Source organism: Liolophura sinensis, chromosome 4 (genome assembly GCF_032854445.1).
Source record: "Liolophura sinensis isolate JHLJ2023 chromosome 4, CUHK_Ljap_v2, whole genome shotgun sequence".
NCBI lineage: Eukaryota > Metazoa > Mollusca > Polyplacophora > Chitonida > Chitonidae > Liolophura > Liolophura sinensis.
The window spans coordinates 10,693,195-10,749,084 of record NC_088298.1 but is presented as its reverse complement, the minus strand read 5'-3'; the positions used below and the strand labels follow the sequence as shown (position 1 = coordinate 10,749,084).

Below are 55,890 nucleotides of genomic sequence, written 5' to 3'. Positions count from 1 at the left end.
CACTGAGATTAAGTCCAGCTCATGCTGGCCTCCATTCTGGTCGTATGTGGTAGGCCTACTACTAGGGGCGTAGTAGGTAGGGCTTTTATGTGTGCTCTTACAGGAGGTATCAAGTCACAATTTCTTTCCAAAGGGCAATGATTGGCATCACTTTAGATACAGTGGTCATTCTTTGACCATTGAGATTGTTTTCTTGAAATTAGTTCTGTTGGTCTGACTGTGGATTTGTCAGCACCAAGCAAACGGAATAGTTTTTATTGAATTTGAATGCCCATTATGAACTGAAAGTGAAATGACCATGGCGCGGAAACCTTTCAAAGTATTTTGGAAAGATGTATGATCGGTTATCCAACTTTTCTCTCTTAGTTTTATTGCTGTACACAGTATTATATCCTTTTCCTAAATGAACATCATGGAAATGTGAAAATGCAGTCCCTGCATGCAGTATTTCTGAATAAAAAAAAAAAAACAGACTACATCTTCGTAGTGTCATCTGATATTTTATCCGGATAACAGCTTTTGAGACTCAACAAAGATGTACATGTATACATTTTGTGATAAAAATGTACTGACATATCAAAAGTTAAATTGCAATGGTATATATTAGCATACTTGACAACCTGGAATGATGTAGAAGTGACAACTAAACTTGGAATAAAAACATGCATGTAACTCGGAACAGTAAACAGGAATGGTGAGGTTTATATGTTTACAACCTGGTTTTAAATCTCACCAAAGAACATTTTAAATATTTCCACAAGAGGTGTAATGATATGTACAAACAAGAGAGTATCACAGCTAGCTTTGCTACTCAATCCAAACAATGACTTCTGGCACTATTTTGCAGTTAATTGTATTTATTTATGCATATGGAAATTTAAAAATATCTGGTCATTTTCAATTGGCTGAAGATCCTGTCAATCAACTGTATTTGGCTTTTTCATTGGCCAGGGCTAGCCTCCTGATGTTTCCAATGCAACCAGCTGCAGCTTCTTGCAAATCTTCATCTTCAGCACCAACCATTTCCATCAGCGGCTGAAAATGGGAAGAAAGAAGAAAGATTGTTCACTCATTTGTGTATTGACTGAAGGTTCTGATTGTGATATCCTCAGAGGTTGGGTTAACAACAACTGTTTAGGTTTTCAACTAAACTTCCATTACTGTTGATTAATTATAAAGGGATCGGTATCATGTTTGATATTCTTTTACTATTCTTAGAGGTCAAAGCAACTTGATCATTACTGTTGTATCTGACATTACAATTTGCCTGAAAAAAATGTGCATTTCTAGAGGTAAATAAAGGTAATAAAATCTAACTATTGGTGATGAAACCTACATTTTACCAGTAGTATATGATCACACCTTTAAATTAAACCCTAAAACATCTTATTTATTTGATTTATTTATTTGATTGGTGTTTTACGCCGTACTCAAGAATATTTCACTTATACGATGGCGGCCAGCATTATGGTGGGTGGAAACCGGGCACAGATCGGGGGGAAACCCATGACCATCTGCAGGTTGCTACCAGACCTTCCCACTTTTGGCCGGTGAGGAAGCCAGCATGAGCTGGACTTGAACTCACAGTGACCGCATTGGTGAGAGGCTCCTGGGTCATTACGCTGCGCTAGCGCACTAACTGACCATCTTTCTTAGATTTTATGTCTATTATTATAGAATTTAATTGGCCATTTCGGCTTTCTGAAAAGAGAATATTCTATGCTGCTCCTAGTTGTATTCAAACCTCCAAACTGCTACAATTCACCAAAGTTGCTTAATTCCTGAGAACATTTACAGGCTTATGGTTCTGAATTACTATACACGACCCAAGACTTGAAAACAGTCCCTTCTCAGAGACTCAAAAATATTAGTTCTGGCTCTGAAATTCTTATTTTTCAACTATGACATCATGCTAGCTTTAAAAAAAAGACCTTTCTAAGATCAGCAGAATTCTAAGAATCAGAAACTTAGTCAATGAAGAAATTTTAGATCATTTTCTGTACTTGGAAAAAAAAGAAATTAAATGATCAGGTAACAATCTCTATGTAATGGACATCAGATGTACAGTTTGCCTCTGTGAATGGTGATAGACTGAAACTAGCCTGTATGTCTGCTTTGACAAACATCCACAGATGTGGTTACAGGTTTAGAGCTTGTCTAGTGCAGATGACAAGGTATTATGTGCAGCGAGGGAGGGAAATGGATCACCAGGGGTGGGGAGAACTATTAAACAGACTTGGCAGCATACCAACAAACTGGCGACAAAAGCTAAATGTGTGCACAGTGGAGTCATCAATGTTATATGGTTTAAAAATCAATACATGGGACTTAGATCAGTGATCAAACAAAGTTCAAATTAGTGACACGTACTGACTGCAGTATTTTGTTTATTTAGTTATTTCATTGGTGTTTTACACTGTCCGCAAGAATATTTCATTTATACAATGGCAGCCAGCATTATGGTGGGAGGAAACTGGGCATTTGCCTGCAGAAAACCCACGACCATCCACAGGTTGTTGACAGATCTTCCCACGTACAGCCGGAAGAAGCATGAGCTGGATTTGAACTCACAGCGAACACATTGGTGAGAGGCTCTTGGGTCATTGCACCACACTGACGTGCTAAGCCCCTTGGCCACTAAGGACCCTACTGACTGTAGTAAAAAAGAGTCCACACATATTTTCCTCCTCCTCGTGCTATGTCATCTCAGTAAGACCTAGGGTAATTTGAGCCAAATATTTTCATTCCACAAGTGTCAAGTCACCCCGGGACAGGTTGTCTGATTTTAATATTCTTTGCTACTGTGCTAAAAACAATAGACCATGTACTGTCAATGATAAATTTCAGACCAAAAAAAATTGCTGTTTTAGAGGCAAATAAATGTCTTAATATATATCTGTTGGTACGAAAACTTATATTTATCACTAGGATATTATCCCACTTTCGAAACAAAGCTCAGACCACCTTGACTGGCGCCATACACAGACCACAGCAGTATGAACTGAGAGACAGGTGAAACTCTAATGGAAGCCCTAATAGTGAGCTAGAGGTGAGCCAGTGGCTAGCCTCTAACACCATAAATAAGCCTGTCTGCACAAGAACAAATGTAAGATTTTGACTTGATTTAATTTGATTGCTGAAAATTGCCATACCAAATTTTTCACTTGAACAATGGCAATCAGTACTATGGGTGGAGGACATCTTCAATAGAATGTCCAGGGAAAACCAACAACCTGGAGCAAGTTACTGACAAACTTTGCACACTATATTAGTCAAATTAGAATTAGTACTGAAATGAAATATTGGCATGCGCCACATGGCCACACAAGCATTGTCGACTCATTACTATCACCATCCAAGGCTCCATCTGCACAAATATATGAAATACACCCAATCTCCATTCCATCTCCACATCCTACACAGATCTGTTGATTAAGTCTACATCAGATAGATCTTCCCATCCCACTGACTCCCATCCTGTTTGGATTCTACAATCATGCTGACACATGTCCATTCGGGAAAGGAATATTCTTTCTTCACAAGTACATATTTGGACAACTCTTTGAAATCATGTATAACTTCAGCGCTGTCAAAATTTGTGTGTTTTTTTGTGGAGTTTGATTGGGGAATATTGTTCACTTTTTATCTGGTATGCTGTAGAAAATCTGTTTTGTTAACTGTTAACTCACACTCTGTGGAAGGTGTTTAGTTCATTTTTAACTGGTTCTATGTAGAAACTGTTTCGTTCATTTTTAACTGGCTCTATATGGAAAATGCTTAGTTTATTATTAACTGGCTCTACATGGAAAATGTTTAGTTTATTATTAACTGGCTCTACATGGAAAATGTTTAGTTTATTATTAACTGGCTCTACATGGAAAATGTTTAGTTTATTATTAACTGGCTCTACATGGAAAATGTTTAGTTTACTATTAACTGGCTCTACATGGAAAATGTTTAGTTTACTATTAACTGGCTCTACATGGAAAATGTTTAGTTTATTATTAACTGGCTCTACATGGAAAATGTTTAGTTTACTATTAACTGGCTCTACATGGAAAATGTTTAGTTTATTATTAACTGGCTCTACATGGAAAATGTTTAGTTTATTATTAACTGGCTCTACATGGAAAATGTTTAGTTTATTATTAACTGGCTCTACATGGAAAATGTTTAGTTTACTATTAACTGGCTCTACATGGAAAATGTTTAGTTTATTATTAACTGGCTCTACATGGAAAATGTTTAGTTTATTATTAACTGGCTCTACATGGAAAATGTTTAGTTTATTATTAACTGGCTCTACATGGAAAATGTTTAGTTCATTTTTTAACTGGATCTATGAGGAAGGTGTTTTAGTTTATTTTCCATTAACACTCTGTGGAATATGTTGAGTTCCTTCTAATTACTCACTGGTTACCCAGACAAAGAATGAGTATAAAGATCCTTTGAGGTGAAATCAAATGGTACATCCCAGCAATTGAGTCTAACTCGATCCCTGACAGTGTTGGTGCACTCAACTCATGACATGATCACCAAATACACCAGCAATATGATCACAACACAATTACCACCAGCTCAAATGTCAGGTGACATCCTCTAACATTTGCTAAAGGTCAGTTGTTGCTATCGGTGATGACCTTCATGGAGTAAGTGTCTTTCAGAGGATGTACTGGTTTTCACTATGTTTGTGCATTCAGTGTAAATACGGCAGCCTCTCGTGTAAACATTTGGCTGCATGTGGACAATGATGGGTTTAGACAGTGTATGGGTAAATGCTGTATGAGTCTTGTTTTGTTAAACATGCAGGCTTTCCTAAACTATGTTCACTGTCCAGACTGTTTCACAACTTGAAAGGATCACGACATGAAAAGTAACTCTGAAACAAAGATTATGGTCTTCAAGGAATTAAAGACTTATGCTATGATAAAAAAAATAATGTTTGAGCCTTTGTTCATAATTTTTAATAACCCTTATATATTATGCATATTTTCTATTAATGGTCATGAATTTTCCGAAAACGGCATCATCATTGAACTTACTGGAAACTTCCCTCCCTTGTGTCCACCACCCCCTCCCAAATTCTGCCTCTTCCCCACCTATAGAGTTGTTTTTACAGCTATCACCATTGATGTCATGACTACAGGCTACTTACCAATTTTGGGACTGCCCCTCAGGCCATTTTTATGCCCCCTAAGAAGGTGACTGAGAAACTGTTTTGTACTTTTATACGTTGGGACACATTCTAAAATCCACATTAAGAAATAACAATCAAGCATTTCAAGCATCCTTTGAGCTTGTTACCAGCTTAGCTCAAATAAGAAGAAAAAAATAATATAGACTTCCTTTTTTTTTTCCCCATTAACATTCCATTTTTCATTACATTTCAAAAGCAAGAAATTTGCATGTTTTAATCCATGTCACCTAAGTCATGCGTGACACACAAATAACCAGACAAACTCAACTGTTTGCATGCCTGGTCATTCTTTACTAATTAATTCTTTGCTAATTAATGAAAATGTTATCATGCAAATGCACAAACTCACACAGTTTTCTTTACTATTCGCTTTCATGTATCTACCTATATCCGACAGCTAAAACTGTACAGACCTACATATAACAGTATTGGGTCTGCCAACCTGCAGATGGTCGTGAGTTTCCCCCGGGCTCTGCCCGGTTTCCATCCACTATTATGCTGGCCACTGTTGTAAAAGTGAAATATTCTTGAATTTCCTTTGAATTCTATCATTTTTCAAGTCACACATTGATCCTATTTGATTCATCCTCCTTATAGGGCCGTTAAAGAAGTTTTTTTTCTTCAGTTTAATTATTTATCAGGAAATCAGAACTGTTGGTATCAAAGATATCATTTTAAGACCTTTATGTGCTTTGTTTTGTATGCAGTCATTTTCTTATGAGAAAAACTTAAGTTGTTCACACACCAAACTTTTAGGTGAAATACACCACTTCACAGTAATAGTGGAGATTTGAGTTTAAACTCTTTTGCCGTCAAAGGTAAAAACAGTTCCAGTGTGTCATATGGCACATGGAAAGTGTTAGGCAACCTCTGTTGACATTAATTTACTGACCACTTGTCTGACCCTGTTCCGGAGGCCACAAATTACACCTCTTTCCTTTATGAACCCCTTAACTTGACAAATGTTCAGCACCTCAATTTTCTTTTTATGAAACTTCTTTTGGACACCCATGTTATAGTAGATGTGGTCAAAAATAGTTGCCCAACATTTCTGACCGTCAAATGATTCGGTTGAACTTTTACAACCTTTAACCATAAAAGAGTTCGAACTCAAAATTTCTCTATTCATTGTTACGTGTCCTTACTTATCTAACTGACCAATTATACCCTGGAAAAATGCCCTTGTGTACCACACATTTCCACTTATATTTTGGGGTCTCCGTGGCTCAGTTGGTTAGCGTGCTAGTGCAGCGTAATGACCCAGGAGCCTCTCAATGCGGTCAATGCGAGTCCAGCTCATGCTGGCTTTCCTCTGCCTGTACATGGGAAGGTCTGGTAGCAACCTGCAGATGGTTGTGGGTATCCCCCTGGCTCTGCCTGGTTTCCTCCCACCATAATGCTGGCTGCCATCGTGTAAGTGAAATATTCTTGAGTACAGCATAAAACACCAATGAAATAAATATATAAATTGTGTACACACAGTATGAAGCCTGATGTACTACATGTAGCTGTTTACAATATGTGCTCTATTTCCTGATAAGAGCAACACACTTGAACTGGATTGGAATAAAAAGATATAGAAAATGTGAAAGGCTTGCTCTATTTTTTTTTTTTTTTTTTTTTTTTCATTATTTTAAAATTTTCATCATATCTCTACATCAGAAAATAGAATCTTTTCTTTTTTTTCTTTCATATAGGGAGTTAGCACAGAGCACTCTCCTGGCTGAATAGTGTAGATGGTTCAGTAAATCTGGATGTATTTACGCTGGTAATAAACAGATGTTTTTGTCAATGAGCCATAGGCACAAGTACATGTATATACTGGCTCTATAAAGTTGATAAGTTGTGTATACTGTGCATATGTTTGTAGTTCACTTGTTGTTTTTACTGCATACATCACAGTGATCATGGTGTACAATGTGTTTGTTTAGGCTACATCAGGGTAGGACACTTAATACTTGTACCTGTAGTGTATATGGGTACCACAACTTAAAGGATACATGAAAAGTAACTCTAAAACAAAGATTTTGTTTCTATGCCAAATGATGAAAATTGTGCCCTGGAATTTTTGTTAAAAAAATTTCACTTTGGGTGTATTTTTATAGCTGTTAATAACCCCTCTATAGTATGCATATTTTACATCGAAAGTCAGATTTTTTTTTGAAATTATGTCATTATTGATCTCACTGGTAAACGCTCCCCCCTCCTCCCCAATGAGCCCTGAGTCTGGTGATCCCTGTCGCTACAGTGTGGGCAAAGTGACATGAACACAGATACTGCATGACTTCTTCAGGCCAGCTTAGCATCCATCCATCAGCATTCGGTCTGTTCCCCAAATCCCCGCCCCCCATTTGACCAGACCCATTCAGTCAGTGCCCCACAGAGGTTTTTTTTTAAGAGGGATCATCGTTGACATTACCGCTGCAAGCTACTTCATGTCCAGACTGACAGCTGGGGGCCTTAAGAAAACTGTACTTTGAAGCCATTTTTACCTCCCAAAGCGAAATTTGAAAAATATGTTTGTGCCGTTATATGTTATTGAACATCACAATCTGCACATTAAGAAGTAAGACCAAAGTATTTCGTGTATCCTTTAACATGTGTACATGTTTTAGTAGAAATGGATGGATTATTTTCATATCAAATGTTTCCTGGATCTAACTTGTCACAGTGTGGCTAACATAAGCTACCAATTAATCCAGTGTTTCACCATATAATTATTTATTTAATCATTCTCAACATCATAATAAACAAGGCAGCTAAATGATAAATATATAGAAACTAGGTTCACTTTGCAAACCGGCAAATACATATATGATATTTCTCAATCAAGTAGCAACTTATTGACCTGCAATTTCTGCACTTTTTAAATTTATTTTGGAGACAAATCTACATTTATTGGGTTGGGTTGGCCAATTTCAGGGCTTCACAACAAGTATAATTTTATTAGTCTACTCAGAATAATGATCTCAGAATATGTGTATCCACGACGCCACTAATTACTCTCTGCCTGACTTAAGCAATACATGGAGATCTATACTGCATCAGAGTTGATTAGCTAGTCCTTATTTTGTTAAGTTCTATTTGAGTCCTCCCCTTACAGGCACCATGGCAAAACAAAATCTGTAACTCCAATATTAATACCCTAACCACCAGCTGGGAAATAATCCAAAGTCATAATCACAAAACACACTGCACTGGTTGTCCTGGTGAGTGCTCATAATAAAGTGCACAGTTCACATACTTGTACATTTATTCGTTTTCAGTTTGAGATAAGTGCATTGGACTTGTCATTTTTCATCATTGCTAATGCTGGCCTGTTCCTAAGGTGGAAATTAAATTTGTTCCACTCACTAATAAGTGCAACAGATGTTCATGACCACTAGAACCGTTTGACGGGGCATAATTTCTCTTCACAGTTTGCTAATTGTAACCTTTGCTCATTGTGATCTTGACAAGGTGTGTGATTGACCAGGCCCTGTGTATTGTCCAAGTGTCTGTGAGAGAATCCCCCCTGGGGTCACCGGGGTGAAAAGAATAGCACTTGAGTCCTGTCGTCAAACTTGGTGTAAAATGCAATTTATCTTAACTAAAACACCAGGGTGAACAGAATTCATAGCTTTGAGATTTTTGCTCATTTCTAAAATTTAAAGTATCGAGACCAGGATAATATGAAACTATCATAACTGAAGGTTAAGCACACTCTGTTTACTTTTCCAGCACAAAATTCTTACCTAAAAGCTATATTTTTCATTACTCATGCTAAAATGCTTATTCAAGGCCTATCTTGCCTGGGTTAAATTCAGTTTGTTTTCACCTCTAGCACTCTAAGTCACATGACTAAAGAGTGTGCTGATGATTGGCTCAGAGCAGCATTCTATGAATAGGTCCATATCATTTAAAACATTGTAACCTCTGTCCTCCATTATGCCCACAAATGTGTTCTGTGTGACACAAAGTTCAAGCTTTGTGAATATTTCTAAGATATTTTTCTTCTTGTACTGCATCATTCATTCATCCACTCAGTCACTGCATCATTCATTCCTCTACTCAGTCACTGCATCATTCATCCACTCAGTCACTGCATCATTCATTCATCCACTCAGTCACGGCATCATTCATTCATCCACTCAGTCACTGCATCATTCATTCATACACTTGGTCACTGCATCATTCATTCATCTACTGGGTCATCGCATCATTCATTCATCCACTCAGTCACTGCATCATTCATTCATCCATTCAGTCACTTCATCATTCATTCATCCACTCAGTCACTTCATCATTCATTCATCCACTCAGTCACCACGTCATTCATTCATCCACTCAGTCACCGCATCATCCATTCATCCACTCAGTCACTGCATCATTCATTCATCCACTCAGTCACTGCATCATTCATTCACCCACTCAGTCACTGCATCATTCATTCATCCACTCAGTCACTGCATCATTCATTCATCCACTCAGTCACTTCATCATTCATTCATCCACTCAGTCACTTCATCATTCATTCACCCACTCAGTCACTGCATCATTCATTCATCCACTCTGTCACTGCATCATTCATTCATCCACTCAGTCACTTCATCATTCATTCATCCACTCAGTCACCGCGTCACTCATTCATCCACTCAGTCACTGCATCATTCATTCATCCATTCAGTCACTGCATCATTCATTCATCCACTCAGTCACTGCATCATTCATTCATCCACTCAGTCACTGCATCATTCATACATCCACTCAGTCACTGCATCATTCATTCATCCACTCAGTCACCGCATCATTCATTCATCCACTCAGTCAACGCATCATTCATTCATCCACTCAGTCACTGCATCATTCATTCATCCACTTCGTCACCGCATCATTCATTCATCCACTCAGTCAGGGAGAACCACTAGGTATTGACCATCCAGGCTAACCACCCAAAAGTCAGTAGCAGTGCCAGTGATAATGGAAGCACATACCTAGCAGGTCAGTATTACAAGCTTAATTAGCTAAGTGTTGGAGCAATTAGCTTAATTACCCTACACGTACACTGTAGGGTCAAATACAGGTTCTTAGACATACATGTATGTGTACATATGCCTAAAACCTTGACTACTGTAACACTCCAACCTTTTCCCATGTTTGCAAGGTGTTTATTCAAGCATATTCTGATGGCATTATTCTGTGTTGATTTACAAAATTATACTCTTTGAGAAGCCCTGACACTGGCCAATCCACTAATGCAGTTTTATCTCCAAAATCAAATTAAAGATGCGCATAAATTAATCTGAAAGTTGCTCTTTCATATGCGAAAAAGTTAAGGAATTGGGGTACTTCAGCCACAGAAATAGTGCATGATTTAGCCTTTCTGGAGGAATGTTTTTTGATTTGGACACGTTGTTTCTTTTAAATTCACTGATATGTGCCCCCTACCTGAGCAATACACTTTCATATTCACAATGTTATGAATTATGATATAAAAAACCATCACAAGTTCATTACGGTACACTTTACTGGTTGAATTTGTGCAGGATTTGGAGTACGTATGTACAGTTGGCAAGGTGCCCTTATTTGTGTTATTTAGGTGAGTCCGTATCAGCTTTATCAAAACTGCCTAGAGATACAGTGTGACCCCAAAATCGAATGCTAAGGTCAAAATGTCAAAGGTTAATGGTCAACTACACTCCCAAATATGTCAAATCAATGAAGATGGTATGTGGACCTTAGTAACATATATATGTTCATGTATGACGCCTTCTTCATAAAAACAAAATTGATTATCAGGAGCCAAATAAATTTCAGCTATCACTGATAAGTGTTGGCTGAAAGTTGATCCATATTCATGAGTACTCAGGCTTTGGCAAGATTCAAATTTCACAAAAATTCAGTGCCTAAAAAATTGTTCCATGGTTCTGGAAATATACAAAATAATTAACATTTTATAGACCAGTGATTTTAGAAACTATACCACATTATTCAATATTTATGGCTCGGAAAATATGTTTAAAGGTGCTTTGATAGATCCAATGAGAGGAGAAGAGTGCTCTGTTGAGTGAGACAGAAAGATGCAAGTTTTGATATGTTTCATACATGGCAGGTTTTGAAGTGACAAGCTGTGCTCCCAAAAGTTATCAAGCCATATATGAGAAAGTACAGAGACTAAAATGTGAATTCAGTGTATGAAATTTGATGATGATGATGATGAGGCCGAGTTGACATGAATCAAAAATATAAAGCTGTACATTCCAGCAAAGTGGTGTGACTCATAATCAAAAATAAAATACTCTCTGATGACATTGGTTTTGACAGTTTTGTGCATCCTAACTTTATCACAACCCATATTGCAAAGCAAGTCGGCAAATGTGTGCGTTGTGTAAGCTAGTGGTGAGAAAATGTATCCTGTATGTGCAAACACAGTAAAAGTACTGTCACATCTGTCAGTCGAGTTCTGGAGACATTTCTAACACCGCTACCAATACACGGTTCCTACTTTTCCTTGAAGGTACTTGAATTATGCTGAAAAGTTTTCAGGTCCTTGGAAATTTTGTGCCGCGGTCTACGTCAGTGAAATTTTTTAATTTTTTAATATTAAATATCATACTGCAATAATGATATACAAAATGGACTGATAAAAAAGTCATCAAAATGGTATCCCTTTATCTCTACATAAAGGTCGGTACTCAAGCTGAATAGTCCTTGAAAATGCTGGAAAACAAAGGACATTATGTCCTTGGAAGACTTTGGAAACCATTTTCTTACCTTGACAACTCCAGCTTCATGCATGGTGATGCAATTCTCTGGGTTCTTGGACAGCTGGAACAGAGCACGGGCCGTTGACCTATGAACCTGCTTATCCTTTGACCTCAGATATTTGACCAAAGGAGCCACGGCGCCATGGTGACCGAAAGAGACACGATTGTTCCCCCAGTTACAGCATCGTGCAATCGCCTCTGCCAAATGCCGCCTCAATTTGTCATCAGTCTGTTAAAAAGTGAAACACATTGCGTATGTTTGAACCCTGAAAGCTCATACTAAATACGTTCTTCCTACAAATATTTTTTTTTTTTTTTAAATTGCTAATTAACTTTCACAGAACTTACTTCGCTGTGTACAGATATGCACACTTTCATACTTACGACAACACTAGACTGAGCAAAAAAGGATATACCAGCATTGTCAATCAATTCTTATCACAAATAGCGAGAATGATCCATGTTAAACCATTTTGTGACAGTTGTGGTAATATTTATCTATCTATTCCATTGGTGCTTTACTGGGTACTCAAGAATATTTCACAGAGAGGGAACATCATAGTAATATGAATGACAACAATTAATCATATTTGTTTCAAATTTTCCCTTCAAAGTCTTCACAGAAGTTTAAGTTACACAGATTGTTACTAAAAGGGATCGAAAAAAAAAAGAAAAAAAGAAAAACACCCCCAAAACAGGATAAAGATAAGCCTACAGCTGGATTTACTTCCACACTAAAATTCATGCAGACAAACTTGTGCACAAGAAAAAATTAATACGCCCTGCTCTAGAGACAGAAAACCCACTCAATGTGCATAAACAGATCAGGAATCTTGACAGAAAAGTGCGCTAAAATTCACGATTTAAACCTGAAAGGTGTGACTCCATTAAAAGGGCAAACCTGATATTTGATACAATATGATATTCCAATCCTTTAGCTCTGGGCTAGAGGCAATCACTATAAATTCAGTTTATTTTTTTTCAAGAAGAATTGAGCTTCACCATGCTTCATAATTAAGCATTCAACCTTTCTTATCATGCAGGCATCATTGCTATGCACAACATGCAAAGTGCTAGTGTTAAACAAATAATGTGGAACAATGTAGTTCAACTGGCTCAAACCAAATCTACCTTCAGTCTCCGCTGCGTGTATATACAGGCACATACAGACAAATGTGTTTTTGATGTAGGTTATTTCATATACATAAATACTACATCTATATATGAAATCCAGGATGAAAGCCCCACGGACAAAAGCCCCATGGACAAAGGCCCCGCGGACAATGGCCCCATGGACAAAAGCCCCGCGGACAATGGCCCCACAGACAAAAACCTTAGCAGACAAAAACCTAGGCGGACAAAAGCCCCGCTATCTTATTTAACTAATAAAACATGACTGACAGTCTAAAAACATGATGTCAAATACTTGTTCACAAGAATTACATATAATGTGGCTCTGTTTGCCATATAAAATGTTGCCATCAAAACGTATCCCCTGTCGGGCACTCAGGTTCAATAGCTTTTTTCTCATAAATTTTGTACACATACATTTTCAAAACATAAGTTTATCCTCCGAAGCATATACCATTAGACTCAATTTGATTGGTTCAATTTTTTCAGCTGGGTAGACTAGTTACAGCTTACTATGATTCACAGTATCACCTCGCACATGCCATAATATATGCTTTTTGAACTGATTTACAGACACCGTGTAGAGTTTTAGTTGTTCCCTGTAACAGATGTATTTGGAAATATAGATTATTTAGAAATTTGAACCACATCTTATTTCAGTTTACTAGAAAATATTATTTTCGAATATGACAAAGAATAAAAAATAAAAATCTATTTTTGTAAGTTTCTGTGTAATTTCTGCTTTATAAGTACAACATGGATGTATATGATCTAGTACAAATTATTTGGAACCATAAAATTGCAAATTGCAAAAGCTGACAAATTTACAAAGGTGAAATTTTTGAAACCCAACAGTAAAATATCCATTTCATAACAGCGCAATTGTTGCCACAAAGAGCAAAAAAATTGGTTTTGACTTCATTGTTTTTACTCTGACTTGTTTATTTTTCATGATTTTATGTATACCCACGGACATATAGGCCTATATTGCTAAAATTTAGTAGTAAAAGAAGCAATAAAAAGGCACATTAAACATATTCATAAGAGCTGTGTTCTAACAGGAATGAAAGTCTAACACAAGCTTCCACAGCAATTGTTCACAATATCTGTGGATTTGTTTTGTTTTCAGAACCTGGAATGGAGGTCAAGCATTCTGTATAGCCTTAAGAGAAAACGGCTCTTTACGATTTCGACCGAAGCAAAAAAAATTATTAACACAAACTATTAGATTACATGCTGTTTGAACGAGTAAGAAGGGTTCTACGGCAAACATGTATTCAAATCTGAAACATCAGTCCACGTAGAAAGTTTCAATTTTTTTCAAAGAAGCTATCAATGTTGTCATTCACGGTATATACTCTTAAAGTTGATGGAGGGGCTTTGTCTGCCCGGGCTTTTGTCCACATGGCTTTTCTCTGTTCCCCTATATATCACAGTTTTTTATCGTGTCATTACATAACACAATGAAATTAGTCTGTCTCCTAGAGAGCCTATTTTAATAATGACACACAACAGGAAATCGAATATCTAACTATGTTTATGTACTACACCAACACTATATGTCATGGCAATAGAGGGAGAAAGATATATGCTTTGGTTTGCTTATTCATACACAGAAAAATTCTCACAAAATTCACATCATAGATAACTGTAACAGCTTAACTATAAAGTTTACTGATACAAATCTTAAAGAAAGATATATATATACATATATATGATGATATGTAAATTAGAGAAGGTTCAACACCTCCTTGCATGGGTACTATATTTGCTTCAAGATGCAAGGTGTTGTTGAACCGTCTCTAATTTACATATCATGAGGGAAAAGAATAATTAAGACATAATAAAAATGGAATGCAAATGACACTTGATGCAGATAAGCAACGATTAGCAATCATCAACAGAATTATTCACTACAAAGGGATGGTACTGTATCAGATTCAAGAGAGGTAACTCACTGTATTTGTCAGTTTGGCGAGCATGGGTACTACCCCGTGATCAGTGATGACGGCGAGGTTCTCTTCATCTTTGGCGATGTTTGCGATTGCTGCACAGACACTGGCCAACACTTCCTTGTGCTCTGATCTTAGCAGGCTGACGATCAATTCAAGACCCCCCACAAATGATCGCACCATCTCACCAGCGTCCTGCAAGAAATATGGCAACAATGTTAGACCAATACGCTTGAACTGCCCAACTCAATATGTCCAATCATGACAAAATAAGGGAATACCTTATGACAGTCAACTTTTATACATGGCGCTGCAATATGATAAATGTCCATTAAGATAAACTGATCAGAATAAACCACAAATTCACCATGAGAGTCTCATACAAGAAATTGAAAGATGTGTCATGCCCATAAAGCACTGGAAATACTGGTAAACAGAAATATAAATTCCTCGAGACAAAATTTAAGTTGTGTTCCAGATATATACATTCCATATATTGACCAAGATAAACTTCATGTTACACTAACCGACATTCTTTAAACAAAAGAGTTGCCATGAAATACATTTTGTGACTTATTTCCACAAATGGTTACTTTTTCTGATACTGACAGGTAATAAATAAGATTTACAGAAATGTTGAATGCTTATAATGGCAAGGCTAGCAGAACAATCACAGTTTTTTTTGTTTTTTTTTTGTTGTTAAATAAATACACAGTGGCAATTTCATGGGTTTTAAGCGTGGAAATATAGTTTCTATATTCCTCTGGTTGTAGCAATTAAAATGTAATTACAAGTCGACAACAACAGTTTACATCAATGACATGCATACGTATACTTCTCTCAACGTTGATGTGTAATACATCTGTGACTGTATTAAAAAGCGAATAGCTTAATGTATACGTCTCTACGTAAGTTTCTGGTTTAAGTTAATATCGTAAGGAAGTCAAGCAGCAAATCTTCCCTTGAAAGCACCAATTATGTAGTGCAAGTGTGTACTGACGCATGCCACAGTGAATATACGTAGGCTATGTGTAAATAGTGCATACAAGCTATTGTACAAGGAATTGGTGAAATCTTCCCAATTACAACAACAACGTCTTGACTTGTACAGGTATGGTTGTTCTACCTAAACTTTTGTGTCTGGTGAGTGTTTCTCATAGGCTCGTGAATTAATTCATATGGAAAAAAATCAAAGTTTTCTTGCACTTTTACAGACGGCACATGCTAGAAGAGCTTTATGCATTTCATTAAGGAATCAATTTAAACCTTGTGTACAGGTAAATTGAATGTTTGAACGCCCAGAAGCTGATTCTATCCCAGGTCTGTGTGTGTTATTAAACTATGATCACATATCACCAATGTGAGTTCAAGTCCAGCTCATGCTGGCTTCCTCTACGGCCATAAGTGGGAAGGTCTTGCAGCAACCTGTGGATGGTTGTGCGTTTCCTCCCACCATAATGCTGGCCGACGTCGTATAAGTGAAATATTCTTGAGTGCAGCGTTAAACACCAATCAAATAAATAAATAAATAAATACTACTGTATGTGTACTTTCATAGGAATGGAACATGTCCAAAAATTTTTACTTTCCTCGGCACAGATTCTACATTAATCCCATTGTAATAAATGACTACAAAATGTCTTTGCAACAGTTGTTGTTGAATCAAATCATCTGTGTACTGTATTATTAACAACCGATAAAAAAAATCTTTAAAAACTGAACAAGGACTAAAATTAATATTTAAAAAAAAAAAAAGCGAGAAAAAAAAACAAAACAAAGCAATTAATTAAAATATTAAACTACTGATCTACTGGTGATCCCGATGAGACACAGAAATACAACAGTGCTGAAGGCAATTCCGTTAACGGTCCGCACAATTTCCATCAAAACTTACGACCCTAGGCTCTGCCTTTAACTGTTCAGACATGCTGCTACCTTCCATTTGTTTTTTAATTGCTTTTAAGCGATTTGCTTTAGCAGTTTCTTTGCTGTCTTGGCTGGCTGGTTTAGGTTTTGCTGTTACAGTTTTACGACGGGGAGCGACGAAGCGCGTCCTGATCGCCACCGGTGGGTTCTGGCTTTACGACAAAGCAGACAAGCATGGTATTTATTCTCTCTATTCTTTAAATGACTTAAAGATCAATATTTTGAATTTTCCTTCAAAGCTTAATGTTTCCACTGGCTGATTCATTGCTAAACCATCCTGAGAGTTGGCAAGTAGTTTTCAACATATTTTTTTGTTTCAAAAAACCGTAACCATGGTACCCAACATTTATCTGACTTATTAACAGTTATACTTGAAGCCCTCTCATACATAGTATCATACTCCCTGTATACTCCCAAATATGAAAATGAAACTATTAGTTTACAAAAACAGTCTACTCCATATCCACATTTATGTTTTATTTATTTTTATCATCTGACTTTTTGTCTTCTCTTTCTGTCATAAACAAGAAATGAGCTATTGTCTTAAAAGACAACTGCAATGTGCTGCCTGTTTTAGAATCACCTAAAATTGAACCTTCTGATTAAGCACAGAGTATCTAGTGTATTTCAGAATTTATTTATTGTTCTTTGTGAACTGAATTTACATGTATGGAACCAAAAAATCAAGTCTTTAAATGAAATTCATTGTGTGAAGAACCATATGTGCATGCTTTGCAGTCTTATTGGATTCCAATAGGAACATTCGCCGCTCATGTTTGTCACCAGAATTGTGAAAAACACACCTCAAAATTACCTTTCATCCAGTGAATCTATTAGAAACTCATTAAATCTTTTATTAAATAACAGAACATGACCATACATGCTTTAACGTATCCTCAGCATGTATGTGGACCACGTGTATGGAGCTTTCATTAAACTTCAATGTACAAGCTCTTTTACATTGAAAAAAAAAGCATCATATACCGTCATGGTTCCAACAATGTTTTATGCATTTAAATGCCTTTTTCTGCATGAAACTATCACAAAGTAAGTTGTCCAATGGGTAGAGATCGGAATTAACAAAGTCAACATTAGTGTGGGTTAATGCATCTATCATTGTGTCAAACCACTCCAAACTTGTTTGTACACTGCATACTGATATAAATATGTACGGACATGAGTTCAAATCTCACCTTGGCATTTTCAATACATGGGCAGATGGCCCAGGCGGCACTGGCTTGTACGGCTGGGTTCTGGTTCTTCAGGAGTGACCATAGTAACCGGACACCATCCAATCGATCGATAATGCTGAAATCACACACCATATCGAAAACCTTGAGCACCGTATTTCAACTAAACTAAAAATGCACTAATTCAGAAGCACACTATTAAATAAAGGCCTTATAATGATAATTCTGATGTCAACACTTAAGTTTTTGTGATAAGAAATTAATCAAAATTCTCCCCCCCCCCCCAAAAAAAAAGGCCCTAAATAGAGGTGGATGAATCAATTACAATCAAGCAAACTATGTCACCTGAAAATAGCTTAATCTTAGGACAAATACAGTAAATCAGTTAGAGGAATGTACATATAGCTTAAACAAGTTTGTTTTAACACACAGAAATAAATGTGCATGTTACAGGATATTGGGTCAACTGTAAACTGCACTTTGATCATCGATGTCTTGCAGTGTATGTGCACTACACAACCAGTTTTCCTCTAAAACCTTACAGTAAAGGCAGGAGTGATCAACAGGCTATGCAGCTTTATGCCCAAATTGCTTTGCCAGAAGTATCTCAGTGGCAAAGCCCTATTATGAACATTTCATACTATTCATCTATTTATCTGATTGGGGTTTTATACCATGCTCATGCATATTTCACTTATACAATGACAGCTAGCATTATGGTGGGTGGACACCCAGACCTTCCCACACATGACTGGAGAGGAAGCCAGCATTTGCTGCACTTGAACTCACTAGTGACAGGCTCTCAGGTCATAGCTCTGCACGAGGCATTTAGAAGTCCATTTTTAGAAAAGAGACATAGACATAAGCTACTTGAAAGCATGTGGGTGTCTAGTTTAGCTACATATACCCACAGGGTTATGTCATTTGGCAGCTTTACTATGATAAGGTTTCAGTATCAATATTCTGTGTAAATATGCACAGCTAATGTCGTGCTAAGCCATACTCATTCATTCATCTGATACTACATGTATATATCAGGAGTCAAATCTCTCATAAGCTGTAGCATATGCTACCACATCCAACATGTAATGCAATAAAAGTCCCGCAATGTTTTCATTGCCCATAAAGGCAATTTCGATCGGATACCAGCCTAGGTAATCTTCAGGGTAGATCTTTTTATACACATCATCTGCTGCAATGTTTTGAATTAAAAAGTGAATTTATTTTATTGGATTGAATGAATTGAATAATACAAAAATTGACTCAGCTTTGAAACCCTCCTGGTTAGTATCCTGGGAGAAATGGGCTTCACAAAAGCACTGTATAAATTGTGAGCTCTAAATGGTAAATTACCAAATATTTTGTACATGACCAGGTTGTTTGTTTTGTTTGATTCCGTGAGTTCTATTGATCTTGGAAAGGTGTTTTCAGGTTTGTTTGGAAGGTACAATGACATCCTGCTGGGAACATGTAAGTTTCCATCCCCAAAATTCTATTTTATGACCTTTAAGGGGCACAAAATTCTGGGTTATTACTGTAACTGTTCATTTATGAAGATATTACTTTTATCTATCCAAAGGGAACAATGTTCTTGTGAAATGCCAACAATTTGTGTCGGGCACAAATATGAAAACACTACAGATCTACTGCTTGTATACATGAGTATTGTGCAAAGCTGTCGAACTGTGAATCACAGGCTGGCAGGCTGGTGACTTCAGGCAAATCACAAGCTGTGGCATATGCAGGGTACCGGGCAGTTCATCAGCTATTGTCCGGAGGCGATTGTGTTTGTAGAGGTAAAGCAGCGTTGACATGCTCAAACTTTCACAGCTGTGCTTTAGTATTGATTTCTGAGGCTTCAATACCACCTGTTGGTGTCTCAAGGCAGGTAATTTATTAGCAGGTTACCGGGCTATCTCCCCTTAGTCTGTTTTCCCTGTTAGGCTCGCAGAGTTATCTCCCTTGATCCTGATTCATGTTGCAGGCTATTTCTGTACTACCGCACAACAGTGCTTTCTACTTTATATTCAAGTTGATGTAGCGCACTGAACTGATCTTTCTATGTTTACACAGATGTTTACAGTTTATGTCTGGTACATGTACTAAAACCCAGGCTACTAAAATATCAATAAGGTGCAGCTATAAGTGACATTCCAAAATTAACAGAAGTAACAGTTCATTTTTCAGAATTTGTTTGATTGAGTAAAATGCATTTGAAACATTGGATTGATGCATTTTCTGACCACACTGTAACCACACGGTCTGCTATACACATACACAATATAAAACATTCATGAATTCACTTGTACAATAATCCACCAAAACAATGTATGCGACATCATCGGTTCCAACAGACCTTTTTGGAAAAATTCTAAATGGATTATAAATGAAATAAGTGTCTATTTATGACTGGTCATTCACTTTGACACGTTCAGTGATTTCTTTGCTTTCAAAAGAATTCCTCCTCTTTTAACTTATTGAATAACACATTATTATACATCACACATAAATCAGTTCAAACTAGAGAGAAAAATTAAGTTGGCAGAAATAAAAACTGTACAACAAAGATCCTTACACCATATTTTCTCCTTCTTCAGCACACTCCCCGACAGCCTTAGTCACATTGACGAGCAGCGCCTGGTTTGTCCCTGTGAGGAGATTGACAAGGGGAGCAATTCCGCCAGCCTTACGTATAGCAGACCTGTTAGGTGGGTCCTTAGCCATCTCTCCTAGAGCTCCTACCATGTTGACCAGAACCTAGATAAAGTAAACAGTTGTGTGCTGTAAATGGGTGACATCATTTTACACTGGGACATCACCCTGTTGTGATGACGTAACGTGAAACTGTGTGTTGTGTCCAACGATCCATTGCCGTCATTACAACGATCCATTACCCTCATTACAACAATCCATTACTGTCATTACAACGATCCATTACCACCATTACAATGATCCATTACCATCATAACAATGATCCATTACTGTCATTACAACAGTCCATTACCGTCATAACTGATTTCCCTCCTCTGCTGGACATTGCTGAGCTGAGGGACAAGTGAAGATGTTCACATGCATGTGACCTTCAGCTCTCAGAAATGTGTCAGTCTCCATTCACAGAATACTCATTACTACAACTGACAGATCCTAAATTACCTAAAATTTCGTCCGTGATTGAGTTGCTCATTTTGAGAAAGGTGTTTTGAGGTTTGTTTGGAAGGTAGGGTGATATGCTACTGGGAACGTGTAAATTTTGGCACAAGAGGTAATATCTCATGACATTTATTTGTCTCCAAATATGCCCTTTTGTGGTCAAATTTTCAGGTCATTTAGGGTACTCCCTCTGCCTCAATGCTGAGCCGAGAGACAAACATGCGCATATTTACAAAGCTTTCAAACTGTATTATCACTACACTCATTACTGTTGTCACAGTAATCATAATACTCACTGTAATCATTGACTAACTAATGGCTGGGCTGAGAGATGCACAAACATGGCCTCTTGCTCTCTATATTGTATCCTCCTTCATTATACTCATCCTTACTGCTATACTCATAATACTCATTGACCTACTAATGGCTGGGCTGAGAGATGCACAAACGTGGCCTCTTGCTCTCTGAATTGTATCCTCCTTCATTATACTCACCCTTACTGCTATACTCATAATACTCATTGACCTACTAATGGCTGGGCTGAGAGATGCACAAACATGGCCTCTTGCTCTCTATATTGTATCCTTCTCCATTATACTCATCCTTACTGCTATACTCATAATACTCATTGACCTACTAATGGCTGGGCTGAGAGATGCACAAACATGGCCTCTTGCTCTCTATATTGTATCCTTCTTCATTATACTCATCCTTACTGCTATACTCATAATACTCATTGACCTACTAATGGCTGGGCTGAGAGATGCACAAACATGGCCTCTTGCTCTCTATATTGTATCCTTCTTCATTATACTCATCCTTACTGCTATACTCATAATACTCATTGACCTACTAATGGCTGGGCTGAGAGATGCACAAACATGGCCTCTTGCTCTCTATATTGTATCCTTCTCCATTATACTCATCCTTACTGCTATACTCATAATACTCATTGACCTACTAATGGCTGGGCTGAGAGATGCACAAACATGGCCTCTTGCTCTCTATATTGTATCCTTCTTCATTATACTCATCCTTACTGCTATACTCATAATACTCATTGACCTACTAATGGCTGGGCTGAGAGATGCACAAACATGGCCTCTTGCTCTCTGAATTGTATCCTTCTCCATTATACTCATCCTTACTGCTATACTCATAATGCTCATTGACCTACTAATGGCTGGGCTGAGAGATGCACAAACATGGCCTCTTGCTCTCTGAATTGTATCCTTCTCCATTATACTCATCCTTACTGCTATACTCATAATACTCATTGACCTACTAATGGCTGGGCTGAGAGATGCACAAACATGGCCTCTTGCTCTCTGAATTGTATCCTCCTTCATTATACTCATCCTTACTGCTATACTCATAATACTCATTGACCTACTAATGGCTGGGCTGAGAGATGCACAAACATGGCCTCTTGCTCTCTGAATTGTATCCTTCTCCATTATACTCACCCTTACTGCTATACTCATAATACTCATTGACCTACTAATGGCTGGGCTGAGAGATGCACAAACATGGCCTCTTGCTCTCTGAATTGCATCCTCCTTCATTATACTCATCCTTACTGCTATACTCATAATACTCATTGACCTACTAATGGCTGGGCTGAGAGATGCACAAACATGGCCTCTTGCTCTCTGAATTGTATCCTTCTCCATTATACTCACCCTTACTGCTATACTCATAATACTCATTGACCTACTAATGGCTGGGCTGAGAAATGCACAAACATGGCCTCTTGCTCTCTATATTGTATCCTCCTCCATTATACTCACCCTTACTGCTATATTCATAATGCTCATTGACCTACTAATGGCTGGGCTGAGAGATGCACAAACATGGCCTCTTGCTCTCTGAATTGTATCCTCCTCCATTATACTCACCCTTACTGCTATATTCATAATGCTCATTGACCTACTAATGGCTGGGCTGAGAGATGCACAAACATGGCCTCTTGCTCTCTGTATTATATCCTCCTTCATTATACTCATCCTTACTGCTATACTCATAATACTCATTGACCTACTAATGGCTGGGCTGAGAGATGCACAAACATGGCCTGATTATACACATTATCATTACATGCTTTACCTTTGACTGCTGGTTGGGCTAAGAGACAACCATATAGACGTATACATGGCCTTCAGCTCTCAGAGTTGTGTCCTTCTCCATTATCATTACCATTATTGACCTACCTCCTCTGGCTGATCATTAAGCAGAGATACGAGAGTATCGATGGCTTTCAGCTCCTGGAATCTTGTCACGTTTTCGGGGCTGATCGAACACTTCCAGATGGCACCTGTGGCTGCAGCCAACAGCTCTTTGTTCTCATTGTCACCTAGGAGGGTGACAAGGGGGTCAAGGCCACCGTACTGTCGTACCAGGTCACGGGTTTCCTGATCCTCAGCACACTGCAATGTACAGAACAGCATGATTAACGGAATAAGTCTCCAGCTCAAGCCAATATAACCCTTGACCAGGAAATGATTTATTTAATAACTCCCCCGAAAGAAGTTGTGTTTGTTCTGGTCTTCATTTGTCTGCGTGTCTATCTGTCTGTCAGCAAAAACTTACAGAAAAATTGTCAGGCAATGTTCTCACACAAACTAACCAAAATTTTATCATTCATAAATTATTTTGGGAGATGTTTTCTGTTTGAAATACAAATGGTGGAGAACCCTAAGAACATTTTCATAGTGAGCTCAGGAAGTGAGCATCACACACACGCACACGCACACGCACACGCAAGGGGATATAATAGAGCCAACCAGTTAAGCTTATTGCGGAGTTACCTCACCTTGAATATTGCTGAGGCACAGTGCATCTGTAGTTCAGGTGTGTTTGTCTTTAAGTTCTTCACCAGATCTTCCACCATTCCCTCTGTGCGAATAGCCAGTCTGTAGCTGGGCTGTCATCAACAACAGGCAGCATGTTACTAACAGGTGACAACACAATATAAGACATGAACCTGAATAAATACCTCTTTAAGAGACATTTACAAGTTGACAGAGAAACATAACAGGGTTTGCATATGGATACCAACTTTTCAATGTAACTTCTTATACTGCTTGTTTGACAATGATGTTTTACAGTACATCTACATGTTGTAAACTGAAAAATATGATCTTACCCATCATTCATATACCCGTGACAAATAAATACGACTTAATGGAAGGAAAATTGTATTACCTGATGTACTCAATATACATGTACATATAAAACCACCACATTAATGTATTAAACAGGAATGTTTTTATTTCTGAAAGAAAATGCTTCAAGATTTTCAAGAATGATGTTCAAGGACTCAATTAGTAAATTAACACCTACACCTATATATTTTCCCGGGATTTGTGCCAAATTAAACTCAATTTCAAGTCCTTTCATGGCCATGAAAACCAAAAATTCAATAACTTACAGGGGTTTAAAGGACAAGTGCATGTTGTCAGCTAGAACCATTATACATACATTATGTCAGAAACAATTTTATGCTACGGTCCATAGAACTGTATCGGATTAAATATAGGGATGAGACATAGACAAAGTTGAGCAACTGACTCACCCTTTCCACTGAATTTCAATTTTTTTCTGTTCATAAAGCTAAATCTGAAAGTTTTCTGCATGCAACTACAAAAGTTTTCGAAAAAGTAAAGATTTAAGGAATTCCTCAGGAGGAAGGATCTCTTAAATGTATAAAGCCCGTAAATGTTAACGAAGATGACTATGGGTATGGATTTCACTGATGGTATTCACATCCCCTGGGGTGCTCACCTCTGTAGCACACTCCTGCAGAGTCCCCACCACCGGGATCAGCATGTTCTCATGGGTGGACTTGAGCAGTTTAGCTAGGAGTGGGATAGCGCCTGCTTTCTGCATGGACTCCTTGTTCTTCTTACTCTTGCTGCAACTCCAGAGCGCAAGCGCACCACAGCGCGCAACCTCCACATCCTTCTCCAAGTCCTGCGTTGTCAGGTTTGTCAACGATGCACAGTCCAACAAACCAACCTTCACGGAAGCACATAACATGTGTATGAGTCAATAAGAGTTACTTCCCTTACTACAGAAAAATAAAATGCACCAAAACTAATTTTTATATGTTTACCTTTACATTTTTACTTTTTCAAATGTCATCACACAGTAATTCTGACATACATATCCTCTTCAATGTTTATATATGATGGTATTACTTCATACCATCACTGGTTTACAAAGTAACCTTCTTAACCTATTATGACTGTGAGTGTAGAGAAAACAGCAAGTTTTACTTTCAGACTGAGAAACTACCAAATCTCAGTCAACTCCTTTGATGTTTCCAAAAAAGATTAGGAAAAGGACTGGGTCAAAATAGCTGATAAACTATCAAGTATATCCAGAGGATGAAACTGTAAAATGCAATATTTATATCAACTCAGAATATACACGGGAAAATCTTTTGGACTGAAGTCCTGTATCATGATACTTACCAGTTTCTTTATTCCTCCATGCTGTCGGACCGTGCGTCTTGCTCGTCTAAACTTGGCAACATTTGCGATTGTTTCAGCAGCCAAACATTTCAGCTCCTTGTTGGGATCTCTCAGGATTTTCACCATCGTCTGAAGACCACCCAGGTCAGCAATAGCTCGGCGGATTTGAGTATTCCTGGAGATTTCTTTCAGGATTTTAAGAGCTCCAATCTGACAAAAAAAAATAAAGTGACAACAAGCATGTCAAAAATACACTTAGGATTCATGCTGACATGAGGATTTATTTGTGACTTCACCCACAACTTCTTGCTCTGCATTCTGTGCAGATTTCAAAGACGCTTACACTGATTACTTTGTGTTTAACACTGTAGTTAGGCCAGATTGAAGTCACACATAAAGCAAATAGCGATGATATCATGGTAGGGTCGATCTGCCAATTTTAACATGGAGTGGTATATAGAAAACTTATTAAACAGCATTAGTTTGATCTTCTGAATTATGCTCCTGGATCAAGTTTTGGTGTCAGATATTGCACAAATAATCAAATTCTGTGGATGGTTTTATTTAAACGTGAAAAGATGGGTGGAAAAGAAAAAGCCCCCAAATAGTGTGTCACTCTGTTACTGTAACAATGTACCAAGAAAACTGCACACTGACCTGACATAGGTTTGAACTCAAAGCTAAAAGGATGGAGGCTCACTGCCAATACCGACTCACCTTGCACTTGATCTCCTCAGTGTCTAGCAGGTTGATGAGGACCTCAAGTCCACCCACATCACGGATGGCAAGCTGACAGGTCTCCTGGGCCAGGTTAAAGTCACGCATACAGCACAGGGCAATGATCGTGGCTGTCTGGTTACCTCCCTTTAGAACAACAACAGCAGACAAAGTTAAACAAGTACAGAGTTGGCGACATGTACATGATGCTGGTTACCAGAGTACCACTCGAACCCATGACCAAAATTTGTAAAACATGGGAAAAATGCCAAAAAAAATCAAGAAATGTTTATCAAAACCTTCGCTGCACACAAACAAACTCACAATGACACACCAACCTATGGTCAAGAGCAAATCAAGATGTCCCATATTGCATTCCCCTGGGAGCATAAACATACGCTTGTCATATCTGCCCACTTTATTTAGCCACTAGCGTCAAAGCTGATATGTAATATCTTACCTTGAGATACTTGACGAGTTTCTGGATCTGCCAATACTCTGAGGGCAGGTCAGCATTGGTCTCGCTGCGCCTCTCTACAGCCTCTTCCTCTTCCTCGCTCTCCTCGGAACTCTCGCTGAATGAGTCATCCATGTCATTGGGCGTCTTACTCTTGGACCTGAAAGTACATATCACACACAAACACTGATGTGAACTTCAGCAAAGTTTAGCTAAGCAAACTGTTTTAAGATTAAGACTATATCTATGACATTTTTCTAATAATGGGGCCGGGAAAAATTGCTGTAGCATATGCAGACGGACAAAATCTTAAGAGCTACCCAAATTCTGAGACAAAATTTTTAGAACTGTATGAAAGAGGAACAGAAATGAACCTTGATTTGGTTAAGGAGAAAACCAATAAAAAAAACAACCAAACATTTGGTCGTTTGAGTACAATTTATGTGAAGTGAAATGAAAATATTTCTACCTTAACATGAAGAAATAAGAAGTTATATTACACAACAGCAGTCTACGGTTATATGCATCTTACAATTCAGCGCAAAAGGAAAGGTCTGCAACAGCTCACTCAGTTCACTAGCGTCTCACGCGTGTAAAGGGAGATAATCGCCATGGGGATCAGGGGGAATTACTACCTGCCATGAGGGGATACAAAACAGACACTCACCTTTGAGATGTTCTCTTTTTCACTACCACCACTGTCTTTCTTTCATTTTTCTCTTCTGTCCTATATCAAAAATAAGAAAATGTGTTTGTTAGATTAATCTTATTTCAATTAACTGTTGTCAAAATTACATTTCAATCCACAAATTGCTAACATGACAGAGCTGGATAAATTTCCTTGAACATTTTTTGAATAAAGAATTAATATCAAAAAAAAAAGGTTTATTTACTGAAGTTAGTAATTACGCAAACCTAAGTTTCATAAGTTTACGTGGTCATATTAGGTTCGGTAAGTTGGTCCTTATACACACTTACGTGGTGGGAAATCATATTAGCTTTGTATAACTTGGACATTATACACACTTACGTGGTGGGAAATCATATTAGCTTTGTATAACTTGGTCCTCATACAGACTTGCGTGGTGGGAAATTATATTAGCTTTGTATAACTTGGTCCTCATACAGACTTACGTGGTGGGAAATCATATTAGCTTTGTATAAGTTGGTCTTTATACACACGTGGTGGGAAATCATATTAGCTTTGTATAACTTGGTCCTCATACAGACTTGCGTGGTGGGAAATTATATTAGGTTTGTATAAGTTGGTCCTCATACACACTTACGTGGTGGGAAATCATATTAGCTTTGTATAAGTTGGTCTTTATACACACGTGGTGGGAAATCATATTAGCTTTGTATAAGTTGGTCCCCATACACACTTACGTGGTGGGAAATCATATTAGGTTTGTATAAGTTGGTCATTATACACACTTACGTGGTGGGAAATCATATTAGCTTTGTATAAGTTGGTCCTCATACACACTTACGTGGTAGGAAATCATATTAGCTTTGTATAACTTGGTCCTCATACACACTTACGTGGTGGGAAATCATATTAGGTTTGTATAAGTTGGTCATTATACACACTTACGTGGTGGGAAATCATATTAGCTTTGTATAAGTTGGTCCTCATACAGACTTACGTGGTGGGAAATCATATTAGCTTTGTATAAGTTGGTCCTCATACGCACGTGGTGGGAAATCATATTAGCTTTGTATAAGTTGGTCCCCATACACACTTACATGGTGGGAAATCATATTAGCTTTGTATAAGTTGGTCCTCATACACACTTACTTGGTGGAAAATCATATTAGCTTTGTATAAGTTGGTCCTTATACACACTTATGTGGTGGGAATTCATATTTGGTTTTTATAAGTTGGTCATTATACACACTTATGTGGTGGGAAATCATATCAGGTTTGTATAAATTGGTCATTATACACACTTATGTGGTGGGAAATCATATTAAGTTTGTATTAGTTGGTCATTATACACACTTACATGGTGGGAAATCATATTAGCTTTGTATAAGTTGGTCCTCATACACACTAACATGGTGGGAAATCATATTAGCTTTGTATAAGTTGGTCCTCATACACACTTACGTGGTGGGAAATCATATTAGCTTTGTATAAGTTGGTCCTCATACACACGTGGTGGGAAATCATATTAGCTTTGTATAAGTTGGTCCTTATACACACTTACGTGATGGGAAATCATATTAGCTTTGTATAAGTTGGTCCTCATACACACTTACTTGGTGGGAAATCATATTAGGTTTGCATAAGTTGGTCCTTATACACACATGGTGGGAAATCATATTAGGTTTGTATAAGTTGGTCCTTATACACACTTACGTGGTGGGAAATCATATTATGTTTGTATAAGTTGGTCCTCATACACACTTATGTGGTGGGAAATCATATTAGGTTTGTATAAGTTGGTCATTATACAAAGTTATACTTTGTAAGATTCCATGGTTGGAAAACCTTTCAGGCCTATATAAATTGGTCAATGTACAGGTTATGTGTCATATGTTTTGGGAATCATTTTACGCTCGTATAATTTGGTCATCATACAAGCTTATTTTTCTGTTGGTATAACTTGTCCCTGACACGTACTGTTTGGATTCTTCCATCCCCAAGTTTTTCCACTTCAGAGACGGCTCCATCTTTTTCTGCTTCTGTGCCTTGTGTTTCTGGGTCTTGTCGCGGTCAGTTTGACTGTCGCCCTGCTTCCTGCTCGTCAGCTCAGACTGATTGGCTCCATCACCTTCCTCGTCGTCATGGAGATCTCCCATCAAGACAGCAAAATGCTCCTTCTTATCTTCTTGAACCACAAAATCCTGCATGGGATGATACAAGTAGTAATCATGTTTGTTTAATTCTCTGTTTAGAATGAAATTGACTTTAGACTGGTGTTAATGTCAATTTTGTCACTTTAAATGTAAACTGTCACTCTTCACAATTTACACTAAATGACCTAAAATTTCGCCCATGATTAAACTGAGGATTTTACCTGATTCTGGGAGTTCTATTTATCTTCGAAAGGTATTTTGAAATTTGTTACGAGAAGCAATATTTTGTGACATTATTTGCCTCTAAAAATGCAGTTTTTTGGGCTAAATTTTAGTTCATCAACAAAAAATGCTGACTTAAAGCCGAAGACGAACTCAAAAAATAAATTCAAGCTTAGCTGTAGTCTCGTTGATCAGAGGCTGGTTTTATAATTTATTTATTTATCTATTTATTTATTCAAATGGTATTTAACGTCATACTGCTACTCAAGAATAATGGTGGTTACGTTTATGGGTGGAGAAAACCAGGTTTACATTATTATGACTTAAATTTGAGTTTCCTTTTAACACTTTTGAAAAAAAGAGTGCAATTCAACTTTAATTCACACTTAATCATACTGCGTTTGATTAAAAATTTCCTGAAGAGTTAAAACCCATGAAACTGACCTGTTTGTCAATCCTCTCAGCAAAGTTGGAGCTCTGGTCCTTGAGCAGGGTGACTAGGCTCTTGTAGTATTCACTGACTTTCTCGTAATCCAGCTCCTTCTTGTCTTTGGCAGGACCCTGTAAGCAGGCAGAAAAAAAGATAACATGACTTTTCTGGATAATGAATGGAGAAACCTCAATGTTGGGATATGCTAAATGGGTAACTGGGCTATTTATAGTGTACACAGACAGGTGTGAAAGAATACATTCTATGGTAAGCTACTGTAAGTCACCTCAAGATTTATGGTTGCTACCAGTAATATCGCCGAGTGGCATTAAAAGAAAAGACAACAAATAACATAACCTGATTAATTTAGGAAGAGGAGTTTAAATAAACCACTGATACTTTCTTTCAGATGTGTTGGGTAACTCTATAAATCTCTCTTCAACCATGAATTTTTATGAGAACATGGGGTGCTCCATAGTAGAGCCTCCGGAATCATGTCCAGTCGCTCCTATCTCACTCAAGTTCCATTTTTGGATTTTTTAGTATCGAGTCTCCCCATCTAAAGATAAGATAAAGGGGCGATTATTGATCTGTACTATATCACAAAAACTGCGAACTTTAAACCACCAACCTTGATGAGATGGTAGCCACTGGTGTTGGCTGTGACATACAGGGTGTTCATGTCATGTGGCTTGACACTGATGTAGCTGATGTCACCGTGGACCTGTCTCCATGGAGGGGCGCGGCATGAGTTCTGGTAGATGTACCCAGTATCTATGGAAACACAGAAGGGTAAGGTGAAGGGTAAAATAAAACAAAACTGGCCATGCACAGGAATTCAGGATGTTTATTTTTTTTTTATTTATTTATTTATTAAAGTGCGAATGATCGAGGGTTTCCCCCCCCGGGCTCTGCCTGGTTTTCTCCCACCATAACACTGGCTGCTGTTGTATAAGTGAAATATTCTTGAGTACTGCGTAAAACACCAATCAAATATTTATTTATTTCATATAATATTTCAATAATATGACAACAGCTTGCATTATGGTGGAAGGAAACTGGGCAGTGCTCGGGGGAACTCCCCAACCATCCACAGGTTGCTGGCAGACCTTCCCACGTACAGCCAGAGAGGAACAATGTCTAACAGAGGCCTGGCTATTGTTACCATATAGGGCATAACCATGAGATGACATGTTTCACATTTGTAGTAATATGTACCTTTCTGGTGAGTAACTACGAAATTTAGAAATGCCTACTTGTACATCAATGGGAAAACACATTTCAACTTGATGGTGCGAGTCCGTCATTGGGAGACTGGAGGATGAGCTACACAGGAGGTCCAAATGACAGCAGAATGCATCGTTTTCTTCTGTGACATTGCAGTGTGTGTGTACTCCATGTATATTTCATGAGCACGCATACACTGATAATTGTGACGTAATAAAAGGAGGAATCAATGAGCTCACAGTTTGTTCGATCTTGATACAGGCGGGAAGGAGTTTTACGAGTTCCCCACTGTTAATCATATATCTACATCTAAACCATACAGCAAGGCTTCAGTCATAATGTTAGCATTCATGCACACAAGTGTCAAGTGTTTTTGACCTCAAATTCCGCCTCCCGAAAAACCGCTCTTTCATTATTCAAATAAAGGTCAAAAAACATTACTTTTGGTGTGGAACCTTCCAAATTAACACACATCAAAATGCTTTTGTAGGACAAACAGATCTTAAGAATCAGAGAAAATCGGCATTTCAGTAGTCATGGGTGAAGTTTTTTGGGCTGTTTACGGCAAATTCCAAGCAGAAGTATTTAATAAGAACATTCCAAGAAACGTTTCTTCAATCCTTGTCCCTGAGTTGCTCATAAAATATGGCTTTAATAATACTTTAATAATACTGCTTTGCTACATGTAGGTACAGGTTTGTAGGTACAAATTATACTGTTACATGTATGTGTTCATTGTTGCCTTAATCATTCCATAGTTCACTTACATTTAATTATCTCTTACCAAAATAATTGATTTCTTCCAGAACATATTTGTCTTCATCATAGCCTGACATTTTCTTCAGATTAGAGACTTCCTGGTCCACAACTTGAGGGCTTAGACGCACTTCACTATGAACAAACAGACAGACACATCAACAATGAAAGGACAGAAGGAAGCAAAAACATTAACTTCTTCAAGGCTGAGAGCTTCCCATCAAACAAGCCAAAAATTTATCAGACATGCTATGAAAAAGGATACCACAGGAACTGTGATGTAAAACTGTGAGTTTCTTCACATTAACTATTATTCCTGGGTACAAAAGCAACATTAAAAGCAACATAAGTATTTCTTGACAAAGCATGATCTGTGGATATGTATCCATGATTATACAGGGCATGTCTTAACTGCATGATCTGTGGACATGTATCAATGATTATACAGGGCATGTCTTAACAGCATGATCTGTGGATATGTATCAATGATTATACAGGGCACGTCTTAACTGCATGATCTGTGGATATGTATCAATGATTATACAGGGCATGTCTTAACTGCATGATCTGTGGATATGTATCAATGATTATACAGGGCACGTCTTAACTGCATGATCCGTGGATATGTATCAATGATTATACAGGGCATGTCTTAACTGCATGATCTGTGGATATGTATCATTGATTATACAGGGCATGTCTTAACTGCATGATCTGTGGATATGTATCAATGATTATACAGGGCATGTCTTAACAGCATGATCCGTGGATATATATCAATGATTATACAAGGCATGTCTTAACAGCATGATCTGTGGACATGCATCAATGATTATACAGGGCATGTCTTAACTGCATGATCTGTGGATATGTATCAATGATTATACAGGGCATGTCTTAACTGCATGATCTGTGGACATGTATCAATGATTATACAGGGCATGTCTTAACTGCATGATCCGTGGATATGTATCCATGATTATACTGGGCATGTCTTAACTGCATGACCTGTGGATATGTATCCATGATTATACAGGGCATGTCTTAACTGCATGATCTGTGGATATGTATCCATGATTATACAGGGCACGTCTTAACAGCATGATCTGTGGACATGTATCAATGATTATACAGGACATGTCTTAACCGCATGATCTGTGGATATGTATCAATGATTATACACGGCATGTCTTAACTGCATGATCTGTGGACATGTATCAATGATTATACAGGGCATGTCTTAACTGCATGATCTATGGACATGTATCAATGATTATACAGGGCATGTCTTAACTGCATGATCTGTGGATATGTATCAATGATTATACAGGGCACGTCTTAACTATTTAGCTGTCACAAGGAAGTGTAAGTGTTACTCTCTCTGTCGGTTGGTTGGTCGGTAAAATTTAACATGTCATTCACGTAATTTCTGTCTTGGGTCATTCACTCTATGAGGGACCTGAATGTCAAATAACATTAACTTTTTGTGCAATATTGCTGATATTACGAGTTTGGGCTTAGTTTCTTCTGATTTCCGAGGTGTAACAGTCTAAGCATTCTTCCATGCCTTCAAAATAGCCAACACGAAGTGATGCAATGGGCAATATCTACTCAAGCGCGAACTGCAGTTTACTCCAGGCTTTACTGTCAGTCATATTCAAACCATACCTAGAGATCCTGGCAATCGATTGGTTGAGAAGCTGCTCGTCCAAACGTAAGAGAAGAAGCCGCATGTTCAGGACTCGCTTCTTCTCTGCGATCTCCAGTGCAGAATCGCCATCTCCTTCCTCTTTACTTTGCCGAGCCAGATTCTCAATCTCCTTTGTTATTTCCTCAAAGAATCGAAACAATGCGTTATCCTCTCCTGCCACTGTGGCAAACCTCTCTCCGCAAATGTTGGCCACCGGATCATTATTAGCTGTAAAAATCAAACAAACTTGGTAAATGACCTAATCTTTCACCCATAAAAGTGCACTTTTAGAGGCAAAGAAATGTCAAAGAGTATTACTGTTGGTCCTCACACTCACAATTTAGTATTCAGTAGGAAATGATATGAGCATCAGTGTAATAGGTATACTGTATTTTCACAGGGATAATGTGTATACTATACATAGATAAAGGAAATCTTAATGGGGTTAATTGTAAAACGCTTCCCGTTTGTATCAAGACAGTCCAAAACCGTTAACTCATTTGTTCTTTCCTTTATTACATCACAATTATCGGTGTATGTGTGCTCATCAAAACATATATGAAGTACACACACACAACAACGTCACAGAAGAAAACAATCCCCTCTACTGTTGTTTGGACCTTCTGTGTAGCTTGTCATCGAGTCTCCCATTCAGTTCATTCATTTTTCAGATGCCGATTTGGTTCACCATGAAAATTTAACAGACTGCACCTTAGCCAAAAATTTCACCTAACTTAAACCTGTGCATAATACTTTTTCTGTAAACTTGCTGACTGACAGAAACAGAAGGAGTGTCTGTGAGACAGACAAACTGTCAGACAAATAAACACCAGTGAAAACATTATGTCTCCTTTGACAGAGGTAATAAATTGTAAAATCTTACACTCCAGACAGGCTCTGAGCTCTTTCATTTTCCCATCCCCACTGGAGCGTAGGATGTTCTCTGCAATCTCCATGGTGCTCACACTCATCTCATAGTCACCACCAGATTTCTTCAGTGACATCAACGGCTCACTTGTTTTCTCATTTGTACTCTCGGAGAATACATCTGATCCCCTGAAATTCAGATAAAAACTGAATGTCATATGTAGGTAATAGAAATTTACTTATGGCCTCCAGGCACATTGTGTATTTTTCTGTTTTGTTAATTATGCTTTTGAGGGCCTCCATGGCTCAGTTGGTTAGCACGCTAGCGCAACGTAATGCCCCAGGAGCCTCTCACAAATGCTGTGAGTTCAAGTGTAGCTCATGCTGGCTTCCTCTCCTGCCGTAATTGGAAAGGCCTGCCAGCAACCAGCGGATGGTCATGGGTTTGCCGCAGGCTCTTCCTGGTTTCCTCCCACCATAATGCTAGCCGCTGTATAAGCGAAATATTCTTGAGTACGGCTTAAAACACCAATCAAATAAATAAATTTATGCTTTTATTTAAAAGTTTCATAAAGCTGAACTCATTGAGAGCAGTTTACATTCATAATTATTCATTATTTGATTCAAGATTAATGAAAATCAACTAAATTAAATGTTGACTCCACCTGACTTACCTGACTCCACAGGTAAATAATTGAAGTATGTTTAATACTGTACTCAGGACAACAATATTTCACTAATATAATGACACTCAGGTTTCAGGGTGGGGGAAACAGAGCCTAGGCAAACATCCCAGAAAAACCCCACTTATATATTATACATTAAGGCAGACAGCATAATTGTGGGGAAAGTTAATAATAGAACAGGCTAAATACTACATAAATGCCCCTATGATAATTTAATTTACCAAATCAACTATGCAAAATTTATTTGATTCTTCAGTCTTTTTAAAGAGTTAACTGAGTTACATGTACCAAGCATGCCAAAGGACATACGTAAATTGCCGCCAGTTAAGTAGCACTTGGATGCCTATGTACTGAGGACTTTTATCTCTGTTTTGGTTATACGTGGAATTATTTAATTATTCAACTGTAATTTAACAATCTGTGTTCTCTGTACACACTGAATTCTTCAGCTACACAAAGTTGGACAGGTCTGTGAATGGAGAAAATCGGATTGCCAGAAGAAACCCACCACCCGACCTTGTAGAGAAATTTGACACATCCCCTGACTTCAAGCCACAGGTTAACCAGTGAGAGCCTCTAAAGAGATATGCATTAATGACACGCAACAGGCACATGCTTGAGTGGTTAAAAAGAAAACAACATGCCGTAAACCAACCTCTCATTATATCCACTGCCAGAAAACTGTGAAGGTTTAAGATTGCTATGCCATGTCAGTGGCTTCTTGAAGATGAGCTTGGCTTCCTCTGGGTGCTTCCCACTGAACCCCTCCAGGAACTGGAGAATTGCGTTAAGAATGTCTTGGTTTATTGGGGTGAATTCCAGCTTCCCACCTGACCCGTCTTTGGCGGATGTCCATTTTGCTGCCCTCTGAAGGGTTTGTCCCATGATTGATTCTTAGTTATGTCCAGTACCCTCTTCACAAATAAAGTCCTGAAACAGATAATTTAATATGTTTGAATATTTACTCCACCACCTTCTGTCCTGAACTGCAAGTAGACTCCTTGCCAGTGACTGTTCAGACTTGCTTAGTGTAATCCACTCAAAGCTACAGGCTGGGACAAATTGACTCTTCAACTTTTGCATAATCAGTTTCAGAATGTCAGCCTGTTTCGTCAATTTATATGCCTGGTTCTTCCAGCAATTCTTCTTCACACACAATTAACATGAAGTCTTTTGAAGTAAATATCCGTTGTTCTAAATACAATTAACAGTCTCACCACTGATAAATGCATTATTTAACAGATACAGGTAAAAGTGGTGTGTTAATTAGGGAGTAATTAGTATATCCTCATACTGGTACGTTTTCATGTATATAGTTTAACATGTAATTACTGGTAAAATAAATGCACAAGTTCTTTATGAGTTAAGATAATTGGAAAAAACAGGGAGATTACATAGAGCTAACAGAAAAGAATGATTTGGAATTGAAAATTAAAAATTAAAAGTAAGTATGTAGGCTAGCCAGCCACAACTATTTACACATGACATATCTAGCTTCCCTAACCCAGTAAACCTAATTAGCAACAAGAATAAAATTCATAAATAAGTCATTCAGCTCACAATCTCATAACGATTCTTGCTGAAGTCCTTGAGGTCCACATATTTCTAGTGAGGCCATATTAAAAATATGTGATTTGGGCATAAAACCACTGACCCTTTACGAAATGCCGAATTCTAAAATCCTCCAAATGGACAGTGACATGTCATGGAGAAATTATTTCATTACTTTGGTGTTACAGGCATGTAGCCCAATGTATAATCCCCAAGACAGAAGAAATGTTATGCTATGCTGATATACATGTAAATGGGATAGATGATGACAATGAAACACATAAATTTAAGTATCTGCATTTCTAAAATTATGTGAACTCCACAAGCAAACCTTCATAAATACTTCGTTTTATATAAAATATGGGATTTGTAAGATCTGTAAGTTTATAGGATGACAACAATAGCAGAATCTGCTGTTCATTTGCACATGTGACATTTTAAAAAGTGGGTCAAAAACAAACTAACACCTCTACTGGTGTCACCCGACTCTTTAAAATGTAGCTATGGGAAAAAAAGGAAAATTAATACACACCTTTTCAATTAATTTTATGGATATAGGTCAAATCCTGGCAGACTAAAATTGTACTTGGAAACTTGGCAAGCTGAGGATTTATGGACTGTCTTATGCATACTGTGCATTTTACTGGATGCAAGTGGACTTACCGATGTGTGGTATACATTTTATTTAAACATATGTTGTCTTTTTTGTTGTTTATCCAACACCTTAGAAGTTTTCATATACATGTGCCACAATTAATGTGTATGACCTTCTCAAAATGTTACTAAACATATGCTACGCATGCGAGACGGATTTGTGTTAATTTGTTATATTTTGTGCGTATCAAGCTTTACTATAAACAACACCTAATAAACGGATCATATCACCAACCTGAAGGAAGACGGGAGTACTCCACCATACATACAATACGACTGGATGAAACGACCGTATATTTTGAACGATTTGCCAAACTTTTTTGGATGATTTCGTTCTTGGACGATTTGAGCATACTCCAACATTATTATGTTGAGCAACTTTGGTGTGTTAAGGAGAACAACAAATTAAATATGGTAAATATTTAACAATATTAAAACAAGAAAAGTACTAAGTTATTAAACAAAAGCAGGTATAAAATAGTAAGAAATAGCTGGCGTAAGAAATAGCTCACTACGGATGATGTAGGCATTCCATAGCAAGGTTTTGGAAATTGCAAAATGAAATTTATCACCCGTCGCTGAAATTCTTAATTTGTTGTTGTTGTTCATGTAAACGCGCTGTCGATCATTCAATTTCAAATCGCCTTCCCTCTTGAAATCGAGAATAGTGCATAGATTTTGTCTTACCTCGCTTCTTATTTCCTTCGTTCCAAATGTGTGAAGAACCGGTGGTAATTTACAGTTTAAGTGGCTCTTCTGCCAGATGCGAGTTACTTTTGTCGCGGACAACCGTAGATGGACGGTTGCTAAGGACAACACGTACATGCATGCGAGTAACGGTATCCAAGAAAGGGGAGACAAATCCAGTACTATTCGAAGAGTATGCTCCCTTGATATGAACAATTGCGTATAGCATGATGTGTGACGGGTAAACTGCATGTTACAAACTTAAAAATGATTTTTTTTTATTAAATTAATTTTTACAAAGATTCACTCGTTAACAATGAAATCATCAGTCATTGAAAAAGGCTTTTATTATATATAAAAATCATCACTACACAATAACACCGACCTGTTATATACTTTGTTGGAATTTACGAAATTTTATTGGAGACAGGTTGAATATTTTTCGGTTAGCTGTTAACATCAATGTACTTCAATAAAATTTTACTTTCGTACAAATTTATTACACGTGCGAATGTTATAACATTATTCTTGAAAGCAACTTTAACAAATTAGTAGCCTTAATTGTACTTGTTTGTTTTGCGTCTCTCTATACAGGTATATAGGTACAGATCAGCCAGTAAGCCATGAATGCCAGTCAGTCAAATTTATATATCGGCATTCAGCGCGTTATGGTTTAATCATAGTTTTAATAAAAAAAATAATTCTTTATGAACATATCTCTACGAAATCTATTATGAGAACATTCATTATTTTATCAGACCCACGCACATTCCATAATCAACTTACTGTATAACTGGTATAGCAGATTTCCCTCCTAAATGTCAGCGCAATTTTGTGTAAATGTCAAAATGTGACGAGGGGACTGTATAAGGATGTTTGTTCCGGTCAACACACAGTACGCAACACAGATCGGGTTTAATCAGAGCTATGGAATTACTAGTCTCTCTATAAAGTGAGCAAACTTGTTGCTTTTTAAAAAAAGTTTCCGCGTATATGTTTAAGTAATTAATAATGTTCCACCTTAAAACAACAATTAGGTGTACATGCTTGCGACACGTGTATAGCTAGCAAACAGTAAAGACTGCAGGTGTCTATATACTCTAATCTTTATTGAGGTACATGATGTACACTAACAGAAGGGCTTTTGAAAGCTGTTTTCTTTGATATTTTTTCAGGGTCAGTTTTTTCTTAACACAGCCCGTGTAAAACGTGCACATTGTTGTCTCAATAATCGAATTGTAATGAAAGTTTGAGACGCGTATTAAGGAAATCTTTCAAATTTATTCGGAAATTATATTTCAAAGGTCACGACGTGATGCGATCTGGACATCCGTACTCCGTACCATATATACATCCACAATGCAGCGACAACACGCACATCGCACGCACATTCACGTCAGTAGACTCTCTTAAGATTAAAGTGTTATATTCAACACTGTAGAGATCACGAGGCTGCATATTTCAACTCCATTAAAATTGTTAATTTTTTAAAACTTTGTTTCAAGTGTTGGTTTGAGATGTTTATTAATAAACTTTTAATGGAGTTGGAATGTGAACACGTCGACGAGTGTTCAAATACCGGTATTAACCTTTTATAAAGGTCGTCAGAAAACTCTTATTAGTACAGGCTCTCCTCGTCTTCTCTACAGGGTCAAACGTAATACTTCAGTTATTAAGAGTGCATAACGACATCTGGCCGATCAATGTATGAGCTCAACAATGTCTGTCCGGGGAAGAAACACCAAAATCGATCTATATATAGCATGTGTTAATATAGTTAAAAAAACGTTATCCCGTTTGATTCCAAAATTCATAACTTTGCCTAACAGTAAAGACTAAACTTCTTTGGTTAACATTATACACCGACGACAGCTGCTGTTTATTTATTTATTTATTTATTTGACTATTGTCTAACGCCTTACCCAAGAATGTTTCACTCGAGCGACCGAGACCATGTAGGTTTACGAAGCTACCAGAGTATACAACTACCACCGCCTCTAAAAAGAGACTGACTTAAAGCCGCGTGCAGGCGAAGTTGCGAAAGGTGAATTCAAGACCTCTGATCGTCTGTTGCAAGAACATTACTGGAACTGATAGGCCAACTTCTCACCTCACCCCCCCCCCCCGTCCCCCTCACACACTTTGCATGCTGTTTAAATCACTACATTTCATTTAAAAATGATGAATAAGTAGCCGACTCACGCTATACACAATACTGTTTTCACTTACGCCACGACCGTCATTTATAGGGGTGGAGGAAACCGGAGTACCCGGGCTAAACAGTCGACCTTTGGAAAGTAACTGACGACCTTTCTCAAGTTCATCCTTCAACGAGCCTCCTATGCCCAGTGAGAGGGGAGGAAGCCGCGAATTCCATGAACAGTTAAAAGACCTTGTTTATAAATAAACAAAGTGATGTAATAGTGATGTGAACAACGACATTTTTATCGTCACCTGTGTCGTCATTTTAACAGCCACTAAATCGATAAAGTAATGTATGTAGCTTTTAAAACATAAATATACACACGAAATCAACTATAATAAAATGAAATAATATATCATTTTAATCATATCAAATAACATCAGGAAATGAAGACAAAATGTGTCCTTGAGACGTGTTTGTAAATAAATTCTAACTTGAAATGTGTTTTCGAGTACGTGGATTTATTGTTTACATGTGGTATTAAATGTAGAATTAATCAGTCGCTTAGAATAGTTAGTAAGACTAAACGCATCCAGCCAGTTTGGTTTAATAGCAAACTAATAAGCAGTTGTCTGGAAAAACATACGACTGGTGTTAATCCAGTCAGGGGACAGATGTGTCAGCTTTGGGGATTTGACTCGGAGATACACAAACCCAGATCTTCAATTAAACTCAGCGGACGCACGTGCTCGCGTTTAAAACTGACCACAGAAGCACGTGCAGAAAAACACAGTATTCGTCGTATTTTTCACGAGTTATTATTTTCGCGGGATTGTTTTCCCCGAGGGCTGATTGGCAGACAACAGTCCCCATGACGACTGAAGTCAGCGCGGCAAATTGCCCGTATAATTCCGCCTATCCTGTTTACTGCTTCAGCTGCACGTTTAAGCGTAATAACCGGCAGTTCTGAATTTCCTACGCCCTTATTGGTTAAAATAATTACAGTCTTTAAGAACATTAATTTCCCATTATTTTGTTTACTGCATTTACGGGCTTCCTTTCTGGCGTTTTAGAAACTACTTTGTTTCTCTCAACCTACGCGCTCCTTAAATCATAACAGATTAATGATTCGTAAATTTGTACTATACACTGATCATAAAACAGTAGCTCAATGAAATCGACTTTCAACTTATATGTTTGTGTTGACAAGGATTGTCTTTCCGCACTGCAGAGAACGCTGGTATTGAACAGGAATAGATGATTCACACATATTAGTAAGGGTAAAGTCAACCTGATATACCGGTATACATTTACAACAGTCGTCAGAGCTCATGTTGGCTTAAACTCTGGTAGTACGCGGAAAGGTCTTGCAACACCCCACCATTGGTCGTGGGTTTCCTCTGGACTGACCGCCGGTGTATAAGTAAAATATTCTCGAGTGCGCCGTAAAGCAACAATCAAATAAATAAATAATATAGCCAGACCACAGTCAGTATAATGTATATTTTTATATTTATGCCACCCATATGTTGGCATTACGTATAGGTAAAACACAGTACAAACGCTATGCTTACTTTTACAACAGCCACATAAAGTCGTAGTTAAATAAAGCAAACCTATGGGTCTCATTTCTAACATCCGTCACAAGGAGCATAGTTAAAACATAGTAAACCTAATGTTCACGTAAAGTATTTATAGTCAGGACAAAGTAGTCTTAATGTTCACATTTACATCAGTCACACACAGTATAATTAGAACATAGTAATCCTAATGTTCATATAAAGTGTATATAGTCAGAACAAAGTAATCTTTTTTACAACATCAGTCACACACCGTATTATCTTCAGTTTGTTCCACTGATGTCTTCGACATGATGCTTCAGTGGCAGCAGCGCTTTGGCGGCTTGAACTGGCCCTGCTACAAGAAAAGCCTGTATATGTACATGTACACTCACCTAATGACTCTTGGTCATAAATACGACTCAACAGAGTATGACGTTAAACCCCAAGCATTTATTCTTTTGAGTTCTGTATATACGACAGCAATATCTTCATACATAAAATTTATATTTGTTACGCACGTTTCCATAAGCTTGGGGTTTCAAGATGTCCTTAGCAATATTTGCCAGTCACATCCCTCCACTGAAGTATCATGTCGAAGACACCAGACATGACACCTCACCCAGTCACATTATTTATTTATTTGATTGGTGTTTTACGCCGTACTCAAGAATATTTCACTTATACAGCGACGGCCAGCATTATGGTGGGTGTAAACCGGGCAAAGCCCGGGGGAAACCCACGACCATCCGAAGGTTGCTGGCAGACCCCCCGTCACATTATACCTGCACCCGGCCAACCAGTCCTGTTTCCTTGTCATAACCTCCCAGTGCTGAGAGCCAAATGAGGCAGCGACATATTTCCATAGGTAACAAGGCGCTTAAATTATATTTGCAATGTATAGCGCTTCGTATATATACGTGACATCAACCTGCAGATGGTTGTTTCCTCTGGCTCTGCCCGATGTCTTCCCACCGTAACGCTGGCCGCCGTCGTATACGTTAATTATTCTTGAGTACGGCGTAAAACAAAAATCAAATAGATAAATACATATTCGAGATATCGTGCCTTTTTTAAGCACAGGACAATTGCCACTGTTCATTTATTTTACATAACACAAGGTTTTGCAGTAGGCCCAAAAGGCAGGATACGACATCCGATATATTCTTAGACATGCACGGGTTACCTTTCTTACCAGCCTTCCACACTCATACACTGCAAACATCCAGGGAGAAAAACATTGTTATGTTTAATTGAAAATCCATAAATTTATTTATCTGAAAGCTATGACGCTAAATATGACGAATGCATGCGGCTAATACGAACATATATTTATAACGTGTGTTTATTTCGGTTAGAGATTCCACGCGCTGTTTATTTTTTGCTTTCACTTTGGCTTACGTTTGACCAGGTGGAACGCTTCAACTAAGACTCCCCACCACGTGACGTATCCTCTGCTAAGAAATTGCAAATTAAACAACGACTTAAATTTCTTACGGTGAGAAAAAAACTCGTACGTTTTCTTCCTGTGCTTTTAGTAAATAGAGCGCCTTTTGAAAATACGCAACTTTATTTTGGGAACATTCCATTCGCAAAAGAAACAAGAAAGAAAGATTCGGTTCATATCAAAGGAACTGATGTAGCTCATAGGCCAGTAGGTTATAACTGTAAATGGTCGCTGTTGTAAAAGCTGTTGGAGCCAATATGCTGATCTTTTATTTTATAGTGCTGTTGTGGCTTTGAGCTAACGTATATAACGAAAGGGATACTCCCGTTGTAATGAATACCATTCATCATTCATAAATTAAAAAACAAAACAAAATAAAGTACAAATCATGAAAATAAATAAATAAATAAATACATCAGACGATGTAGTTTTCCTTTCTTTATAGAATGATATCATTCAGTATTATGCTGGTATGTAGTATTTTGGGTGTACTTTCCATATTTAAAGTTAACTTCGGAATACATCTTAGTAATAAAGTGAAAGAAAACTAACCATGAAGACAGCGTCAATGGAAAGAACACTAAAACTATATCCAGAACTGCATTTACTGGTTTATCTAACTGAACATGAAATGCAGTTAAAAGTATGGATCCCCACGATGGGCTTTTGGGGCCCAATTTCAGCGTCAGTGAAAGTTAGTGTCACAAATGTTGTTTATTGGTAAACATTACCCAATTAAATCTCTCAAGAATTTCATCCAAAGTTGAAAATATAAGCAAATAAAAGCCTCTGTGACAGAAGTATATTTTACAACGTTTTGAAACTACATCCCCCACACTGTATATTAACGCTGCGGTTCATATTTTCATTTAATAATATTTTTACTAAAAACATGTGATTTGTGTCCGGCAATTTTTGTCTCCCGAAGAAAGAAATTCTCACATTTTCCGAAAAAAAAATAGCGCTAAGGCAGTCGATAAGGCACTTGGTAAGTTACGAAAATACATTGTAGCGAATAGCAGGAATGTACATTCGTAATTCGCAACTTTCAAATGTATCAATATACGCATTACCTCCATGGAAATATTTTCATACGAAAATATTTCCATGGAGGTAAATACGTATATTGATACATTTGAAAGTTGCGAATTACGAATGTAATTCCCTGCTATTTTAAATATATTTTCATTAGTGCCTTTGCTGCCTTTTTGCGTTTTTTTTTTACTTGTTAGGTGATAACATTTTGCAGGGCAGACTTCAACGTTTCATTCTAGCTCTGGCTGACTGACCTCTGACACGGTGGGTTTGACACCGATTAGCTGTTTGTTAGTTTTATGAATAATGTCAAAGGTCAACTCCTATCAGGATTTTGATTGCTGGTGTCTCAGGGGATGAGGATTATCAGGCCTGGACCATTCTGGGTTCACATATTTAGGGGCAGTTCTGTGAGGCCAAACGTTAAGTAAATGCGACATTACACTAAAAATAATAATCTAAAAATTTAACAGAAAGTCTTTTGGCTGAGTCTTGTTATAAAATATTCTGCCTTTGCGTCAGATTATTCCGTTAAATATAACACACATATTCTATTACACTAATACTATATTATGTTGAATATGACAGAATATTGTGTTGTACTAAGAGAATACATTTCAGTATCACTCAGACAACGGACTTTTAGAATTTAATTGTCGATAGTGGCCATGTTACCCCAAACCTCACCCCATAACTTCCAACCCTATCCACGCAGGTGAAATCACCTGTCTGTTCATCGTTTCGGGCACTCTGGGCCCTGACAAGAAGCGGGAAGTGAGAGGTAATATGGAGCTAAATAGGCGAAATGCAGGTTTATGACGATTGCATAAAAGTTGAAAGTACCACAGGTCAATGAAGCCATTAGAAGCCTCGACATAAACTGAGAATGTCTAACCCTAAAGTCATATTTTTCATTTTTGACGCTAAAATCTTCTTTCATGCCTATCTCACCTGGGTTAAATTCGCTTTGTTTTCACCTTCAGTAGTCACGTGACCAAAGTGTGTGCTGATGATTCACTCAGAACCGCTATGACATCACCGTAAAACTACAAATTTTTGAAACTGTGTCAGAATCAATTTGCTCATGAGCACTGTAGCTAACGTTACTCTCCCCTCAATAGATAAGTCACCGTGTATGTCTCATGTAAATACAAAACATGCCACTATACATCTTCTACATTGCTCATAAAAATCAGCATTCTATCTAACTCTGTGTTACTGCAACACATGTTTCCTTCTTTCCTTTTCTTCTTGGCAAAATTTCCTGGTGTCACCTGATCCCTTCCTTCACTGTGGCTTTCTGAACTGCCACAGATTGTCTCCACAAAAAAAAAACCAATGAACAATGCTTCGCAATATTTATAGCATAAATGACCGCAAACAGCCTTTACATATTGTGTGCCAAACAGGAAAAGTATCCAGAAGTAGTTTTAACATTCACTTCGGAGGAGAAATAATCGTTATTCTTCGTATTTACCGTGACCCAAACCACGCGACGCGCATGCGCCACCGACCAGGACAACTGGCAAGGGTAAAACAAGAACCTCTTTTAAAAACCACTGTCGATCGAATGCGGCATTCTCTTTAGATTCAGATAAACAGAGCGAAACATGAAGTAACACAGCTCAGTTCTGTACACACTTGTTATTTTATATGCTATTTTACGTAATTTACCGGACTCCCACATTTCCTCAATATGCTATATTGGCAGCTGTCGCACATCGTCGGTTTTGTACCAGATTAAACTTTTCACAGCAGCCCGCGCTTTTCATTCGCAGTACAATGAGGAGAATTCAAGCATGAAGAAACATGAAACGACCAATCTGTCGAGCAGACGATGTGAGTGAGCAGTACAGTGAGATTACTGTGCATAGACCTGAGCAAATGTGGTACAAACCTGTGCGCACATGGTATGATATTTGTTAACGATGCCTGTCACCCTCACAGATCAATAGAGACATGCAGTCCATGACGTAACCGGCATTTCAAAAGAGTTATAAACTTTACCGCCTTTCAGCAAAAATTCGATACAAGAGAGGGTAGGGAGGTCAGCGAAGTAATACAGGAACGGGAACCAAAATGTGCCTTACACTAACAAATTTTTTTCATAATTACTTTGTTTTTTCTGAGTTTGAGTTTACTACTCCCTTTCTATTTCAACAGGATGTTGTTACGAACATAATGATTGTGTTTAATGCTTCAGAGTTAATTACTGGAAATCCGGCCTGATTTCAACCATAAACATTAACTGGTTTAGTATAAATTGTATTCAGTGTCCTGGTGATGATATGCGCTCTTCATCTAAAGGGCAAATATTTGCTTAATTGTGCGGAAATTATTAAAGGTCGGTAAATTAAAAGAAGAGTATAAATTCACTAAATTATACAAGCGTATTTCTTGTCTATTTCTTGCCGACAAAAGGTTGAGCTATGTGGATATGACCCTTCGCCATTTCTGGAACGCTGCCGTCTAGTAAATATTGGATATACCGATTACTTCAGTTTCATTATACTATCGCATGCATAACGCACACTCAACGGCGTGATAAACTGTGTATGTAATAGGTAGATAATAATGATGATGATAATAGTATTATTATGCATTTAATCATAATTATCACAGCAACCGTTATAACAATTAACACAGACTTATCGGCTTGATTGTTGTTTAACGCCATACTCATGGGGTTTTCACAATATTTATTTATTTATTTGATTGGTGTTTACACCGTACTGAAGAATATTTCACTTATACGACTGCGGTCAGCATTATGGTGGGAGGAAACCGGGCAGAGCCTCGGGGGAAAGCCACGACCATCCCCCGGTTGCTGGAAAACCTTCCCATGCACGTACGGCCGGAGAGGAAACCAGCATCAGCTGGACTTGAACTGAAAGCAACCGCATTGACGAAAGGCTTTTGGGTCCTGGCACTTTGATCACCTCGACCGTGGAGGCTCCCGTTTTCACAATACCATGGCGGCATATTTTATAGATAGAGGAAGACGGAGTACCGAGAGGAAACAACCGACCTCCTGGAGGGTAATGAGTAACTCTCGCAAACTTCAGACAAGACCACGTAGGAGAAAGCCGTGGAACGCATTGCAATCAACAACGTTCAGCAAGGGGATGTAAGACGTGAGCAAGGGGATGTAAGATGTGAGCAAGGGGATGTAAGATGTGAGCAAGGGAATTCTGAAAGTACTCTTTCCAAGAATGTTACTGAATATTATATATGTATCACGTGTCTAACGAATGACAGGCAGGTCCGCTCCTGAGCACCTGCAATTACAGGCATTAGTGTACTAAAACTGTGTTATTCTATCACATGGTGGACTAAACATCCGCAAACCCTGGTCCCTTTGCGTTGTTTTAATGTTAATGTGTGTTTATGTTAATGTCTTCACCAGTAGTAAAAAGACTGAATGAAGGAATAAACATGTGGATTGATTAAATCAATGTGGTGATCGGTCGTCCTATTGCTTTAACGACTGCTGAATGTTTGTTTGAATGTTTTAAAATCCATTTTCAAAATGATTCCCGTCATATCCCGAATGCCGAAGACCGAATGCCGAAGACCTCACCCGGGACTGACCCCGGAACGCTTGCGTAAATGTATTAAGGACGGACGCTCTCACAGCTCGGCCAGAAAGATTTGTGAATTTGACAAGTGACATGGTGGATCATTAAAGGGTCCATAATTCCTGCATACTTTTATTTTCTGTATTACACTCAATTTTGAAAATCTGCATAGTTTATCGCAAATTAAAACAAGCTATGCTAGTTGTAATCATAAAATTAGATCTGTGATTCGGAGTTGTTTTTATCATGGTTCCTTCCCATATAATACTGGACCAGTACAGCCGCAAATGACTTTGCTCTATAAATGTCAAACATAATGACAAGTAGGGTACGCGACTCGATACTGCCGCATGTACATAGACGGCCTATGTATCTGGGCTTATTCACTGCTAACACAACCAGCATAAGGCTGTCACTGATCTGAGCAGAAGAAGGCTTTGTCTGGAAGCTTGGAGCTCAAATTAACAAACAGAGTTTCCTTATCTCTTTGTAAGGTTACATACAAATCCATATGTTGTTTATATATACCAGGGCCCAGTTTCACAAAGATGTCGTACATGTACAACAATCGCACATATGGGACAATGGTACGGTAATGTTAACGTACACAATATCGTACAACAAACGTACTTTCAAAATTTAGTACGCCATTTTGGGAAACTGCATGTGCCCTGAATCAGGATATTTAAAATGGCCTGAATAAAATTGTAAACGTTCAACATGACCGAGTTTTAAGACGTGTTTCATCCTGGGTTAGATTAGGAGGTTTATTATTTGTGAAGTGAAGTGAATTTCCCCAGGGTCTGTCTGATTTTCTCTGTGGTCTGTCCTGTTTCCTAAAAAAATTACTCATATCCCTCCGTCGTCGTCTGCTTTTGTCTGAGGTCTATGCAGCCGACGTTTCCTCCTTTGTCCAACAATAAATCAAATCATGTCATATTTATTTTCTTAAGTTCGACGAAAAAAAGTTCTAGAAAAGGGCACTGCTTATCTTCTGTGAAGGACGATTACATTAAAAGTCTTTTCAATTATACCTGTCCATTTTTACTAAATTATAATAGTTAATTTATTTATAAATTGTTTGATCATAACTCGAATTAGACGCATGTTTTAATCTTTGGTTAGCACATCAAACTTCTTATAGGTGATCTGTAAACTCGACAAGACCAGCAGATGGGCATGTAGCCTTTGTTACATGCTGTAATATTTTGGTTTAAATATTTTAATTCGTTACGGGACAAAGTTAAGCTTTCCGTTTAGATTTCTGCACTGCTCCACACACCAATAGCATAGGATGATGGTAGCTTTATATTAATGATCGGGGAAAAGTATTTTATATTGTATAGCACCCAATTGTGTTTAAAAAATCATAGAAATGTGTTTGGTTTGAAATCGTCAAGAGACGTGACAAACAGACCAGCAAAGGACCAAGGATTTATGCTGCAGAGAACATTGTTATCTCTAACTTGTGGAGCACATTCAAAAAGCAACGAACTGTGGGTAAGGGAGATAATCCATGTTCACTATGCCCCAGGTATATGAATCCGCTACGCTGATGTCTCTCTTCCGTAGTTGTGCATATTTGTCATTTATACTGAAATGAATCCCCGCGTGAATGACTCATTCAGCACATATTGAAAGGTACTCAAAAGAATTTTAACAACGTAAATACAGATACCAGATGCTGAATTTTGTTCATTCAGAATGTAATTGTGTGTAAAATAGTAGACTTTGATCATCGTGGACGATAATTATGTGAAAAGGACATTTAAGATAAATAATGACAGCACTAAATTTCAGAACAACTAAAAAAAATTGGCAGAATTATACACAAACATGCATGAAATAAAAAACAGGTAAAATGTGATCAAAGACGATGAAGCCGATGTAGTATACATGTCCGTATATACAATATAGATTTTAATTCTAATTTCAACCTTTGTTCCGTTTCGTGCATTCGTAAAGCATCGAAAGCATCGCCTGGGGGGGGGGGGGGGGGCGCTGTGCTTCATAATTGTACCTGTAGTTCCGCTTAACCCGGGGAAGGGGGATGTATACGTATCGCGTTAAAGATAGTCACCTTGCATGCGTATATGTAACAGTTCCCATGCAATCAAGTTTAAAGTTCGACACAGGGTTCAGGATTATCGTCGGCTGGAAAGCCAGCGTGGTAACTGGAAAGCCAGCGTGGTAGCTGGAAAGCCAGCGTGGTGGCTGGAAAGCCAGCGTGGTAACTGGAAAGACAGCGTGGTAGCTGGAAAGACAGCGTGGTAACTGGAAAGACAGCGTGGTAACTGGAAAGCCAGCGTGGCAGCTGAAAAGACAGCGTGGTAGCTGGAAAGCCAGCGTGGTAGCTGGAAAGACGGCGTAGTAGCTGGAAAGCCAGCGTGGTAGCTGGAAAGCCAGCGTGGTAGCTGTCCTTGGATACTCGGCATTCATGACTGTCCTGTCATTTCTTACATCCGATATACTTTCTTAGTTCCTTCAAGGTCTTTGCTGTACTTCTTCTTCATGAAATTAGTGTTCTATTTGTTAACCTGGAACGTCCATTACGTTTGACGATTGATACACCATTGTCTCCTATAATGAAAATTCAAGTCTCAAACTTTTAAAACTGCACCTAAAATCCAAAAAAGGAGGGCGAGAACATTGTGTTGTATCCAAATCGTGTATCATGCTAGTATATATATTTTCGATAATGGAAATATATATCTCAGATGCGCTTCGATTGCAACTGTTCATACATATCCATTCAGCGTTACAACTGTCCAATTTTTAAAACATTCGAAACAAAGAAATGCTCTTCTTAAATCTAAATTAAGACAATAACTTGAATTCATAGTCCAGTATTCGGAGATTACACTATTGTTTTCACCGGCCCCGATGGCACAGTTGGTAGCGCGTCCGCTTCGGGAGTGGTAGATCGAGGGTCGAGTCACACCTAAGACTTTAAAAAAAGAAGTTGTAACTTTCTTGCTTGGTGTTCAGCATAAAGGGGAAAGTGCACCGACTGGTTGACCCGTATCCGTATAATGGCTCGCGCGGGGCATCCTACTTCAGTAAGGCGTCTCAGTGAAGCAGCACTAGGTAAAAGAGCGGTGGAAGTCCGTCCTGCAACAAGATTCCTTCGTCGTCATATGACTGAAACATTGTTAAGTACGACGTTTAACCCCAGGCACTCACTCACTCACTCACTCACTCACTCTATTCTTTTCAACCTGAAATTTGTCTGTTTTCATTGTAATACATTTAAAATTTCCTTCTATAATATCTGCATTTTTTTCTTCATGTGGAAATAAAATTACCAAGGAGCGAAGTTAGCAGTTCTTTTTTAATTTATATATATTTCTACGTTTCATGTGTTTATCTTTGTATTATAGTGTTGCTTAACGACACACTCCATACTGTAGGAAACCGGGGTGTCCGGAATAAACCATCGAACCTTCGGCAAGATACTGACGAACTTTTGCAAAATATGCAAACGAGCACACGAGCATCACCAATCACTTATGGTCACCAAGATCTCACGAACACGCCATGGCAGCGGAGGAATTCAGAAATTTCCAGTGCAATTATTGCGTTTTGGAGGAAAATAATTTCTGAAAACTGACAGTTCTCTCTTTGTTAACAAGCTCTGTCGTCTGCGAGAGTAGATCCAGGCACTAATCCAGGTGTTATGGATCTGGGCGAAGTCCTTGACCCAGGAATTCAATATGCTCTGTTGTCCCGAGTTCACGGTTGCTGTACACCACAAATATTGTCATCGGTTAACGTGTGTGGAACACATGGCATTTGTATAATAAATCATCCGGTGAGTTTAGCAAATGATCAACAAGGACATGACCTTTCATCAGAGCACTACACAACTAAAATAATTAAAGACATGCAGCAAAGTGAGTAGAACCAGAGCAACGACGACAGTGCGGTAGCTGGAACGTGGTCACACATAAACCGCCCAAATACGGCGTGCAGTCAATTTACCTCAGTCAGGATCTTATTCTAGCTGTTCACTTAAATGAATAAATAGTAACAATGACTTGGCACCACGGCTTAAGCAGAATTAGGGAAGAAAAAAATAAATAAGAAAAGGCGCTCGTATTCCTGCCAAAAGGTGGTACAGTTCATAGCCCACAGTCTTAGGCCTGTTTTTGAATTCTGCGGTTGATTAAGGTCAAACAAAACGATTGGTAACTCAGTTAAATAGTAGTAGAAAATATTGAATAAAATGACAGTATTACTGGTACTCCAAACACATTAAATTTGACTATATAATTAAGAAGCACAGCACAGAGAGAAAAACCAGAGCAGCGACGACAGTGTGATAGCGGGCAAATTATCACACGTAACCGGGTTTTGTTCTAGCTGCTCGAGAGCCGACAAATCACGATGTTTCGCTATGAAACATGCAATAATTGTTTTATTATACCGGATAACCCATCACACTGAAGACTTTATCTACGTTTCCATACGTGAATCCTTTAGGGTGGGAAAGTAAGGACTGTCAAAACAGCGACTCTCAAAGCAGGTGGCCAGATGTGACGTAACACAACAGAAATGGGCTATCTAAAATAGACCAAAAATAAATGTGATGCTACATTGCATTGGTTTGTTTCAATGACGTCACAGCGTGCACCATCTCGAAATGCTGAATCCCACGTGGCGTGATATTATCCACTGGGGAACGATAAATTTACGTGAGGTATAATAATCTTGTTACCGCGCCAAAACACCTGTCAAATAAATAAACAAATCAATCTATCAGCACCTGAGACCAATGGGTTATGTGTTCCCAGGGTTACGACTATTATAAACTATGATGTCCAGCATGCTACGCAGATATATAGGTAGAGGAATATCGTATACACATTCACATACCATACCTCAATACATCATAATGGATTTTGCTTTTTGATAAGGCTACAAGTTTATTCTGAAGACATTATTCCTTGTAGACTGATAAAAATTAAACTTTTTATTGAGAAATGAAACTGGTCAATTAAAGCAAGGTAGTTTGATCTCCAAAACCTAGCTATAAATGTGAATAAATTGCACTGAAAATTGCACTTTCATATTCAAAAAGGTTGCGGAAATTATGTAAATTAAGTAAATTAAACATAGACATCCCCCTATAAGATCAATTTCATTTTCCTTTAACATTAAATATATTAAGTATAAGATTAGAACGGTGTGCAAGTTTTAATGAAGCCGGGAAAACACAAGTATTATCAACACGCGTAAGTTTAATCTGTATCTAAATTATGTACTATGTTGTTTCCTAGGCTATCGTTAATCAAAAAATATATATCTATAAATTGTCCTTTTGAGTACAACTGTAGGCTGCATATATGCGTCGAGAGTCGGGATCATTCACCACGATGCATAGACTTCCCCTAGCTTTGAGTTAAGCGGAATTAGACACAGTTATTAAAACAGGGCGCCATGGAATCTGAACACGAGGATTGTATTTGTGGTAATAGTTCAGAATCAACAACTAAACGGCTTTGATGCGCTTGTTTTGGGGTTAGTAGCTTGTGATGTTAACTAAAATAGTTACACCCTTCGGCATATTTCTTCTGGTCAAGGATAATTAATACCTATCCCTCTTGTCGTAAAGACGGCGTGACAGGGAAGCATTGTCGTCTGTGGACAGATAGAAGTCCAGGTAGGATATACAATGCAAAAGAGACTAAGGCACAGAGTAAAACCAGAGCAGGATAGTTGGTAAATGCTCAAACGTATTCAGTGAAATACGGCCTATTGTAAATTTTCTTCACGTAGGTATTTATGTACTGTACCTGAGAAGTCAGTTTCTTTACAGTGCAGTGAAGAAGGATATATTCCTTTACAACCCGAGGAAAACTACCGCACCTGGAAACCTACGTGACAAATCTCCGGACTTGTAACCGCCGCTGTACTAGCCAGGAGTAAACTCAAGCATATGGTCTGTCCTCCTCCGATCTCCAAAACGACGTCCACGAAGGAACAAAGAAAGTACATACAGGAAGGTATTAGGTCGGATTCACGCAAAGAGAACCAGTCAACAGTTTTCAATGATGATTGAAAGACGCACGAAATGACCTAGGCACGGATGAATTTAATTTATTATTTATTTATTTCATTGGTGTTTTTATACCGTACTCAGAAATATTTCACTTATAAGACTACGTCTAGCGTTGTGGTGGGAGGAAACCCGGCAGAGCGCGGGGGAAACCCACAACCATTGACATGTTGCTTGCTGACCCTTTCCATGGACAAGAAGCCAACATGAGCTGGACTTGAACTCTTAGTGACTGGTACGCTAATCACCCCGGCCCCCGGATGAATTTAATCAGTATGCAAATCGCTTACCTGCTAGGTTACTGCCATAAGCTGTGGATAATCCAAATACCTATCTCAGTTGCGGTCTGAAAGCAATTGTTCATACAAGCAACGTGACGATAATATCCATGTTCATTTTTCTTAGGCTAAATTTCTGCCGAAGGTTCACGAATAGATGCAGTGAAATATGTCATGTACTTGTGAGACTATCGTCATATATATAATGTTGTCTTTGATTGTGTTTGTGAAATTGAGTACAGGGTCATTGTGGTTATGGGAAAAATCGGTCTGAAAAAATAGAAGACTACAAGACAGCAAGCAAAACTAGAGCAGAGATGTCCATGAAAATGCTTAAAAAGAAGCAACCTTTACGATCAGTAGATCCGTGGTTTAAACAGAATTTGGTAAAAAACCAAATGCAGTGACGTAATAGAAATTTATTCAAGGTTACATTATTCAATCATCACACTTTCACAAAAGATAACACGAGAACAAAAAGGTCCTTTCCTACGTACTGATGTATGCGACAGCTATATTTCATCGTTTAGCACTTCACTTTTACTGGTGTCGTGGGCCTCGCTGTATGGCTCAGACGGTTGCAAGGTCTGGCTAACTGGGACTGTTAAAGATCCTTCACCAGTGAGATAAAGCGTTCGAAACTCGCTGGTGAAGCCGACCGCCGTCATATGTGAGAACAGTGTTTGTGCGTTGCGTTAAAACACCATAAAGAAATAAATTACTCTGTATATCGTAGACCTGGAAGAATAAAAATGATCACATCAGATATTATCATCACCCATCGTCTTTTTTTTCCGAGAAATCGCACTAACAATCACAACGTATGGCCTATGACGTTAGAGACCCTTGAAAAGGATTCCTAGATGACCAAGAATGCAGCTCGGGGGAGGCCTGCTCCTTGAAATAGGCTTAAAAGCTGCTATTTTCAGAGCCAATCAGTCTAATCGATCTCAGCAGGAAGCGACTCTCCACTTGGGCGGCGCTGTTCTATATCGGGTGATCACCTGCCTCGAGTGGTGAACCCCGTCTACGTCATTGTTGGAATCGCCTGCGAAAGTCTTATCGATTTTTCGCGGTCGCTATGGCAGCGTTGTCGTAGCTGCTGACGTGTGTGACAGGCACATGGCGCGATGGCCACATCGTCCTTCTTCATCTACGCAAATGGTAAGTCCCTTGTACCTAGAAAATGTATAATGAAGACCTTGGAGTTCAGGAATTAACAACTTACCGTTTGCGCTAATTCACCTCACCTTACCTCAGGAAAGACAAAAGGTGTTGT

At 38.2% G+C, this 55,890-nt stretch overlaps 1 protein-coding gene across 1 annotated transcript; it reads right to left on the bottom strand.

The window, feature by feature from the left end:
- Positions 1–468: 468 nt before the first annotated feature.
- LOC135464660 (outer dynein arm-docking complex subunit 2-like) lies at positions 469–38,630 on the bottom strand. The gene is made up of 20 exons (XM_064742146.1): positions 38,514–38,630; positions 36,277–36,551; positions 34,952–35,124; positions 34,047–34,296; positions 32,407–32,513; positions 31,027–31,169; positions 30,410–30,526; positions 29,568–29,791; positions 27,609–27,668; positions 26,945–27,101; positions 26,485–26,631; positions 25,768–25,977; positions 25,076–25,309; positions 24,105–24,215; positions 23,503–23,718; positions 20,718–20,899; positions 18,146–18,260; positions 15,033–15,221; positions 11,951–12,172; positions 469–1,035 (listed from the first exon to the last, which is right to left on the bottom strand). The coding sequence occupies exons 2-20, from the start codon at positions 36,504–36,506 to the stop codon at positions 922–924; spliced, it is 3,201 nt and encodes a 1,066-aa protein (XP_064598216.1). The 5' UTR covers positions 36,507–36,551; positions 38,514–38,630; the 3' UTR covers positions 469–921.
- Between the last annotated feature and the right edge of the window lie 17,260 nt (positions 38,631–55,890).

Excerpts from the sequence above, each read along its gene's own strand:
- LOC135464660 (XM_064742146.1), bottom strand. The coding sequence starts at position 36,506 with ATGGGACAAACCCTTCAGAGGGCAGCAAAATGGACATCCGCCAAAGAC. Across the intron at positions 25,310-25,767 it reads ATGGAGGAATAAAGAAACTG|GTTGGTTTGTTGGACTGTGC; the intron begins GTAAGTATCATG and ends GCTTCCGTGAAG. Across the intron at positions 24,216-25,075 it reads TGCAGGAGTGTGCTACAGAG|CCCAGCTACAGACTGGCTAT; the intron begins GTGAGCACCCCA and ends TGTTGATGACAG.